Below are 71366 nucleotides of genomic sequence, written 5' to 3'. Positions count from 1 at the left end.
TTAATGTTTCTGGTTTATGTAAGTGTTGGAAGCCGCCCAGAGCAGCTGGGGCAACCCAGCCAGATGGGCAAAGTAAAAATAAAAATTACTATTACTATTATTACTATTATTATTATTATTATTATTATTATTATTATCATCATCATCATCATCACTGCTACTACTACCTGAGATTCAATAAGCCTGGCTCTTCTCTGGGATGGATTTTGTTTGGCCCAGTCATGGCATCCCCTCCATCTCCCATGTCAGTCGTCTCTCTGGTCAACCCAAGACTGACAGCAGCAAAATCAAAAACAGAAAACTTGACAGAAGCTACTTATCTTTCCGCACAACTCTGAAGCTAAATAAAAAAAATTCCTTCCAGTAGCACCTTAGAGACCAACTGAGTTTGTTATTAGTATGAGCTTTCGTGTGCATGCACACTTCTTCAGATACCAACACTGAAGCTGACATTTAAGATGCCTGGGCAGTTCAGAGACCCAACCGTGGTACAAAAAGGCAGAACTGGAGGAAGATGGTTCACAGAAAAAGCTGGAATTTGCTGTTCAAGGTTTATTGTGGGGGTGTTAGGTTCCCAGGTGTTGTATTGGGCGCTGTTGAGCTCTCTGGAAATGTATGAGGTTTGTTACATAGAGGTATTTTTTGAATTTCCAGGCAGATAGGACGATCCCACAGGGAGCCTTACCAAGAGAGGCCACGATCCCACCATTCTCCTCCATGACGTCCTTATGCAGAGCTCTCTGGTCAGGATCCAGCAATGCCCATTCCTCATCCGTGAAACAAACAGCGACATCTTCAAAGCACACTGGACCCTAAAAGAAAAGGGAAATGTCATAGAATCATAGAATCATAGAGTTGGAAGAGACCACAAGGGCCATCGAGTCCAACCCCCTGCCAAGCAGGAAACACCATCAGAGCACTCCTGACATATGGTTGTCAAGCCTCTGCTTAAAGACCTCCAAAGAAGGAGACTCCACCACACTCCTTGGCAGCAAATTCCACTGTCGAACAGCTCTTACTGTCAGGAAGTTCTTCCTAAGGTTTAGGTGGAATCTTCTTTCTTGTAGTTTGGATCCATTGCTCCGTGTCCGCTTCTCTGGAGCGGCAGAAAACAACCTTTCTCCCTCCTCTATGTGACATCCTTTTATATATTTGAACATGGCTATCATATCACCCCTTAACCTCCTCTTCTCCAGGCTAAACATGCCCAGCTTCCTTAGCCGTTCCTCATAAGGCATCGTTTCCAGGCCTTTGACCATTTGGGTTGCCCTCCTCTGGACATGTTCCAATTTGTCAGTGTCCTTCTTGAACTGTGGTGCCCAGAACTGGACACAGTACTCCAGGTGAGGTCTGACCAGAGCAGAATACAGTGGCACTATTACTTCCCTTGATCTAGATGCTATACTCCTATTGATGCAGCCCAGAATTGCATTGGCTTTTTTAGCTGCCGCGTCACACTGTTGGCTCCTGTCAAGTTTGTGGTCAACCAAGACTCCTAGATCCTTTTCACATGTACTGCTCTCAAGCCAGGTGTCCCCCATCTTGTATTTGTGCCTCTCATTTTTTTTGCCCAAGTGCAATACTTTACATTTCTCCCTGTTAAAATTCATCTTGTTTGTTTTTGCCCAGTTCTCTAATCTGTCAAGGTCGTTTTGAAGTGTGATCCTGTCCTCTGGGGTGTTAGCCACCCCTCCCAGTTTGGTGTCATCTGCAAATTTGATCAGGATGCCCTTGAGTCCATCATCCAAGTCGTTGATAAAGATGTTGAATAAGACCGGGCCCAAGACAGAACCCTGTGGCACCCCACTAGTCACTCTTCTCCAGGATGAAGAGGAACCATTGATGAGCACCCTTTGGGTTCGGTCAGTCAGCCAGTTACAAATCCACTGAGTGGTAGCATAGTCAAGACCACATTTTACCAGCTTCTATACAAGAATATCATGGGGCACCTTGTCAAATGCCTTGCTGAAATCAAGGTAGGCTACATCCACTGCGTTCCCTTCATCTACCAGGCTTGTAATTCTGTCAAAAAACGAGATCAGGTTAGTCTGACATGACTTATTTTTCAGAAATCCATGCTGACTATTGGTGATCACAGCATTCCTTTCTAGGTGCTCACAGACTGTTTGCTTAATGATCTGCTCCAGAATCTTCCCTGGTATTGATGTCAGACTGACTGGGCGGTAATTATTTGGGTCCTCTCTTTCCCCCTTTTTGAAAATAGGGACAACATTTGCCCTCCTCCAGTCTGCCGGGACTTCGCCTGTTCTCCAGGAATTCTCAAAGATGACTGCCAGTGGTTCTGAGATCACATCTGCCAGTTCTTTTAATACTCTTGGATGCAGTTCATCTGGCCCTGGAGACTTGAATACATCTAAACTAGACAAGTATTCTTGTACTATCTCCTTAGTTATTCTGGGCTGTGTTTCCTTTGCTGAATCATTTGCTCCAAATTCTTCAGGTCGGGCATTGTTTTCTTTATCGGAGAAGACTGAGGCAAAGAAGGCATTGAGGAGTTCAGCCCTTTCTGTGTCCCTTGTTTGCATTTCACCATCTTCTCCTCTGAGGGACCCCACTGTTTCTTTGTTCTTCCTTTTGCTACGAACATAGCCATAAAAGCTTTTTTTGTTGCTTTTAACCTCTCTAGCAAGCCTGACTTCATTCTGTGCTTTTGCTTTTCTGACTTTGTGTCTATACGTGCTGGCTATTTGTTTGAATTCCTCTTTGGTGGTTTCCCCCCTTTTCCATTTTTTGTACACATCCTTTTTTAATCTTAACTCAGTTCAAAGTTCTTTAGATAGCCACCCAGGCTTCTTTAGGCACCTTCCATGTTTCCGTCTCCTTGGTATTGCCTGACGTTGTGCTTTTACTATCTCCCTCTTAACAAACTCCCAGCCATCATGAATTCCCTTTCCTTTTAGTATTACTGTCCATGGGATCTCACCCAGCACTTCCCTAAGTTTTATGAAGTCGGCTTTCTTAAAGTCAAGAAATTGAGTTCTAATATGCTTGGCTGCTCCTTTCCGCTGTATAGTAAACTTCAGAAGAGCATGATCACTTGCGCCTAATGATCCTTCCACTTCTACCCCACTAACCAGGTCATCAACATTGGTTAGGACCAGATCTAAAATGGCTGTTCCTCTTGTTGCTTCTCCCACTTTCTGGACAATGAAGTTGTCTGCAAGGCCAGTGAGGAATCTGTTTGACCTTATGCTCTTGGCTGAGTTTGACATCCAACAAATATCCGGGTAATTGAAGTCCCCCATTACTACTATCTCCCTTCTTTTTGCATGCTTGGCCATCTGTTCCAGGAAGGCATCATCTATGTCCTCCGTTTGGCTTGGGGATCTATAGTCAACTCCCACAATGAGGTCACTGTTATTCTTCTCTCCCTTAATTTTGACCCAAATGCTCTCACTTTGGCTTTGAGGTTCTAAATCTTGGATCTCTTCACAGGTATACACATCTCTGAAATATAACGCCACTCCTCCTACTTTCTTGTCTGGTCTGTTTCTCTGAAATAGATTGTATCCCCCCATTATTACATTCCAATCGTGGGACTTATCACACCAGGTTTCAGTGATGCCTATTATGTCATATTTAGTTTGCTGCACCAAGAGCTCAAGCTCGTCTTGTTTATTTCCCATGCTTTGCGCATTAGTGTACAGACATTGAAGTCCATTAATCATTCCCCCGTGTCTCTTATTTAATGATTTTTTCCTACCACCACTAGGTCTGCGTGCTGTTTGCTCCATTTGGTCTATGACATTTGGATGATTATCTTCATCAATTGATAGACTCCTACCTTCAGGAGCACTCTCCCTCCCTTTCTGATGTCCTCTTCTGAGACATCAGAAGTATGATCTGCTACACAATGATCTGCTACACGCATTCTGGAAACGTATGTCTAGATGCTTGGTTCTGGCCTTCAACTGCCCAGATTCTGCCAACTTCAGACAGGGTTGATTGTCTTCCCAAACAGTGATGGGCAGGCAACAATCCCCATCTTGCACTAGGCATCTATAGAACCCCAGTTCCCTGCACAATTCTGACAGTGCAATGAACTCAGCCTCAGTAGAGGACAGAGCAATGAGACTTTGCTTCTGGGACTTCCACCCAACTAGAGATTCCCCAAGGTTTATTACCATCCCAGATACGGACTTCCTGTCATCCAGATTCGCCCCGTCGCTATCTGCCCTGCAAGTAAGCGCCGTCTCACCTGCAGCTGACAGCTTGAGACTGAAGTCCTTGGTATCCTGCAGGTAACGCAGCACCCGCTTGATACCATGCCAGGCATTTAGATTGGCTTTGATGCTTCCCTACTGAGCAGATTGGTAGCAAAAGCAATGTCCGGCCTGCTCCATTGGGACAGATACAACAGACTACCCAAAGCGGACTGGAAGAGCTCAGCGTTCTCAAACGCAATGCGTGCTGCTAGCCAACTGTCTTTCACGTAGCTTGTCTCCATGGGTGCCCTAACCCCTGCACAATCAGACATTCTGAACTTCTCAAGCAACTGCTCAATCTTGCCTTTCTGACTGAGCAAGAAGCTTCCATCTTCAGTCCTGTCTATCTGAACACCTAAGTAGATCCTTACTGCACCCAGGTTCTTGAGCTAAAACCGTTTTCCAAGCTCTTTGGCAAACTTCTGCACCTGTTTGTTTACCCCTGAGATGTGAATGATGTCATCAACAAAGATCAACAACATTTCCTGTGACTCCTGACCCTTTAAGGTACAGGCAGCTGTCAGCAAGACTCTTCCTGAAACCTAGCTTCTCTAAGGCTTCATTCAGGTACAAGTTTCAATTTCTGGCCGATTGCTTTAAGCCATAAATGGACTTGTGAAGCTTCCATACAGTATTCGGCTCATTGCCCTCAAACGGTGGAGGAGGAAGTATGTACAGATCCTCCTGGAGGTCTGAGTTCAAATCCACATCAAAGTGATTCACCTGAAAAACTCTTTGTGCAGCAATGGCTAAGAGCATGTGCAGAATTTCACTTCTGGAAGTGGGAGCATATACCTCAGTATAATGCAGCCTCTTTTGTGTGTGAACCCTCTGGCTACTGGCCTAGCCTGTTGCTGTGGGTTTAAGATGGTAAACCCAGTGGCTGGTCGCGGCCTGTTTGCCCACTGGCAACGTTGTGAGGGAGAATACACCTAGAGACCCCATTGAGCTCATCTCCTGCATTGCCTCATGCCATTTCCTGGCTTCTTCCTGAGGCAGTTTCTGAACAACCTCAAAACTCTCGGGTTCACACTGTGCCATGCCAACCCACACACTTGTGACTGCAAACCTGTCAGGAGGTTTACCTTTTGTTGTGCGAGCTGAACGTCTCAACCCAGTTTCAGGTACCCCCTCAGACCCACTAGGACCAGCTAGAACGTCCTTGGCCTCAGAGAGCTCCCCCTCTGACTTACTGCGCCGTTTAGACTTCTCAGCTGAACCTGTGGGTGAGGAAGGAGCACTTCTCTGTACAAGCTTCAGTTTTAGGAGAAGTTCTTCCCTCTACCTGCTCTGGGTCAGGACTCTGTGCCTCAGCAGCAGGTTCAACCTCTATTTCTTCCTCATCAGAAGAGTCTTGCAGACTCTCTGAAAGAACATCAGGGTTCCCATGTATGCGTGTCCATCCATTCTACTCACAGAACTCAGCACTGCTGCTGAGCAGAATCCTGGACTGATTGCCTGTTGGATAGGCAAATCTCCACCCCTTGGGCCCTGGCTCATACCCACAGATAATCATCTTTTGGGACCTAGTGCCACCCTTTCTGAGCTTGGCCTTTGGCACAAGGACCCAGCCCCCGCAGCCTGAGTACAGCTGGGTTAAAGTGGTTCTGTTATGTCTTCTGTCAAGGTCATGCTGACTATAAGAAGAGGCCAGAAGGAGCCTGGGTTTCTCTCTCTCTCTCTCTCTCTCTCTCTCTCTTCCTTCTGGTGTTCTGTACATAGTATGCTGAGTGTTGAAGTTTAAACTTATTATAAGTTGTGGGAAATTTCAGTTAAGTTTGCTGCAACTGGATTTCTTATGGACAGGGCCAATCCTGAATGTTTTGGATTTGGGACCATTATGCTCATTTGTCTTCAGTAGCAGTAAAGCTCTGCTGGGTGAAATACAATTGCCTCTGGTCTATTTTGGGGGATCCTGCAACGTCTTTACGTTTTCACTCTGGTAACTATACTTTGGAGTTCTGCCTGGATCAATACTGAGTAGAATTCCATGACAGGGTCTTTCTCCATGAAATCAGCTGCCAAAAGAGAAGGCCCCTAGCTCCCCACAGCTTTCCAAGTCCCCTCTCTCTGGGGTTTCTGGCAAGTGATCCAACAGTGCGCCAGTGTGCAGCCTGCCTTTGCTCCTCCATTGTCAGAAGTCTCCTGCTTATGGCAGAAGGAGAGGGAGCCCCCGGTGGCTCCTCCTTCTCCTGACTCTCCTCTCGACCTTTACTCCTCCCACTCGCCTCCTTCCTCTTCTGCCTCCGATTTTGGACTGCATTCTGCCTCAGAGTCTCCCAGCTCACTAAGCCCTGTTACCCCTTCAGCTTCTGACACCTCCTCTTCCCAGACTTCTCCCTCTTCTTCCTTGCACTGCTCATCCTTCCTCCACCTCCACTCCTTGGGCTGAGACATCTTCCCTTCCTGGTTCCCCGGCTGCTTCCTCCCACCATTCCTCTGTGCCCAACCAGTCCATGACATTGCTCCATCCGTCAGCCTCTATCCCAAGGCAGCTTCCCCTGACCTGATCTGGTTCCACAGCCGCTGCTTCCCTTCTGCCCCCATGAAAAGACGGATCAGGAGGTCTTGCCGGCATCATTCTGTCTCCTGAAAGAGAAAACAGGTAAGCAGGATGCCAGGCGTGCCCATGTCTCTCACAGGTGAAACAGGGCATCTCTAACTATAGATGGGCTTTTGAGAAAGCCTTACCTGCTGAGTGCATTTGGACATTTGTGCCCATTTCATATGTTAGTCATGCAGAAATACATCTCTCCTCCTCTGGACCCTTCCTCCCAACTCCCCCCCCCCAAAAAAAAAACTTGATGAAAAGAACCCAGAGATTATATGGGAAACCAACAGAATGAGACCAAATGGAGAAAAACCGCCTTCCTCCTTACCCAGTGGCCTCTCTCTGGTGTCCAACGGAGGCCTCTCTGCCTCACAGGAATCCAGGTCCATTTCCTCAAAACAATCCTTTTCCTGAAAAAGCAACAAGGATTCAAAATAGAGAATGAATGACAAGAAATAGCAGAAAGATAATGGAAAAGTAAAAAACTTTAAGGGTGTGAGATCTCATTCCATGGATGCCTTCCCAGAAAAAGCATGGGCTGCGTACCTGGTCCTTCAGGGGCACAGTTACCCCATTCAGGACCAGGGAATCCTCCACACCTGCCCGCCTCCTATCCCCCAGAAACAGTACTTCTGTCTTGTCAGGATTCAATCTCAACCTGTTAGCCACCATCCATCCACCAACCAACTGCCTCCAGACACTCACACAGGACCGTTACCGCCTTCACTGGTTCTGATTTGAAAGAGAGGTAGAGCTGGGTATCATCTACATACTGATGAACACCCAGCCCAAACCCCATGATGATCTCTCCCACCGGCTGCATGTAGATGTTGAAAAGCATGGGGGAGAGGACAGAACCCTGAGGCACCCCACAAGTGAGAGCCTAGGGGTCTGAACACTCATCCCCCACCACCACTTTCTGAACACGGCCCAGGAGGAAGGAGCTGAACCACTGTATGACAGTGCCCCCAGCTCCCAGCCCCTCAAGACGGTCCAGAAGGATGTTATGGTCAATGGTATCAAACGCCGCTGAGAGATCCAGCAGAACTAGGAAACAGCTCTCACCTTTGTCCCTAGCCCGCCGGAGATCATCAACCAGTGCGACCAAGGCAGTTTCAGTCCCGTGATGAGGCCTGAATCCCGACTGGAAGGGATCCAAATGGTCCGCTTCTTCCAGGCGTGCCTGGAGTTGTTCGGCAACCACTCGCTCAATCACCTTGCCCAAGAATGGAAGATTTGAGACTGGGCGATAGTTGGCCATCGTGGCTGCAATAAAGATGGTTTTTAAAGAAGCAGTTTAATAACCGCCTCTTTCAGCAGGTCTGGGAAGGCTCCCTCAAGGAGGGAAGCATTCACCACCCCACGAAGCCCATCGCCCAGCCCTTCCCGGCTAGCTTTTATAAGCCAGGATGGGCAAGGATCCAGGAGACAGGTGGTTGGTTTCACTCGTCCAAGCAGCCTGTCCGCAAAGATATATCACCTGCCTGATAACAAATGTTGGAAATGTAAGGAAACTGAAGGAACATTCTTTCACCTCTGGTGGACCTGCCCTAGGGTTAAGGCTTTCTGGGAAATGATATATAATGAGTTGAAAAAGGTATTTAAGTATACCTTCCCTAAGAAACCAGAGGCCTTCCTTTTGGGCATTGTTGGCCAGAGGGTGTTAAAGAAGGACCGAACTTTCTTTATGTATGCAACAACAGCAGCAAGAATACTTATCGCAAAACATTGGAAGACCCAAGAGTTGCCCACTCTGGAGGAATGGCAGACGCAACTGATAGACTATATAGAATTGGCAGAAATGACTGGCAGAATCCGAGACCTGGGAGAAGAGGCAGTGGAAGAGGACTGGAAAAAGTTTAAGGACTATTTACAAAAACATTGTAAATTGTATGAGTGTTAAGAAGGATGCAGGACTGAAAACAACACAGCACCAGCAATTTAGTTGAAAGAAACATGAGAATAAGTGAGATTTGAGAAATAAGATAAATTTTGGAATGACATTATGTCTAAATTAAGTATTTAAGTATTTGATAAAAATGTTTAAAGTTGGGGACATAATATTTGAAAACTACAAAATAAGAGTTGAAATAAGGTGATAAATTGCTGTTTATAATTCTATAACTGGGAACGCAGGGATGGGAGATGCGAGGAAGTCCAAAAGTTTAAGAAAAGATGGATGTTAGATATTTGATTTTGTGGTGTGTTTGTTACTATATGTTTGTTTGTTTTTTGCTTTTTTCTATTGTTCTTTGTTTGTTGTATTTGGGTGAGGGTGTTATATGTGTTTGGTGAATTTAATGTTTAAAATCTTTAATAAATATCTTTAAAAAAAAAAAAAAACAAGCAGCCTGTCCACATCCTCGGAGGTAACAGATTGGAACTGATCCCACGCAATTTGACTAGACAGGACTCTAGCACTCTCCCGCCCCGGCCCTGCTCCCACGGTGGCGTCTACCTCTTCCCGAATCTCAGCGACTTTATCTGCAAAAAACTTTGCAAAATCATTGCAGGAGATCATGTGGCCCGTACTGGGCCACGATGTAGCAGGTGGTTCCGCTAAATTGCGGACCACCTAAGAAAGTCTCCTGCTGCTGTTTTCTACAGATGCAATAGAGGTGGTGAAGAAAGTCTTCTTCGCCGTCGCTACCGCCACTTGGTAGGCTCGACATTGAGCTCTAACCTGTGTCCGGTCAGCTTCAGAATGGGTCATCCGCCACCGGCGCTCTAGCCGTCTCAATGATTGTTTCATTGCCCTCAGATCCGTGGAAAACCACGGGTCTGTCCAGGCTCCATGCAATCGGAGAGGGCGCTTCGGAGCCAAACAGTCAATAGCCCTGGTTAACTCCACATTCCAGCGGGCCACCAGGGAATCAGCTGAAAGGCCATCAACATGGGATAAAGCATCCCCTACCACTCTCTGGAAACCATTTGGATCCATTAAGTGGCGGGGGCGGACCATCCGAAGGGTCGCAGAGAAGTCAAGTTGCACCAGGAAGTGATCTGACCATGGCACTTCTTTCGTTTCGCTTTTACTTAGTGTCAGATCACCAACATCCATAGAGGTAAACACCAGGTCCAAGGCATGTCCGCGGCTATGGGTTGGGCCAGACTTATTCAGGGACAGCCCCATGGAGGCCATGCTTTCCACAAAGTCCCGAGCGGCCCCTTGTAAGGTCGTGTCGGCATGGATGTTAAAATCCCCCAGGACAACCAAGCTAGGTGTCTCCAGGAGAACATCCGCCTCAACCTGAAGCAGCTCGGGCAGGGAATCCTTGGTGCAGCGGGGAGGTCGGTACACCAAAAGGAATCCTGTACTGCCCCTATTGCCCAACTTCCAGAACATGCACTCAGAGAACTGGGTCTTCCCAATAGGACGCCTGGTGCAAACTAACGACTTCCTAAAAATCACTGCAACCCCCGCTCCCCGCCCACATGACCTGGGTTGCTGTGCGTAAGAGAAACCTGGTGGACAAGCAGCGGCAAGAACAGGCCCATCTGCTTCATCCAACCAAGTCTCTGTTACACATGCCAGGTCAAATCCTCCATCCATGATCAAGTCAAGTAAAAATGAGAGTGGTTAATATTCGCTAGGGCCAACTACTGTTACCACTGGTCTTATAAAGGAGGTGTGAGTGGGCTAGGAAGCCTCTTTAATGCTTATTCTTGTGCTGAAAGAAAAGAATCAGACTGAACCCTGAACAAATGCCTGGCGGAACAGCTCTGTCTTGCATGCTCTGAGGAAAGATGTCAAATCCCACAGTGCCCTGGTCTCTTGTGAGAGAGCGTTCCACCAGGACGGTGCCACATCCGAAAAGGCCCTGGCTCTGGTCAAGGTAGTATCCAGAGGAAAGTCTCCCTCACCTGCTTTCTCTCCTCTGCCTGACTCAGGAGGAAACCTTCGGCCAGGGCCACCGCCTGGGAACTGGTCTCGGCTCCACAGTCCCTCACCCAGCTCTCCATCTCCAGGGGAAGGACAGCCAGGAACTGCTCCAAGATCACCAGGTCCAGCATCTCAGCTTTCGTGTGCCTTTCTGGCTTCAGCCACTGAAGGTCAAGGTGGTAAAATCGGCTGCAAACCTCACGGGGTCCTTTGGCCTCATTGCAGCAGAACTGCCTCAACTGCTGGCTCTGCACCTCTGAGCGGAGGGTGCCCTCCTCACCCAGGATCTTCTGCCCAGAGTTTTCCCAGAATCCCCCACTGCTCCCAGTTTGGTTGGCATGGCCTCTTCCTGCTTCAGGGCCAGCTGGGTCTTGCTCATCCATCTGTGCTCTCAGGAAGCCTCGGAGAGATCGGAAGGAACCCTTTGGTCTTCTGCCAAGTCCTGTCCGGCTTAATGAGAAGCTCTAGCAAATCCTAGAAAGCAAATCCATTGTTCTGTTACAGAATTTGTAGGTCAGGAGAAGAAACAGATCCCTGAACAAGCATGGATGAGTCTTGCCAGGAATCAGGACTGGACGGTACCAGAGCCCAAACCATGAGATACCTTTTTGAAAAGAAAGAGGAGGAGGAAGGGGAGAAGAAGTAAGTCTCCAGCCCTCTAGCAATGCAGAATGTGGAGGCAACTGAAGGGATTTCTGGGAGATGAGTCAGCCTGGTTGCTCCTGCCTTCCAGTCAATGCATGAAGTCAGAACTGACTGACAAGGGAGTCATTTGAAAAATGGATGCTTGGCTCTAGTGGGGGTCCTCATCCGGGGGTCCTCAGGAGTTGTTCTCCCCCCACCCCCACTTCAGGGCACATTTCCCCCCTGCGTCTGTCTCCTTTACTTGCACTTGGACTCTCTGCCACTCTGAAAAACAGACTCCTGGGGTGGGGTCCCTTTTTCTTTGCTCTGAGGGCCAGGTGTGTAACTGGACAACCCCCTGAGGGCCAAGTGGATGGGGCCAAATACATCTCCCTTGAAATATAGGCAGGCAATTTATTATTATTATTCTCTTAGACATCTTAACACACACACAGCCACTGATGCCAAGGTCCCTGGAGGCTCAGGGAGTAGCAGCGCCCATTTCCGGCTGCTTTGCCAGCAACAATCCCTTTGGGACAGAGAGGATGTGGTCCTGGGATGCCCTGCTCTGGGTGCGAGGGGATTGCTGCAGTGACCTCCGTGGGGAGCTGCCCTGGGAGACACTGGGAAACTGGTCCCCAATGCAGCAGCCAGACTCTGGGCTGGGATCCCTCTCTTTATTCCTGGCCTCTCTTTCCCACCTTTCATTCCTCCCTCCCCGTGGGTTTTTTGGGGCGTGGGGTGTCTAGTCCACCTCCTTGTCCAGCTTTGGAAAACCATTTGCAGATGTTTCCTCTGTTCTGCAGTGACGCTGAGCGACGTCACACAGTACCAGGGACTCCTTTGTTTACAGAAGGGAGATTTCGTGGGAGTCATTGTTTTTCTGAAGGGGGGGCGGAAGGCCAACTGAGTTTGGGATCCTCTGCTCTGCAGGAAGGAGAGCGTGGGAGACCTGGCCCCTCCCTGGCAGGACCCTCTCCTCCCTGACTTGGGGTCCCCCCAGCCCCCTCCCCTGCTGCAGCCCTGGGACCCCCACCAGATCCCAGAGAGAGAGGAGACTCACTAGATCCCAGAGAGAGAGGAGACTCACTAGATCCCAGAGAGAGAGGAGACTCACCAGATCCCAGGAGGGACAGTCAGGCAGCCCTTGCAGGAGAGACACCCAAGCAGGAAAGGACTGGGGAGGGAGGGGGCCTTGGCTCTGGAGGACCTGCCCCCCCTTGCTTCCTGGCCTCTCTAGGAAGGCAGCTCGCTTCCCTTAACCCTTGCAAGGCCAGTCCCCCCTCCTCAGCCCTCTCTCGCCCAGAATTGGGCTCTGAGAAGAGAAGCCTCCCTGGGAAAGAGAGGAGGGTCCGGGGGGGGGGTGTGTGTGACGAAGAGGCGGGAAGACTAAGGAAGAAGAGGAGCCTTGCTGCCTGGGAAGCCGGAAACCTCATCCTGGACTCTCTAGGAAGGCAGCTCACTTCCCTTAACCCTTGCAGTGCCGAGTCCCCCCAGCTCAGTCCCCCCCCCCATTGCGCACTCTCTTAGCCAGGGCAGAACTCTGATTGCTATTCATTTCTGTCATTTTGAATGGCTCTAAGGGGGCAGCTTCCCCCTGGTTCCGCCTATGGCAAGGGATCCTATTTGGGGGGGCCTTGGGCTATTGGCTGGGCTCTGAGCATCTCCCTAGGTCCCTTTTGGGGGCTGCCTTTGGCTCTTGGCTGGGCTCTGAGCATCTCCCTCAGTCCCTTTGGGGGGGGCCTTTGGCTCTTGGCTGGGCTCTGAGCATCTCCCTCAGTCCCTTTTTGGGGGGGGGGCCTTTGGCTCTTGGCTGGGCTCTGAGCATCTCCCTCGGTCCCTTTTTGGGGGGGCCTTTGGCTCTTGGCTGGGCTCTGAGCATCTCCCTCGGTCCCTTTTGGGGGGGGGCCTTTGGCTCTTGGCTGAGCTCTGAGCATCTCCCTCGGTCCCTTTTTTGGGGGGCCTTTGGCTCTTGGCTGGGCTCTGAGCATCTCCCTCGGTTCCTTTGGGGGGGGCTTTGGCTCTTGGCTGGGCTCTGAGCATCTCCCTCGGTCCCTGGGGGGGGGGGCTGAAGAAGTGTGAATCTGAAGAAGTGTGCATGCACACGAAAGCTCATACCAAGAACTAACTTAGTTGGTCTTTAAGGTGCTACTGGAAGGAATTTTTTTGTTTTGACTATGGCAGACCAACACGGCTACCTATCTGTAACTTCTCCCACTATTTACTGCTGACAATACTTCTCCATTTTTACAGTGCCTCTTGAAATCCCACTAGCGTTGTGTTCGTACCACATGTTTTTCAGATAATCTACAAACTTTCCCCAGTCTTCGATGAACTTTTGGTCTTTGGTATATCTAATTTTCCCAGTTAATTTATCCAATTCCACATAGTCTGTCAATTTCGGTCTCCATTCTTCTATTGTCTGTATTTCTTCTTGTTTCCATTTCTGGGCAATTAAGATTCTGGCTGCCGTTGCCGCATATTGAAAGAGTTTACAGTCTTTTCTTCTTATATCCTTTCCTACAATCCCTAAGAGAAAAGCCTCCGGTCTTTTTACAAAAGTATATCTTAACATTTTTTTTTCATTTCATTGTATATCATTTCCCAAAAGCTTTTCACTTTCTTACATTCCCACCACACATGAAAGAACGTCCCTTCTTTTTCTTTACATTTCCAACATTTGTTACACATCTTATACATCTTAGCTAACTTTACTGGTGTAATGTACCATCTATAAAACATTTTCATAACATTTACTTTCAGTAACGTACATGCAGTAAATTTTATATTCTCTTTCCACAATTTTTCCCATTCATCCAATTGAATATTGTACCCAAAATCTTTTGCCCATTGTACCATTACCGTTTTAACCTCTTCATCTTTGGTATGCCATTCCAACAATACCTTATACATTTTTGACAGCGTTTTATATTCATTGTTTATTATATCCCTTTGAAAGTTAGATTCTTTTTCTACATAGCCCTTTTCCTTCAAATCTTTTTTAAACATTTCATTTACTTGAAAATAAAACTTCCCGAGACATCTTGTCAGGCCCACAGATCACTGCTTCTGTTCCCCTCAGTAGGGAATCCCCTATCACCACTACACGCCTCCTCTTAGGTTTGGTCGGGGTTCTTCCGTGAGCTGTCCATTCCAAGGTCGCCTGCACATTCCCTGAGGACTGACTTTGCTGCTCGTCTTCATATACCTGATCGACTGTAATGAGGGAGAGATCCTCAAATGGAGTCTGCTCTTCGTCTTCCATGCTAGGGGAGAGGACCTCAAAGCGATTGTGTATTTCTAAACAATCAGAGCGAACCCTGGGCCTCCTACTTCTTCGAGTCATGTTTCTCCATATATCTGGCTCCTGTGTTGGTGAACTAGCCTCCTTCTCAGGGGAGTCCCCTGTCTCCTCCTTGGTGGAGACGGTGTGCTCTGTTGCTTCCAAGAAGAGCTGCAGCTCTCTAATTCTTTGGAGCGTAGCTACACGTTCCTCCAGTTGCTGGACTTTGTCTTTTAAGAAGACAATCAACATGCAATTGCTGCAGGTAAAGCTGCCTGCAACCTTTGGCAAGATGGCAAACATTGCGCAGGAACCGCAGGCGACTGCAGCTGTTCCCTCCCCCTCCATCTTGAGAACGTGTCGTTGGGGGTGGCTACAGCGGTCCTCCATCAAAAAAAGCGTGAAGACAGGACAAATAACTCCCCCCCCCAAAAAAAACCTAGGTCTCCCCCAACAAACGTTTGAGACTAGCTCCCCTGAATCTAAAAGATGGATCAAACTGCACAGGGAGAGCAGCTAATCAGCCACAAAGAAACACACACACAAGAAAACCCTTTTTCTCCTTCTTCAGCTGCTGCCCTGCAAGCTCTGCCCTGCAAGGTCAGGCCATCCTCCCTGTTGTTTGCGATACAAAGGGGTCAGTGAAACGGTGTTAAGTGTCTTAATAATAATAATAATTTATTATTTATACCCCGCCCATCTGGCTGGGCTTCCCCAGCCACTTTGGGCGGCTTCCAACAAAATATTAAAATATCATAATGCATCAAACATTAAAAGCTTCCCTAAACAGGGCTGCCTTCAGATGTCTTCTAAAAGTCTGGCAGTTGTTCTTCTCTTTGACATCTGGTGGGAGGGCGTTCCACAGGGCGGGCGCCACTACCGAGAAGGCCCTCTGCCTGGTTCCCTGTAACTGGGCTTATAGATAGATAGATAGATAGATAGTTTATTACGGCCATAGGCCCACATTCAATACATCATACAGCAGAACAGGTATAACAAGATAAAATTAATAAATTAAATTACATTTAAATCAAGTACATCTCAATCCGTAAGTTTCTAAATTCCATTAAAATAAGAACAATATAGCGCTTAAAATATCAAATTATCAGTATAAATCAATATTATTTAGGCAAAATCAATAATCATAGAGTAATCCATTTTTCCTTTTATAGGCTAATACTGTTATCAGAAATCTGGCAACAGAAAGGGACCTACTCGGATCAGAATCTTGCAATAAATGTATTAGCTGTGTTTCCAAGGAGTCACCTGAGATTTCCAATAATAAAGGGGACAAAAATCTGATCCGAGAAACCTAATGTGGTGAACAACAGAATAGTATATGTTGTAAAGATTCTATAGATCTATTATCACATACACACTGCTGAGATCCAACCATTGGAAAATCTATTATTCAAGACATTGGAAGGAAAGGCGTTAAATCTTACCTTAATAAAGGCATATCTGTGGGCCGCTACAGACAAAGAAGTCAGATAAGATGGTATCTGCTGTGAGGGCACTATGCCAAGATTTAATGATGAGCAAGTGCCACTACCCAAAATGGTGTTTTGTTGTAGGTCAATCTCCTCAAGTTTTTGAGTGAGGGGTTTTTTTGCTGTGGCTAGGTCCAATTCCAATAATTCTGATGGAGACAATCCATAGGTCACTACTTTAGAATGGATCTCTTTTGCCCCTAGGACGGGAAAATTATCTCTCCAGAGGCATTGGATCAAATACAGATTCAGGAGCCTATGCCTAAGGACAACCAGTAACAAAGGCTGTGCCTCTAAAGATGTAGTTTTTAATTCTAAGCGAATAGCTGCGTTACTAACGCACTGAGGAAGTTTAAGCAGTCGTCTTAGAAATTGATTTTGAATTACCTCCAAGGGCATCAAGTTTACTGTGGTCCCCCATAAAGGAACAGCATATGCCAATGTTGCAATTACTTTAGCTTTGAATACTTTCAGGGCAGATGGAACATGAAGAGCCCCGTCCGAAAAGAAAAAGCGCAAAAGCGCAAAGGATAGGGCCTTGGCCTTGTTTAAAATATGTGCAATATGGGCCTTCCAACCCAGATTATATTGGAGAAAAACTCCCAGGTATTGAAATTTATAGACCTGTTCAATAGGTTTTCCATCTAATTGCCACTTATAGGATTTCCGATTTTTTGAGAAAATTAGTACTTTTGATTTAGATTGATTTATAGTGAGGGAATTTGTTTTACAATATGAAACAAAGAATTTTAATGCTCTCCTGAGGCCAATTCTTGAGATGGATAAAATCACAGCATCATCAGCATAGAGTAATAGTGGGCAACGATAGTTTGCGAGGCGGGGGGCATGGGTGATTTCCTGCGATTCAGCCAATGGTATCCTCATGTCACTAATGAATAAATTGAAAAGAAAAGGAGCTAGGATACATCCTTGCCGGACTCCTCTGTTGATGGGCACAGAGTTTGTGAGATCGCCGGCTGGGGTTATTCTCACCCTAGCAGCCGACCCCTCATGCAGCTGGATTATTAACCATAAAAGTCTTCTATCAGTTCCCCATCGGGCCAACTTTTCCCAGAGCAACCTTCTTGGGATGCTGTCAAATGCAGCCTTAAGATCGATAAAAGCCGCAGAAAGTTGGCCCCGGTTTGAAGAGGAATATTTCCGGGCTAGATGGTGCAAGACTAAAACATGGTCCGTAGTTGACTGGTTCGGTCTGAATCCTGCTTGCTCGGGGCCTATCAGTTTCTTTTCTTCAGCCCATTGGATAAGTCTATTCAGCAGAAAACGTGCGTATATCTTTCCAACTATTGACAGTAAACTAATATTCCTATAATTCTCCGGATCGTCTGGGGAGCCTTTTTTATATATTGGAATTATAATAGCGTCCTTCCATATTTTTGGCACCCTTCCAGTTGCATTAATGGCATCGAAAGTAACAGCCAGGATTTTTGCCCACCAGTCGGAATGTAGTTTTATGGCTTCCGCCGGAACCAAATCTGGCCCAGGGGCTTTGCCGATTTTAAGTTTAGAGATTAAATTCAAGATTTCATCAGGGTCAGTAGGGGGCCAGATGGGGAGATGGTCAAATACATCATCAAGAGCGTTGGTATTGGAATCTGGTGACGCAAAATATTTCCTTAAAAAGGATTCCCAGACCGGGGCAGGAATTATTGTTAAGGGATATCTCCTTAATCTTCTATTAACCAATTGCCAAAATTGCCGTGAGCTACATGAACTAGAGGCGACTATAAGCGCCTGCCAGCGATTATGTTGCCACTCTTGCTTAGCCATTCTCTGGGCTTGCTTATATGCTGTTTTTGCTTGTTGGTAATTCCTAGGTAATACTAAAGCACCAGAAGATTTGTATTCATTGTAAATGGCACAGAGATGTCGTCTAGCTTGTTTGCATTTTAAGTTAAACCAAGGGGCACCGGTCTTAAAATGGGCCCGATTTACTTGGATGGCTGGTATTGTAAAAAAGGACATAAGATCTTCTGTAAGCAGAGAGAATGAATTAATAATTCGTTCATGCCCATACAGATCTAAATCTAAAACATGAGTTTGAATTATCTCTTGTTGGAAGAATTCCATATATTTTTGGGCTTGAGTTACTGACCATTTTATTCCTCTCACTTGTTCTGCAGTATTTATTCTCATATATATGGGGTGTCTAGACTTGATAGACTGCCAGTCTAGGGAAAGCTTGGCACTCAAGGGGAGATGGTCGCTCATTTGGACGTTTTCTATTTTAAAATAAGAAAAATTTGAGAATAAATCTCTGGAAACAATAAAATAATTGAGAACACTATTTGTAAGTGTGCTCAAATGAGTAAACTCACCTGGAATATCCGGGGGACAATTTCTGTTTAAAATTATCAAATTCAAACGTAAAATCAGTTGATAAAGAAGGGTTCCCGCTTCGTTAACCCTATTATCTTTCGATTTTCTCTGTATATGGGGGGAGAAATCCAAGTTCTGGTGATCAGGTAAGACCCACCATTTGGCCTTGCCTAGCGCTTCCCAGTTTGCAGCTGTACGAGCATTAAAATCACCTCCCATGACTGCTGAGATATTTGGGAACTTAGTATAACAGAAAGCAAGGTGTTCTTCAAGTGTTTCCCATTTGGAATGGAGGTCCACTACCTGCCCCCCCGGGGGGGGGGGAATAAACATTTGTTACCAGTTGTCAGGGCTGCCTCAGATCTCAGCTCACAAAAGATCAACGCCAGGTTCTTCTTATATACAAGGACGTTTATTGCAGTTCATAGTAAGTTCCACAACCGAGGCGCGCAGCCCCCACGTCTGTTAACCTTAGACGGTAGAAGTCCCCTCTGAATCGGTCCCTCCCCTACACCAGTTTAATAAGCTAACGCTGCTCCACCTTTTTCTCTCTTTCCTTTTCCGCAGGGTCTTTCTGCCCGCCGGGGTTCCTCCCCTCCTGGATTCTCCTGAAGCGGAATCTCCAGACTGCTCCTCCCCCCTCCTGCGGGCTTTGGGACCTGGCTCCTCCTCCGGGCTCCCTGTTCTTCCGCGCGCCTCCTCATTTGAACTTGGCGCGCGCGCCCAACCTCTGACCTTCCTTTTGACAGTTATGCTACTCCCCTCACTGCCCTCCTCCTCTTCCGGGAGAACGGCTTGCTCTGATCCCTCCTCTTTCTCTGTCGCCGGAGCTGCTCCCTCTGACACACTGGAACCTCCCCCCCCCTTCGCTGCGCTCTGGTGGGGAGGCTGGCCCTGATTCCCAGCTGCCGCTTTGGGGTCCCCTGCTGGCCCCCCGCTCCTGACACTTTCCCCCTGGGGCTCCCCTTGCCCTTACCACAGGCGCCCCCTTCTGGGAATCCTCTGATTCGCTGGAGAGACTCATGGAATCCCTTGCGTCATTGCTATCCTCTTCCTCGCTGTCCTGGGATTCCTCTCCATCGCTCTCCATTTCCTGCCTTCCCTGTGCCTCTGTCCCTGTACCCCTGACACCAGTAGTTCAAATTTCCCTCCTGAAATCAATCCTGTAATCGCGTAAGGAGAGGAAGATTTAACAAGTGTAAGTTTTGCTTGCAATTTGAGGGAAATGGCTATTACCAAACCTCCCCTAGGGCGTCCACCTTTAAGAGAGGGGCTAGCTGGAAGCAAAATGGTATTGTATCCATTTATGTCAATCACCTCCTCTTCCCAAGTTTCTTGCAGGAGAATTACTTGGAATAAATTAACAAATTTTAAGAAGTCTGGATCAGATTTCTTCCCCCTCCATCCTGCAATATTCCAGCATAAAAATGACATCAAGGGGTGGCTGGGTTGGTCGTTAGGTAGTCAGATCATGTGGGAATGGGATTCTAACTTTGGGGGAGTTTCAGCTTCAAAAAAATCGGTAATTTTCCTTTGAGAAGGTGGCAATCGTGCTATACATCCCAACTGTTTAGATTTATTGGGGTGGTTTGGCTGTAAAGTCGTGCCACTCGTCTCGCTAAAGGCAGATGTTTGGCCTAAGATAGTCGACTTTTCAGAGCCAGATGGTAGAATTAGGGGGGTATTACTTACAGAGAGCGAATTTAAGTCAACAGGTATTGTGCCACTAGTTGAGTGATCATTAATTGTTTGGATAGTTTTGTTAATACGACCTGTCGGGTCTTCAACCAGATCATTCTTCGGGGCTAAAAATAAAATGGAGTCGTCTCTCATTTGTTGGTCTGGTTCAGCTGGTTCTGTTACCGGTTCGATGGTATCTATTTAAAGGTCAGCACCAACACTTTGAATTGTGCTCGGAAACACACTGAGAGCCAATGTAGGTCTTTCAAGACCGGTGTTATGTGGTCTCGGCAGCCGCTCCCAATCACCAGTCTAGCTGCCGCATTCTGGATTAGTTGTAGTTTCCGGGTCACCTTCAAAGGTAGCCCCACCTAGAGCGCATTGCAGTAGTCCAAGCAGGAGATACCCAGAGCATGCACCACTCTGGCGAGACAGTCCGTGGGCAGGTAGGGTCTCAGCCTGCGTACTAGATGGAGCTGGTACACAGCTGCCCTGGACACAGAATTGACCTGTGCCTCCATGGACAGCTGAGAGTCCAAAATGACTCCCAGGCTGCGCACCTGGTCCTTCAGGGCACAGTTACCCCATTCAGGACCAGGGAGTCCTCCACACCCGCCCGCCTCCTGTCCCCCCAAACAGTACTTCTGTCTTGACAGGATTCAACCTCAATCTGTTGGCCGCCATCCATCCTCCAACCGTCTTTGTGACGCCTATGTTGGATATAGGGTCCATAAGCAATGTTGCTAATGTTATTAACATCACTGTTAAGTTGGGGAAGAGATGAGGGTGTTGATATGCTCTGGCAGCCCCAATGTGCTGCTTGTTTGTCAGATTTTAGCCTGTTTGTGGATTGTTTTATTGAGGTTAGGGTGAAGCAGGACCACCTGGAGGAATTTTACCCTTATGCTTTTCATAGAATCAGTTAGCCATATAACCATATATCCTTATAATGATTTTTATATAATCCATGTTTGAATCATGACGGCTTCTGCAAAAGCTTATGGCAAATTGCTTAGATTGGAAGAATCCGAAATGAACTCTGCCCCAGTTCGCTTCCCTTGTTCTTCTCAATGTCTCGCTAACATAAGGGGGAAGCAATAAATCTGCTGTGCTGGCACTTTCCCCCCTGTCCAGACAGGGTCCTGAGTAGCTCATGTTCAGACTGAAAAAGCAGAAGTTGGGAGGGAACTCTTTACATGATCAGGGGGCAAGGCTTGAATGCGCTCATTGGTTTTCTTTTTGCTGCCGTGTGCGATTGTATTGATTATGTCATGTATGTACTCAGGTATAAAGCCTCTGGGCACTGGAGCCCGGGGCCCAGTCTTTGGGAAAGGATTCCACTGGGTCACTTATTGCTCAGCAATAAATATCACTTTCTTTTTCTCCACTGCTGCGTCTGTCAATTCTGGGACACAATTTGAGTGGCTCACTGGTACCTTAAAAATCCTTGCAACAAGGGGAATTATTTTACTTAGTAAGGCGTGGGGAGGGGTGCTGAGAGTGAGTTGTAGATTGTTGGGTAATGGGGAGTGTCTTTTTATGTACCTGGACTGGTGTTGGGTGGGGATCTCTGTGGAGGTGTGAGGCTGGGGGGAATATTGATCGTGTTAGCTGTATTGATGGCTTGGGGGGAGAGGAAAAGGAGGAGGGGGTCACCAGTCCATCGGGTTGAGGTGATTTCTGGTTGCTTCATTCTGCCTTCTGCCACATTGGCCTCCGCTCCCCGTTTGGTGTCGTCTGCAAATGGGATGAGCACCCCCTCAGTTCCTTCATCCAAGTCGTTCATAAAGACGTTGAACAACAACGGGCCCAGGACAGAACCCTGCAGCACCCCTCTTGTCACTTTTCCCCAGGATGATGAGGAACCATGGAGGAGGACAATTTGGGTTCGGTTATTCAAATCCACCTAACAGTTTCCTCATTCAGCCCCCATTTTAGAAGCTTAAAGGCAAAAATATTATGGGGGACTTCGTCAAAAGCCTTACTGAAATCAAGATGCACTATTTCCACAGCTATTCCCTGGTCAACAAAGTTTGTAACTCCATCCAAAAAAAGGGGAGGAGAGATTTCTCTGGCTTTTCTTGTTTTTGAGAAAGCCATGCTTTTATCCTGTATGTTTCTGTTGTGAAATCTTCAGATGAAAGGCACATAAATATTAAAAATGATAAAAAATAAAGATATTGACAGGCTGAAACATGTGCAAAGGAAGGTGATTTATGTATTTATTTAATTTGTCTACCACCCGACCCAGGGGTGCCAACTTGAATAAAATATTGGAGGAAGGGGCCAGGTAAGGCCTGCCTTGCACAATCAATCGCATGATGCATAAAGGGCATTGGAATGGCAATGCCTATCAACTGGGGGGGTGGCCCCCTCAAATATACTATTGCAGGGCAAAACTCACTTGGCCTCTAAGTGTTGACTCCTGTTCCCACATGTCTCAGGACGGTTACAACATAAAAACACAACATAAAAACACAAAATACACATCAGTAACTCAACTCCCCACCACATGTTAAAAGGGCCTTAGATGTCAATCAGCCAAAGGCCTGGTTAAAAAGGTGCATATTAACAAGGCTCCTAAAGCTATAGAATGAAGGATTTATCCCCTGTATGAATTCTCTGATGAGAAGTGAGATGGGAGCTCTGACTGAAGCTCTTTCCACATTCAATGCACTGATAGGGTTTCTCCCCTGTATGAATTCTTAGATGGGAAGTGAGAGAGGAGCTCTGACTGAAGCTCTTTCCACATTCCCCACACTGATAGGGTTTCTCCCCTGTATGAATCCTCTGATGGTAAGTGAGATGGGAGCTCCAACTGAAGCTCTTCCCACATTCCATGCACTGGTAGGGTTTCTCCCCTGTATGAAGTGTCTGATGCTTAGTGAGATCAGAGCTCACCCAGAAGCTCTTTTCACATTCCCCACACTGATAGGGTTTCTCTCCTGTACGAATTCTCTGATGGGAAGTGAGATTGGAGCTTGTAATGAATTTCTTTCCACATTCCCCACACTGATAGGGTTTCTCTCCTGTATGAATTCTCTGATGGGTAGTGAGACTGGAGCTTGTAATGAATTTCTTTCCACATTCCCCACACTGATAGGGTTTCTCTCCTGTATGAATTCTCTGATGGGTAGTGAGACTGGAGCTTGTAATGAATTTCTTTCCACATTCCCCACACTGATAGGGTTTCTCCCCTGTATGAATTCTCTGATGGGAAGTGAGATCCGAGCTCTTCCTGAAGCTCTTTCCACATTCCCCACACTGATAGGGTTTCTCCCCTGTATGAATTCTCTGATGGGAAGTGAGATCCGAGCTCTTCCTGAAGCTCTTTCCACATTCCCCACACTGATAGGGTTTCTCTCCTGTATGAATTCTCTGATGCTTAGTGAGACTGGAGCTTGTAATGAATTTCTTTCCACATTCCCCACACTGATAGGGTTTCTCCCCTGTATGAATTCTTTGATGGGAATTCAGACTTTGGCTGTGACTGAAGCTCTTTCCACATTCCATGCACTGATAGGGTTTCTCCCCTGTATGAATTCTTTGATGGGAATTCAGACTTTGGCTGTGACTGAAGCTCTTTCCACATTTCCCACACTGATAGGGTTTCTCCCCTGTATGAATTCTTTGATGGGAAGTGAGATCATGGCTGTGACTGAAGCTCTTTCCACATTCCACACACTGATAGGGTTTCTCCCCTGTATGAATTCTCTGATGGTTAGTGAGATGGGAGCTCTGACTGAAGCTCTTTCCACATTCCACACACTGATAGGGTTTCTCCCCTGTATGAATTCTCTGATGGTAAGTGAGATGGGAGTTCCAACTGAAGCTCTTCCCACATTCCATGCACTGATAGGGTTTGTCTCCTGTATGAATTCTCTGATGCTTAGTGAGATTCGAGCTCTGAGTGCAGCTGTCTCCACACTCCAAATTTTTGCATGGCTTTTCCTCTCTGGGGATTTTGTCGTGTTCACCTTTGTTCTCGATTTCCAATTCATCACAATCTGCAATGGAGACAAAAAGGGATTAGAGCCTCAGGAACAAATGAAGAAGAACTGAAGGGAGTTGGGTGTGTGTTCATTACCTTTGTGTTTTGTCATTAACCAACATATTTCTTATTAGATTCTGATGGGTTGTTGAATGTTGCTTTATTTGATATACTGTAGTGGTAAAATTGTGAAAGCCTTTTAGAAAAAAGTGCATTTCAGATGTTTGATGGCTCATAACACCACTTCTTTTGGAGGACAGTGGATGCTCAGGTTGCAAACATGATCCGTGTGGGAGACATGTTCGCAATCCGCAGTGTTCGCAACCTGCAGTGTTGCATCTACGCATGCGTGGGTTGTAATTTGGTGGTTCTGCGCATGTGCGAGCACTGAAACCTGGAAGTAAACCATTTCGGTACTTCCAGTTTCGGCGTAGTGCACAACCTGAAAACACGCAACCTTAAGCGACTGTAACCTGAGGTATGACTGTAATACCATAATATTATATAGCAATGGAAATATAATTTAATCAAGAATGTAGTGCAACAAAGTTTGTTCAATTTTCTGTATTCTATCAAAGGTTATAGACATATAACCAGAAAAGGGAAGCACAACTTGCTTAGGTTGACTTTTGTCAGTGTATTATGTGATTGCTATCAATTTGGTTGGTAGTTACCCAGAAAGAGATGTAAAATCGTACTATTAAGTGAACAAGGCTACAGGTATGAAGAAATTAGAAGGAAGATTGGGGAAAACTTAACCAAAGCTGGTCTATATTTTTGAAGAGGTATAAGAGACTCAGTCACTCCAAAATCAGACTGGTAAAGGCAGGAAAAGGTGCAGAACAGCAAGTGATGATCGAAGAATGGAGAGACTGTGCCTGCATGACAGAAGAAAATCATTACATTCTTCATTAAATTATTTTTCCATTGATATATAGTTTTATGCTATTACTCCCCAAAAAGTGGTGTTATGAGGTATCCAAGCTCTGAAATACACTTTCTCCAAAAGGTTTCCACAATTTTGGCCACTAGTGTAAGTTGTTCATTTTAAAGTTAATGTACTTTTTATATGGGGACAGATTGTTATTGTGATGGGATGATGAGCTGCTTGTGCGTAAAATCGTAGTCCCTCAGAGTTTGTTCAAGTCCACAAACCTCTGTCTGTGACGGAGCCCCTCAGACATGGCTCCTCTAGTCACTCGCAGATTCCGACAGTGGCTGCTTTCGGAATCGCTTCCAACATAAAAGCTCCTTAACGGAAACACGTCTTCTGGACTCACGGCGTGACAGTTTCCGGCGAGGAGTGGGTCTCCCTATGGGAGGTCCAGAAACCTCCCCACTGTTCTCGCTGGACGTGTCCCTGAGCCCTCCCTCTTGCTCGCTTTCCCTCAGAGACCCACCTCTCCCCCTGCTGGTTCCTGCTTCCGCTGCTGGGTCTCTCCCAACCTCCGTGAGCCCTTCCACCACCTGTCCCTCCGATGGCAGTTCCCTGACATCCACCTCCCCTCCAGGGCCCCCGTCACCCCCTCCCGTTCCCTCTCCTCTGGGCGGTGAGGAGGTAAAACCCCGAAAGGAATCCTCTTCATCTTCAGACGTCTCGAACATTTCCCTCCATCGGTTGCCGTTCCGGGTCTCTGAATCCTCCTCCTCCTCGGAATCTGTGAACCCCTCCAACTCCTCTTCCTCATCTGTGGTTGCAAAGTATTCCCTCCGGAACCTCGCTACAGGCTGAGGTTTACGTGGGAACCTCTGATGAAAAGTTTCTATTAAGACCTCGTCATTGACATCCTCTGCCATGACCCAGGTGTTTTCCGACTCCGGTTCCCCTTCCCACATTACCAAATACTCCACTTGATCTCCCTTCCACCTGGAATCTAGGATCTCCGCCACATGGCTGCTGTGTTCCCTTTCCTCCATTGCTGGTCCCCGGGTGAACCTCCCTTCTCTGTCCCCTTTATACGGTGACAGCAACGACCTGTGGAAAACTGGGTGCAGCTTCATGTGGTTCGGTAACCGGAGTCTGAAAGCCACTGGGTTGACCTGTTGCGTGACTTCAAATGGGCCCAATCTTTTGGGTCTTAACTTCTTACAACCCCCTTTGAATGGTAACCCTTGGGTTGACAGCCACACCTGGTCCCCCACCCTAATGGTTTCACCTTCCCTTCTGTTTTTGTCTGCCTGCCTCTTATACTCCTCCTTGGCCCTGTCTAAGTTGAGTTGGAGCTGACGATGGATCGCTTCCATTTCTTCTACGAACTGTTCGGCAGCCGGGACGCTCCATCTCTCCCCTTCCCCCCCTGGGAAAGCCCTGGGATGGCACCCGTAATTAGCCAAAAAGGGGCTCATCCCTGTGGACACGTTCTCCGCATTGTTGTAGGCAAATTCTGCCAACGCCAGCTTCTCCACCCAATCATTCTCTCTGTCATTGACATAACACCTCAGATATTGCTGGAGGATGCCATTGGCTCTTTCCGCCTGCCCGTTGGTTTCAGGATGCCGGGCAGTCGAAAAATTGACCTCTACATGCAGTAAGCTCATGAGCTTCCTCCAGAACCTGGAAGTAAATTGTTTCCCTCGGTCTGAAACCACCCTCAAGGGGACGCCATGCAACCTAAAAACATTTTCTACAAACAATTTCGCTGTTTCTTCTGCCGTGACAGCATGTGAGCAGGCTATAAAGTGGCCCGTTTTGGTTAACAGGTCTACCACAACCATGATGGCTGTTTTCCCTCTGGACTTTGGCAGATCAGTCATGAAATCTATTGACACTGCTTCCCATGGTCTTTCAGGTGTGGGTAGCGGTTCTAATAACCCCGCCGGCGCCCGCCTCTCCCCTTTGGCTCGCTGGCATTGGTCACAACCTCTCACATACTCCCGTACATCTTCCCTGACCTTGGGCCACCAAAATTCCCTGGTAACCAACCACATAGTTTTGTGTTGCCCAAAATGCCCCGCTGTGGGGCTATCGTGCAGCTGCTTGAGTACCTTCCCCCTCAACTCTCCTTCAGGTATATACTGCGCTCCCTTGTAATACAACGCCCCGTTTCTCTCCTCAAAACCTCCGGGTTTGTCTCCCTCCCTCCTGAGACCCCTGAGTTTGTCCTGGACGTATTCATCATTCTCCGTTTCCTCTACCAGTTCTCTTTGTCCCACCAATGCCGCCCCACACACCCAGCGGTCCTCTGGAATGACATGTCTCTCTTCGGGTGCTCCCTCCCCCTCCAAATATTCAGGTTTGCGTGAGAGAGCGTCCGCCCTAATGTTCTCTGGGCCTGGCACGTAACAAATCTCAAAGTTAAATTTGGAGAACTCCTGGGCCCATCTCACTTGCCGTTGGTTGAGCACTCGTGCCGTCCTCCAATACTCTAGGTTCTTGTGGTCAGTGCACACTTGCACCTTATGTTGTGCGCCAATTAGCAGGTGCCTCCATCTCCGGAACGCCTCATGAATGGCGAGTAGTTCTCGGTCATACACCGTGTAGTTCCTCTCGGATTTGTTCAGCTTTCGCGAAAAAAGGCACACGGTCTCCACTCTGACTCCTCCTTCCCTGGCTGCAGAAGCACCACCCCAATCGCTCTGTCTGATGCGTCAGTTTCCACTCTCATCGGTTTTTGTAAATCCACATGCAGGAGTTGTTCTTCCGAGGCGAAGGCCCTTTTTAGTTCCTCAAATGCTCGCTCCGCCTCCTCAGTCCAAACGAACTTCTTCTTACTGCTGAGACAGTCCGTAATGGGCGCCGTCAGGTGGGCAAAGTTTCGGATGAACTTACGATAGAAGTTCCCAAACCCTAGGAACCTCTGCACATCCTTCCTTGTTTTGGGTGTTTTCCATTCCAGCACCGCCTGGACCTTGCCGGGATCCATGGCCAATCCCTTGTCTGACAGGCGATACCCCAGGAATTCCACCTCCTTGGTATGAAACTGACACTTCTCCAGTTTCACCCACAGCTGGTTGGCTTGCAGCCTGCTCAACACTTCTCTGACGTCTCTCACATGCTGCTCCTCATTCTCAGAATACACCAACACGTCATCTAAGAAGGCCACACAATTCTTGTAAAGCAAAGGCCCAAGGACGTGGTTCATAAACGATTGAAAGCACGCGGAGCCTGCTTGTAGGCCGAAGGGCATAACGAGATATTCAAATGCCCCTAAAGGGGTGAACATGGTGGTTTTCCATTCATCCCCCTTCCTTATTCGTATCAGGTTGTATGCCCCCCTTAGGTCCAGCTTTGTGAAAATCTTTCCCTTCCACACCCTTGTCAAAATGTCGTCAATCCTGGGCATAGGGAAGGCCACTGGTTCTGACACTGCGTTCAAGGCCCTGAAGTCACACACCAGCCTCGGCTTGTCCGTGTTTTTTTTATCCACAAAAAACACTGGGCTGCCTCCCACCGCTCTGGACTCTCGGATGAAACCCCTCTTCAGATTTTTGTCAATGAACTCCCTTAGTTCTAACATCTCCCTGTCTGACATGGCATACAACTTGCCTACTGGGAGCTGTGCCCCAGGGAGTAAATTGATTTGACAGTCAAAGGGTCTATGCGGGGGTAGTTGGTCAGCTTCCCTTTCGCTGAAGACGTCGCGGAGATCTGCGTATTGTCGTGGTACCTTCACGTTCTCCGTTACTTCAGTCCCTGCTAGGGTGGCTTGGGCCCCTGCCAAACCCTTTCCCTCTTTGCAGTGTTCTAAGCAATGTGCTGAACCAAAGGAAACCACTCTCTGATGCCAGCCCACCAGCGGATCATGTAACGCTAGCCAGCTCATCCCCAATATAATGGGAGCTCCTCCCAAGGTGGCCACATTAAACGCTATCAGTTCGGTGTGCCTTGCCACCTTCATTATCATTGGGACGGTCTGCAAGCTGACTTCTCCTCCCAACAGCTCCCTGCCATCGATCGTGGTCACCTGCAGGGGGTTGCTTAAAGGGATCATCTGTATCTGGTGTTCAGCTGCAAACTCTTTGCTCATGAAATTGCAGGAGCTGCCTGAGTCCAACAGCGCCTTTATCTTTAGAGGGTGTCCGTTTGGCAGCTCTAGCGCCACTTCTATCACTAGGGCGGGTTTAGGAGGTTCTGGCGTGGGCACTTTCACTGCTCTTTGGCCTGGCTGCTGTGCCCCGACGGTGGCAGCCAGGCGTTGGCTTTTACTTGCTCCGGTATTTCTTCCTCTCTTCCCTCCACAGCTCCCACCATCCCTTGCCATTCCTTCCTCTGGGGGCAGACTCTGGCAAAGTGACCTGGCTGTTGGCAGAGATAGCATTTCCGGGCGCCTTTTCCCTCCTTCTTTCCCCCCTCACTGGGCTTTGAAACTGCACGCGCGCGCGCTGTTCCGATTTCCATCGGCTCTGCCGGCGGGAAAGTTGGCTCTGGAATGTCTGGAATGCGGAACTCCTTCCAACGTTCCCCCTTCCCTTCCCGCCTCTCCAATGCTCTCGCCTCCTGGCGCGCTCCTATGGTCAGCGCAGATTTGGTCAGCTGGTCCATAGAATCCGCCCTGGGGCCCCGGGAAAGTTCGTCTTTCACAGCCGAAGAAAGCCCTTCTTCAAATAGCATTTGAATGGGTTCCGCCGATAAGTCCCACCCCAATCTGTGAACCAGCATGGTGAACTCAGTCCAGTACTCACGGACAGATCGGCTCCCCTGTTTGCAAGCCATTAACTGTCTGCGCACCACTCCCTGCTCAATATCGCTGGAAAACATCAGATCCATGGCGCGAAAGAACTTCATCGTGTCCTTTAGGACGTCACTATTCGCTGCCATCAGGGGTCTAACCCAGTCTCTCGCCCCCTTTTCAAGATGCCCAATCACGAAAGCCACTCGTGATTCCTCGTCAGGGAATTCATCAAACTGCAATTGAGGGCATATTGCATCTCTGTCCGAAAGGCATGATAGTCCTTGGGCTCCCCCCCAAACTTCTGCACCAATCCTGGTACCTTTCTGGCGAGCTGGGTGGCTTTCCCCTTTTTGTCTGCATCCTGAGCCCTCCTCTCCTCAAGCCTTGCCGTCTGCAGCACTAGCTGGACCTCCAACACCCGGTACCTTTCCTCCAGGCTTGGACTCGCCCCTGCTCCTGCTTCTCCGGTTCCGGCTGGGTTGCTCATGATGTCTTCTCCTGCACAAGCTGCTTTCAAAGACTGTCGGAATGCTGTGATGGGATGATGAGCTGCTTGTGCGTAAAATCGTAGTCCCTCAGAGTTTGTTCAAGTCCACAAACCTCTGTCTGTGACGGAGCCCCTCAGACATGGCTCCTCTAGTCACTCGCAGATTCCGACAGTGGCTGCTTTCGGAATCGCTTCCAACATAAAAGCTCCTTAACGGAAACACGTCTTCTGGACTCACGGCGTGACAGTTTCCGGCGAGGAGTGGGTCTCCCTATGGGAGGTCCAGAAACCTCCCCACTGTTCTCGCTGGACGTGTCCCTGAGCCCTCCCTCTTGCTCGCTTTCCCTCAGAGACCCACCTCTCCCCCTGCTGGTTCCTGCTTCCGCTGCTGGGTCTCTCCCAACCTCCGTGAGCCCTTCCACCACCTGTCCCTCCGATGGCAGTTCCCTGACAGTTATGATTAATGTTTCTGGTTTATGTAAGTGTTGGAAGCCGCCCAGAGCAGCTGGGGCAACCCAGCCAGATGGGCAGAGTACAAATAAAAATTATTATTATTATTATTATTATTATTATTATTATTATTATCAGTGCTACTACTACCTGAGATTCAATAAGCCTGGCTCTTCTCTGGGATGGATTTTGTTTGGCCCAGTCATGGCATCCCCTCCATCTCCAATGTCAGTCGTCTCTCTGGTCAACCCAAGACTGACAGCAGCAAAAACAAAAACAGAAAACTTGACAGAAGCTACTTATCTTTCCGCACAACTCTGAAGCTAAATAAAAAAAATTCCTTCCAGTAGCACCTTAGAGACCAACTGAGTTTGTTATTAGTATGAGTTTTCGTGTGCATGCACACTTCTTCAGATACCAAAACAAAACAAAACGGTAATTTGCTGGAATACAGAAAAAACTGGAATTTGCTGTTCAAGGTTTATTGTGGGGGTGTTAGGTTCCCAGGTGTTGTATTGGGCGCTGTTGAGCTCTCTGGAAATGTACGAGGTTTGTTACATAGAGGTATTTTTTGAATTTCCAGGCAGATAGGACGATCCCACAGGGAGCCTTACCAAGAGAGGCCACGATCCCACGATTCTCCTCCATGACGTCCTTATGCAGAGCTCTCTGGTCAGGATCCAGCAATGCCCACTCCTCGTCCGTGAAACAAACAGCGACATCTTCAAAGCACACTGGACCCTAAAAGAAAAAGGAAATGTCCTCTTCTGAGACAGCAGAAATATGATCTGCTACACAATGCTCTGTTCTTTCCTTCCTCTTAATTGCTGTGTTGTTTCGATAAGATTGCTTTCAATAGGATTGACACTTTGACACGCATTCTGGAAACGTATGTCTAGATGCTTGGTTCTGGCCTTCAACTGCCCAGATTCTGCCAACTTCAGACAGGGTTGATTGTCTTCCCAAACAGTGATGGGCAGGCAACAATCCCCATAGATCTCTTGCACCAGGCATCTATAGAACTCCAGTTCCCTGCACAATTCCGACAGTGCAATGAACTCAGCCTCAGTAGAGGACAGCGCAATGAGACTTTGCTTCCGGGACTTCCACCCAACTAGAGATTCCCCCAAGGTTTATTACCATCCCAGATGCGGATTTCCTGTCATCCAGATTCGCCTCGTCGCTATCTGGCCAGAAAGTAAGCGCCGTCTCACCTGCAGCTGACAGCTTGAGACTGAAGTCCTTGGTATCCTGCAGGTAACGCAGCACCCGCTTGATACCATGCCAGGCATTTACACTGGGCTTTGATGCTTCCCTACTGAGCAGATTGGTAGCAAAAGCAATGTCCGGCCTGCTCCATTGGGACAGATACAACAGACTACCCAAAGCGGACTGGAAGAGCTCAGCGTTCTCAAACTCAACGCGTTCTGCTAGCCAACTGTCTTTCACATAGCTTGTCTCCATGGGTGCCCTAACCCCTGCACAATCAGGCATTCTGAACTTCTCAAGCAACTGCTCAATCTTGCCTTTCTGACTGAGCAAGAAGCTTCCATCTTCAGTCCTGTCTATCTGAACACCTAAGTAGATCCTTACTGCACTCAGGTTCTTGAGCTGAAACCGTTTTCCAAGCTCTTTGGCAAACTTCTGCATCTGTTTGTCTGCCCTTGAGGTATAAATGATATCATCAACAAAGACTAAAACCATTTCCTGTGACTCTCCTGACCCTTTAAGGTGCAGGCAGCTGTCAGCAAGACTCTTCTTGAAACCTAGCTTCTCTAAGGCTTCATCCAGGTACAAGTTTCAATTTCTGGCCGATTGCTTCAAACCATAAATAGACTTGTGAAGCCTCCATACAGTATTTGGCTCATTGCCCTCAAACGCTGAAGGAGGAAGCATGTACAGATCCTCCTGGAGCTCTGAGTTCAAATAGGCCACATCCACATCAAAGTGATTCACCTGAAAAACTCTTTGTGCAGCAATGGATAAGAGCATGTGCAGAGTTTCACTTCTGGAAGTGGGAGCATATACCTCAGTATAATGCAGCCCCTTTTGCTGTGGGAACCCTCTGGCTACTGGCCTAGCCTGTTGCTGTGGGTTTAAGACGGTAAACCCAGCGGCTGCTCATGGCCTGTTTGCCCACTGGCAACGTTGTGAGGGAGAACACACCTAGAGACTCCATTGAGCTCATCTCCTTCTGCATTGCCTCATGCCATTTCCTGGCTTCTTCCTGAGGCAGTTTCTGAACATCCTCAAAACTCTCGGGTTCACACTGTGCCATGCCAACCCACACACTTGTGACTGCAAACCTGTCAGGAGGTTTACCTTTCGTTGTGCGAGCTGAACGTCTCAACCCAGTTTCAGGTACCCCCTCAGACCCACTAGGACCAGCTAGAACGTCCTTGGCCTCCGAGAGCTCCCCCTCTGACTTACTGCGCCGTTTAGACTTCTCAGCTGAACCTGTGGATGAGGAAGGAGCACTTCTATGCTCAAGCTTCACAGCTTTAGGAGAAGTTCTTCCCTCTACCTGCTCTGGGTCAGGACTCTGTGCCTCAGCAGCAGGTTCAACCTCTACCTCTTCCTCATCAGCAGAGTCAAGCAGACTCTCTGAAAGAACATCAGGGTTCCCATGTATGCGTGTCCATCCATTCTACTCACAGAACTCAGCACTGCTGCTGAGCAGAATCCTGGACTGATTGCCTGTTGGATAGGCAAATCTCCACCCCTTGGGCCCTGGCTCATACCCACAGAAAATCATCTTTTGGGACCTAGGGCCACCCTTTCTGAGCTTGGCCTTTGGCACAAGGACCCAGGTCTCGCAGCCTGAGTACAGCTGGGTTAAAGTGGTTCTGTTATGTCTTCTGTCAAGGTCATGCTGACTATAAGAAGAGGCCAGATGGAGCCTAGGTTTCTCTCTCTCTCTCTCTCTCTCTCTCTCTCTCTCTCTCTCTCTCTCTCTCCCTTCTGGTGTTCTGTACATAGTATGCTGAGTGTTGAGGTTTAAACTTATCATAAGTTGTGGGAAATTTCAGTTAAGTCTGCTGCAACTGGATTTCTTATGGACAGGGCCAATCCTGAATGTTTTGGATTTGGGACCATTATGCTCATTTGTCTTCAGTAGCAGTAAAGCTCTGCTGGGTGAAATACAATTGCCTCTGGGTCTATTTATGGGAATCCAGCAACATGTTTAGGTTTTACTCTGCTAACTATATTGGAGTTCTGCCTGGATCAATACTGAGTAGAATTCCATGACAGGGTCTTCCTCCATGAAATCAGCTGCCAAAAGAGAAGGCCCCTAGCTCCCCACAGCTTTCCAAGTCCCCTCCTCTCTGGGGTTTCTGGCAAGTGATCCAACAGTGCGCCAGTGTGCAGCCTGCCTTTGCTCCTCCATGTTAGACCTCTCTTGGCTCTGAGAGACAAGCAGGGAGGGTGGCTTATGGCAGAAGGAGAGGGAGCCCCTGGTGGCTCCTTCTTCTCCTGACTCACCTCTGCCTCTTGACCTTCCTCCTCCCACTCATCTCCTTCCTCTTCTGCCTCCGATTCTGGACTGCATTCTGCCTCAGAGTCTCCCAGCTCACTAAGCCCTGTTACCCTTTCAGCTTCTGACACCTCCTCTTCCCAGGCTTCTCTCTCTTCTCCCTTTCATTGCTCATCCTTCCTCAACCTCCACTCCTTGGGCTGAGACGTCTTTCCTTCCTGGCTCCCCAGCTGCTTCCTCCCAGCATTCCTCTGTGCCCAACCAGCCCATGACATTGCTCCATCCCTCAGCCTCTGTCCCCACAAGGCAGCTTCCCCTGACCTGATCTGGTTCCACAGCCACTGCTTCCCTTCTGCTCCCATGAAAAGATGGATCAGGAGGTCTTGCTGGCATCATTCTGTCTCCTGAAAGAGAAAACAGGTAAGCAGGATGCCAGGCGTGCCCATGTCTCTCACAGGGGAAACAGGGCATCTCTAACTATAGATGGGCCTTTCAGAAAGCCTTACCTGCTGAGTGCATTTGGACATTTGTGCCCATTTCATATGTTAGTCATGCAGAAATACATCTCTCCTCCTCTGGACCCTTCCTCCCTACTCCCCCCCCCAAAAAAAAACTTGATGAAAAGAACCCAGAGATTATGTGGGAAACCAACAGAATGAGACCAAATGGAGAAAAGCCACCTTCCTCCTTACCCAGTGGCCTCTCTCTGGTGTCCAACGGAGGCCTCTCTGCCTCACAGGAATCCATGTCCATTTCCTCAAAACAATCCTTTTCCTGAAAAAGCAACAAGGATTCAAAACAGAGAATGAATGACAAGAAATAGCAGAAAGATAATGGAAAAGTAAAAAACTTTAAGGGTGTGAGATCTCATTCCATGGATGCCTTCCCAGAAAAAGGATGGGCCATCAGCAGAGCATTATGGGATGTTCTCCATCCTCTTTGGAGCCCCTAATAATAATAATAATATTTTTTTATTTGTACCCCACCCTCCCTGGCCGGAGCCAATCTTTTGGTGGCTAACATCATAAATCTAACACAGTATACAAAGAACATAAGAACAGGCAATCGATTAATTAAAATACTTCTTAAAATTAGTTCAAAACAAATTAAAATCAGGACAGACGGCAGTCCACTGGTATAATAATAATAATTTATTATTTATACCCCGCCCATCTGGCTGGGCTTCCCCAGCCACTCTGGGCGGCTTCCAAAAGAATATTAAAATACTGTGATACATCAAACATTAAAAACTGCCCAAAACAGGGCTGCCTGCAGATGTCCTCTAAAAGTCTGGTAGTTGTTGTTCTCTTTGACATCTGGTGGGAGGGCGTTCCACAGGGAGGGCGCCACTACTGAGAAGGCCCTCTGCCTGGTTCCCTGTAACTTGGCTTCTTGCAGGGAGGGAACCGCCAGAAGGCCCTTGGAGCTGGACCTCAGTGTCCGGGTAGAACGATGGGGGTGGAGACGCTCCTTCAGGTATACTGGACAGAGGCCATTTAGGACTTTATTTTTTAAAAAAATTAATATTTATTAAAGTTTCAAAAAAGTTACAAAAATGAAAAAAGAAAGAAAAGAAACAAAAAAGACAAAATACAGAAAAATAAAAACAATTAAAAACAAGTCGGTCTTTCCATGTCTTGTCTTTCATTTACTTGTTTCCCTGACCTCCTCACACCTCCCTTTTTTGTATTCTAGTTCAATTAGTTATTTCAGCAAATCCTTTCCATTTTTGTTTTTATCTTAATAATTTATCTTAATATATTGTAACTTTACATTCTCCCCTGTTAACAATCCATTTTTATATACCCCTTTGTAACATTACTGCTAAAACCACATAACTTCATTCCAGCATCCTTCTAACATTCCTTAATTTTACAGTGTTTCCATAGATAGTCTTTAAATTTCTTCCAATCTTCTTCTACCGACTCTTAAGCCTTAATCCTTGGGCACGTCCACCAAAGGTGAAAGAATGTACCTTCAGTTTCTTTACATTTCCAGCATTTATTATCAGGCAAATAATATATTTTTGCAAGCTTGACTGGTGTCATGTACCACCTGTATATCATTTTCATAATATTCTCTCTTAAGCCATTACATGCTGTAAATTTCATACCTGTGGTCCATAACTGTTCCCAGTCAGCCAACATAATGTTATGTCCAACATCTTGCGCCCATTTAATCATAGCAGATTTCACCGTTTCATCCTGTGTATTCCATTTCAACAGCAAGTTATACATTCTTGATAAAATCTTAGTTTTGCGGTCTAACACTTCTGTTTCCAATTTTGATTTCTCCACCTGGAAGCCAATTTTCTTGTCCAAATTGTAAGCCTCCATTATTTGATAATAATGAAGCCAATCTCACACTTTGTCTTTTAGTTTCTCAAAGCTCTGCAATTTCAATTTGTCTCCTTCTTGTTCCAAAATTTCCCAATATTTCAGCCATTTGGCCTCCATATTGAGCTTTTTCTGAGCCTTCGCTTCCATTGGTGACAACCACCTTGGGGTTTTATTTTCAAGTAGGTCTTTATATCTTGTCCAGACATTAAACAATGCTTTCCTGACAATGTGGTTTCTAAATGCTTTATGTGCTTTGACCTTATCATACCACAAATATGCATGCCACCCAAATACATTATTGAAACCTTCTAAGTCCAAAATGTCTGTGTTCTCAAGAAGCAGCCATTCTTTCAGCCAGCAAAATGCAGCTGATTCATAGTAAAGTTTAAGGTCTGGCAGGGCAAATCCACTTCTTTCTTTTGCATCAGTTGGTTTTTTAAATTTTATTCTGGGCTTCTTGCCCTGCCAGACAAATCTAGAAATATCCCTCTGCCACTTCTTGAAACAGTCCATTTTGTCCAAAATTTGCAGTGTTTGTTTTTTGTTTAAATATTTTTATTACATTTTCAGATACAAAGTCAGAAATATAAGAAACATAGAAAAGAAGTAAAAGAAACAAAGAAAGAAAAAAGAAAAAATCCAACTTTCAAAAACATTTTTCATAGCCAACTGGACTTCCCCACATCTCCCTCACCATGCGTTCTTTACAATAAAAGTATCAGCAAATTATTACCTTGTTTCATGCCTTACTTTGTATCTTTCAAATATTATATTTCTGGATTTATAGTACTTTTTATCAATTACTTATACCTTGAGTTAAACATAATATTACTTTAAATTTCAACCTTTTCTTACTTATAACTTAGTTTCCTGTTCACCAAATCTAGTTGCGGAAGCTAAAATTTCCAAATCATGCAAATTCTTAACATTCATACAACTTATAGTGTTTTTGTAAATAGTCCTTAAATTTTTTCCAGTCCTCTTCCATTATTTCTTCTCCCAAATCTCGGATTCTGCCCGTCATTTCAGGCAGTTCCATATAGTCCATCAATTGCGTCTGCCACTCTTCCAGTGTGGGAAGATCTTGTGTCTTCCAGTATTTTGCAATGAGTATTCTTGCTGCTGTAGTTGCATACATAAAAAAGGTTCTGTCCTTCTTTGACACCTTCTGGCCAACAATGCCCAGGAGGAAGGCCTCTGGTTTCTTGGGAAAGGTATACTTAAACACCTTTTTTAACTCATTATAGATCATTTCCCAGAAGGCCTTCACTTTTGGACAAGTCCACCAGAGGTGAAAGAATGTCCCTTCAGCCTCCTTACATTTCCAACATTTATTATCAGACAGGTGATATATTTTTGCAAGCTTGACTGGGGTCATGTACCACCTATATATCATTTTCATAATATTTTCCTTCAGGGCATTACATGCCGTGAATTTCATTCCAGTGGTCCATAACCTTTCCCAGTCTTCAAACATAATGTTGTACCCAACAAAATTTGCAGTGTTTGAAACAAGAACAACATTCTTGGCAATACATTCATTTTTATCGCAGCAATACGGCCTAGCAATGAAAGCTTCAAATTTGACCATATTTCTAAATCTTTTTTGACTTCCATCCAGCATTTTTCATAGTTATCTTTGAATAAGTTCTGTAATGGCTTTAGGGGTTGCTTGCACGTAAGTTACCGCCACTCTGGGCTAGGTTGCCTGGTTAAACCGTTTCTGTCTGGACAGCCCTCCACTCCAGGCTGTTCAGTCCCTAGCAGAATCCGTCAGTGGGCGTTTCTTGAACCTCTTCCAGCAAAGAAGTTCTTTGACGCCAAGTCGCCGCCTACTTTCCCTGCGCGGAAGTCTTCTGCGCAGGGTGGGTGTGGGCAGCGGAGGACCTGTGCTCTCCTCGCTGGTCTCCTGCGAAGAGTCCTGGAGCCTCCTCTCTGCTTCCCCCATCGGCCCCCCTCTATCCCTGGTGTTGCACTGATTTTCTTCCCCAGCCGGAGACCTGCCTCTCTCCCTGCTTGGCCCCTCTCCAGCATTGCTGTGGAGCCTCGCCTCCTCCTCTAGTTCCGATGGCAGTTCCCTGACATCCATCTCCCCGCCAGAACCCCCTCCACCCCGGCCCGACCTTTGGATACAACTTCGTCCCTGTCCTTGGCCAACGATGCAGGGAATCCCCGGAAGGAGCTGTCGCCATCCTCAGAGGATTCAAAACCCGCTTCCCACCCGCTCTGATCTCTCCCCGCGGGGTGGGCCTCCCAGTCTGAATCTTCCCTCTCCGACGCTTCTCCCTCCTCTTCGGAGGCAGGAAAACCCTCAAAGTCCTCCTCGTCGTAGGTGGTGCCAAATTGCTCCTCCCAGAATCTCGCTGGTGGTTTTGGTTTGTGTGGGAACTGACTGTGGAACTCTTCCACTAGATACCCGTCATTGATTGCCTCCTCGAGAACCCACGTGTCTTCTGACTGGGGTTCTCCCTCCCAAGCTACCAAGTACTCCACCTTGCACCCTCGCCACCTGGAATCGAGTATTTCCATGGCTTGGTTGTGGTGTTCCCTCTCCTCTACCTGCGGGTGTGTGGTGACTTCTCCCTCCCATCCCGGGAATTCCCGCCCCTCCCTGTACAGAGAGAGTAGGGACCTATGGAACACCGGGTGTAACTTCATGCTGTCAGGCAACTTGAGCCTGAATGCCACGGGGTTCACCTGCTGTGTTACCTCAAAAGGTCCCAGCCGCCTCGGCTGCAACTTCTTGCAACCTCCCTTAAAGGGTAACCCTCGGGTTGACAACCACACCCGGTCTCCCACCCGTATGGTCTCCCCTTCCTGACGGTGCTTGTCTGCCTGCCTCTTGTAAATTTCCTTGGCCCGCTCCAAATTCATCTGGAGTTGCTGGTGCAAGGCCTCCATTTCTTCCACAAACTGCTCTGCTGCAGGTACGCTCCACCCTTCCTCCCCCCTCCCCGGGAAGGCCCTGGGGTGACACCCATAATTGGCCATGAACGGGCTCATTCCCGTGGACACGTGTTCAGCATTATTGTATGCAAATTCAGCCAGCGCTAGTTTCTCTACCCAATCGTTCTGTCTCTCGCTGACGTAGCAGCGTAGGTATTGCTGGAGTATACTATTCGCTCGTTCCGCTTGCCCGTTGGTTTCCGGGTGTCTTGCCGTCGAGAAGCCCACCTCGACCTGCAGCAAGCTCATGAGCTTCCTCCAGAACCTTGAAGTAAATTGTTTCCTGCTGTCAGGGGTTCAGGAGCAGAGGCAAGGGCAAGGGAGGAAACAGAGAGCGAGGGAGAGGAGGCAGAAGAAAAGATGAGTGATGACGACGACCCGAGATCTCCGAGTCTTTCCAGTGAATCAGAAGATTCACAGAAAGGAGCACCAGTGGCCAGGGCAAGGGGGGAACCTAGGGGGACACCCCAGGAAGATAGAGCCAGAGGGGACTCAGAGGGGAGCAGTTGGAAATCAGGACCAGCGTCACCGCCAGAGAGCAGGGAAGAGGAAGGGCGCCAGGGATCAAGCGCTGGCAGCTCACAACAGGGGGGAGGGCACGAGTCAGGAGTGGCCACACCTCCATCGGGGAGCGAAGAAACGGTCAGACGGAAGGTGGAAGGTTGGGCGCGCGTGCCAAGTTCAAATGCACAGGAAGGTGGCGCAGTAGGCAGCCCGGAAAGGGAGCCAGGTCCTAAAGCCCGCCGAAAGGAGGGAGAAGAGTCAGGGGGGTCAGCGTCAGCGTCAGAGGAATCCCGGAAGGAAGAGACCCCGGGGGGCAGAGGGACCCAGAGAAGAACAGTCAGGCGGAAAAGGTGGAGCAGGGCTAGGATATTAAGTTGGTGTACAAGGGGCGGAGACTCAGATGGAGCTTCGCCGATCTAACCATGAGACGTAGAGTTGCACGCAGCAGCTTGAGAATGGAAACTGTAACTCAATAAAGACTTTTATTTAATGATCGCTGGCTAGCGTGATCCTCTGTGAGCTAGGATCTGGAAGCAGCTCTGACACCTGCGATCTGAGATGACCCTCGAGGGAGCCTCATGCAACCTGAATATGTGATCCACAAACAATCTGGCCGTTTCCTCTGCCATCACCGCATGTGAGCAAGCTATGAAATGGCACATTTTTGTCAGTAGATCGACTACTACCATGACTGCTGTCTTCCCCCTTGATTTGGGCAAATCTGTCATAAAATCTATGGACACCACCTCCCAGGGTCTTCCCGGCGTGGTTAAGGGTTCTAGTAACCCTGCGGGGGCAGCCCTCTCCCCCTTTGCCCTCTGGCAGCGGTCGCACCCCCGTACATACTCCCGTACATCTTCCCTTACCCTTGGCCACCAGAACTCCCTGGTGACAAGCAGCATGGTCTTGTGCTGACCAAAGTGCCCCGCTGTTGGGTTGTCGTGGAGTTGTTTGAGTACCCTTCCCCTCAAGGTCTCCCCCGGTACGTACAGCGCTCCCTTATAGTACAGTACCCCTTCCTTTTCCTCAAACTCTCCATGGTTTTCCCTTCCTTCCCGTAGTTCCCTGATTTTAGTTTGGGCGAACTCGTCGTCCCTGGTGAGGCCGGCTAGTTCTCGTTTCCCAACCAACACTCCCCCACACACCCAACTGTCCTCGGGGAACACGTGTCGGGCTTCCGGCGGTCCCTCTCCTTCCATGTACTCTGGCTTCCGGGAGAGAGCATCGGCTCTAACGTTCTCCTCTCCCGGCACATACCGGATCTCGAAGGAAAACTTGGAGAACTCTTGTGCCCATCGAATCTGTCTCTGGTTGAGTACTCGCGCAGTCCTCCAGTACTCCAAGTTCTTGTGATCCGTGCAAACCTGGATCTTGTGCCGCGCCCCTATTAACAGATGTCTCCATCGGCGAAACGCTGCATAGATAGCTAGCAGTTCGCGGTCATACACCGTGTAGTTCTGTTCCAACTTGCTCAGCTTCCTCGAGAAAAAGGCGCACGGCCTCCAGTCTTGCTGGGTTCCTGGCTGCAAAAGTACGGCTCCTATGGCCCGGTCTGACGCGTCGGTCTCTAGCCTCATGGGCTTCTCCAGATCCACGTGCAGGAGCTGCTCTTCCGACGCGAACGCTTTCTTCAGGCTTTCAAAGGATTGCTGGGCCCCTTCCGTCCAGACGAACTTCTTTTTGCTACTGAGACAATCTGTGATGGGTGCCGTTAAATGGGCGAAGTTCTTGATGAACTTCCTGTAGAAGTTGCTGAACCCTAGGAACCTCTGCACGTCCTTCCGGGTCTTGGGGGCCTTCCATTCCAGTACCACCTGCACCTTGCTGGGGTCCATAGCTAGGCCCTTGTCTGACAACTTGTACCCCAGAAACTCGACCTCCCTTGCGTGAAATTGGCATTTTTCCAGCTTGACCCACAACTGGTGCTTCTGCAGTCTCTTTAGCACTTCCCTGACGTCTCTGACATGTTGCTTCTCATTGTCAGAATAGATTAAGACGTCGTCCAAGAAGGCTACGCAGTTTTTGTACAGCAGGGAGCCCAACACGTGGTGCATGAAAGCTTGAAAGCAGGCGGAGCCCGACTGTAATCCAAAGGGCATAACTAAGTACTCAAAGGCTCCCAGTGGGGTGAACATGGTGGTTTTCCATTCGTCCCTCTCCCTCATCCTGATCAAATTGTATGCTCCCCTGAGGTCCAGCTTGGTAAAAATTTCCCCCTGCCTCACCCGTGTTAAAATGTCGTCAATCCTGGGCATTGGGAAGGTCACGGGTTCTGACACCAGGTTGACGCCCCGGTAGTCCACAACGAGCCTGGGCTTATTAATATCCTTTTTGTCCACAAAGAACACCGGACTGCCCCCCACCGCCTTTGATTCTCTTATGAAACCTCTTTTCAGGTTCTTGTCAATTCCCGCAACTCCTGCATCTCCCTGTCCGACATGGCATACAGTTTACCCACCGGCAGCTGAGCCCCTGGGAGTAAGTTGATTTGGCAGTCAAAGGGCCTATGGTGGGGTAGTCTATCCGCCTCCTTCTTGCTGAAGACCTCCTGCAGGTCAGCATATTGGGGTGGCACCTTCCCTTTTGGCTCCACAGCCAATCCAGCCACCCTGGCCACTGTCATCCTTGGGGTTCCCCCCCCCATACAGTGTTCCAAGCAGTAAGCTGACCCAAAGGTGACTGACCGCTGATGCCATGCCACTACTGGATCATGCAGTGCCAGCCAGCTCATTCCCAGTATTATTGGGGGTCCTGACAGTGTGGCTACGTGAAAGGCAATGGTCTCTGTGTGCCTGGAAACCCTCATTCTCATTGGTGGGGTCTGGTGCGTCACCTCCCCTCCCAGAAGTTCCCTGCCGTCAATGGTTGTCACTTGCAAGGGAAAATCCAGAGGCAGCAGGTGGAGTTGGTGTTCTAGAGTGAAGCTCTTGCTGAAGAAATTGCAAGAACTGCCTGAATCCAGCAGCCCCTTCACCTTGACTGGGTGCCCATTTGGGAGTTCCAGCACCACTTCTATGGCTATAGCTGCCCTGGGAGGGTCTGGTTGGGGCACTTCTATTGCTTGTTGGCTTGGCTGCTGCCCCCGCTGATTGGCAGCCAAGCTTGGCCGTTTCCCTGGGCCTGATCCGTTTCCCCCTTCCCCTCACAGCCAGCAGCTCCCACCATCCCTTGCCAGGCCTTTCTTTGAGGGCAGACCCTGGCAAAATGTCCTGGTCGTTGGCAGAGGAAACACTTCTTGTGGGTTTTCCAGTCCTTTCCCTCCCTCTTGCGCCCTTCAGTGGAGTTTGAAACCTCGCGTGCGCGCGTGCGCCATCTATTTCCATTGGCTCAGCTGGCTGGGAAGGCTGCCTCGGTATTTCAGGAATGCGGTAGTCATGGCAACGTTCCCCTCTCCCTTCGCTCTTCTCCTGAGCCCGCGCTTCCTGTCTTATGCCTATCGCAAGCACAGCCTTGGTCAGCTGATCCATCGACTGTGGGCGGGGTGCGCGGGAAAGCTCATCCTTGACCGTTGGGGACAACCCCTCCTCAAACAACATCTGAATGGGTTCAGCGTCCAGATCCCACCCAAGCCGGTGGATTAACATCGCAAAGCACGACCAGTAGTCTCTAACTGATTGGCTCCCCTGCTTGCACCCCATCAATTGCCGTCGAACCACATTTTGCTCCACTTCGCTGGAATACATTGCATTCATTGCCTGAAAAAAATTCCTGATGTCTTTCAAGGCGGCATTTTGCTTTGCCATTAGGGACCTGATCCATTCCCGTGCCCCATCCTCCAGATGCCCCACAATGTAGGCCACCCTCTCCCCATCATCCGCAAAGTCATCATGCTGCAGTTCCAAAGCGTACTCTATTTCCGTTCGGAACGCATTGTAGTCCTGGGGCTTCCCCCCAAACTTGTGCACCAGCCCCGGTACCTTCCTTGCGATGGGGGTGGTCTGACCTTGGTATCCTGAGCCCTCCGTTTGTCCAGCCTCGCCGTCAGCAGAGCCACATGCTGTTCTAAATCTCGGTTCCTCTCCACCAGATTCTACACTCCAGCTGCTCGCTCCGTGGCGCCGGCTTCTCTGGTTTGACTCATTATGCTCCCCTGCCTGTCACTGCGCACAAGCAACTTCAGGGACTGACGGATTGCTGTAATGGCTTTAGGGGTTGCTTGCACGTACGTTACCGCCGCTCTGGGCTAGGTTGCCTGGTTAAACCGTTTCTGTCTGGACAGCCCTCCACTCCGTGGCTGTTCAGTCGCTAGCAGAATCCGTCAGTGGGCGTTTCTTGAACCTCTTCCAGCAAAGAAGTTCTTTGACGCCAAGTCGCTGCCTACTTTCCCTGCGCGGAAGTCTTCTGCGCAGGGTGGGTGTGGGCAGCGGAGGACCTGTGCTCTCCTCGCTGGTCTCCTGCGAAGAGTCCTGGAGCCTCCTCTCTGCTTCCCCCATCGGCCCCCCTCTATCCCTGGTGTTGCGCTGATTTTCTTCCCCAGCCGGAGACCTGCCTCTCTCCCTGCTTGGCCCCTCTCCAGCATCGCTGTGGAGCCTCGCCTCCTCCTCTAGTTCTGATGGCAGTTCCCTGACAAGTTCACATTCTTAGCTGTCATATTAACCCCCAGGTATTTCACTTTCTTAACCAATGTTAATCCTGTCTCCTTCTGAAACCTCTCTCTCTCTCTCAGACTTCCGGAGGCGGTGCCATCGGTAATGGCGGTTTCCCTCTAGACTGGAGGGAGAAGCTCCGCGGAAGCTGGGTTTTCCCGCTACGGCGAAGCGGGGACCCTTTTGAAAATCACAGGCGGGAGAAGCCTGTGACCGTGGGACTCGGCGGGCACCTAAAGCGCCCCCCCAACCTGCAAGGGAATCCCGAGAGGGGCTCCGGAGCGGAACGGGGGCTGGCGCGGTGCTGAGAGTTGATCGCTACTTCCGTGGAGTGAAGCCGCGCAGCTGTTACCGGAGAGCGCTGACCTCTTTTCCTGTGACAATTCGGCTACTAAACAACAAGCCGTGAGTAGGGCAAGTTTAAAGATTGGAGGCTAAAGAAAATTAAGGTTTAATTTGGCACTGAAGCGGGAAGGTGTAAACAGGAAGTCCACCTTCCGGTTTGTATAAAGATTAAAGCAAAGACTGTTTAAGCTAAGACCGGGGAAGGCGCATTAAAAAGACTTAAAATCCAAACGTCAAATCAAAGGAATTCCCTCCCTGAATTGAAGGAGAGGGAGGGAAGTAGTGAAAGTATTTTCTGCCTATAAAAACTTGAAAGGACTAAGAAGAGAAGGAAAAAGGGATATAAGACCACCACTCAACTCTTGGGAACGGACTGTCAAGATTAAATAGAATTGTTGCATTGAGAGACGCACTATTTATGGACAATGTATCTTTCTGACAGCTAACTCGGCAAGGGAGATATTCTGGACTTGAAACTGTTATTTATTTTGCTGAAGGGGGGCTTTTGAGAAGTTGGTAAGATACTCTGTGGCATCCTTATTGACTGTTACTGTGTCCCCCTAGAGGCTTACTGAAAGTGTTACAACAGGTTGGGGAAATTTCCACTTCTAACCAGCCTGGGAACTTCCACTGCAAAAACAAGTCTGATTGTGGGAGTGACCTTGACTTAAACAAAAGTGTTATGGATGAAAAGACAACAAGATCGGGCAAGGTCAGACATCAACAGACTAGCGCAATACCGCAGCAACACAGAGCATCTGCATCTGGCCCTCCTGTATCACAAGGGGAGGACTCAGCACAAGCTGGGGCAAAAGGTATGACATCGGAAGAAGGATTTACTTCAGTCTTAAACAAAATTTATGAATCTTTGGATAAATTAAGCAAACAAGTTACTGAAGCGACAAATAAAATTGACCAAAATGCTACAAGTATCAACAACTTGGGGCAGAAGGTGAACTCAAATACAGAATCTATTGAAAGATTGCTGCAAGAATCTGCGTCAAATCAAAAGACAGCTCAGGAAGCAAAAGAAAAAGCAGTGGCTGTAGAGGAAAAGATACCACCGATATGTAAACAGCTTGGAGACCATCAGACACAGCTTGGGGCCCACCAGTCAATCTTGTCTATGATTGAACTGAAGGAGAAGCAGACCAATTTGAGGATTAGAGCGGTACCTGAACTTGAGAAAGACAGTTTAAGTGACTTCCTAACACAGGAATTTGCAAACTTTTGGAAACTGGATGATAAGCAAGACTTCAAGATAATAAGTGCCTTTAGACTTGGAAGAGGAGGGAGAAAGAACAGGGTGAGAGACAGTTTGATTACCCTTCCATCAAAAGAGGAAAGAGACAAAATATTGAGTTTGTATTACCAGAACGCCTTGGAAATAAATGAATCAAGAGTGGAGATATTTAAGGATATTCCGAAATATCTTTTGGACCTGAGGTCGAATTACGGAGATTTGGTGACCCTGCTGAAAGGTAATAGAATCATTTTCAGGTGGGAATTTCCCCAAGGACTATCCTTTACCTACAAAGGCAAAAGGCTCAAAATAAGATCAGTGGAGGATAAAGAAAAATTTCTGAGAGACTACGGAGAAGACTTGCAAAAAGAAGGTGAAGAGGAGCTTAGAGCCTTAAGATCAGGAATACCAGACAAAGCACCACTACCTTTGGGACAAGATAAGTTAGAGAAAGTGATACCACCGTCAGAAAAAGAGGATCTACTGGGAGCAGTTGGAGGAAAAGCGATTTAAATACATCATGTCTCTGCAACTATTAAGTTGGAACATTCATGGACTGAATTCCCCGGAGAAAAGGAAGAAAGTCTTCCATTTATTGAAAAGAGAGCAATTGGACTTGATTTGCTTACAGGAAACGCATGTGATAAGGCTACATAGGAAAATTCTGATTAATAAAAGATTGGGCCAAGAATTTATTTCATCGGACAAGGTTAAAAAGAGAGGAGTAGTTATTTATGCAAAAGAGAGCCTATCACCGAAATTTGTTTTTAAAGATGAACAAGGAAGATTTGTAGCAATTGAAATTCAAACACAAGGAGAAAAAATTATGATTGTAGGAGTATATGCACCGAACGAGGGGAAATCTGAATTTTTTAAGAAGTTGCATGAGACTTTGTTGGATTACATGGACTATAACATTATTTTGATGGGAGATATGAATGGAGTGGTATCCACAAATATGGACAAGTCACAGAGACAGGTAGTTACTAAAGATGGCAGACTACCAAAAACTTTTTTTGAACTGACTGACAATATGGACCTGATTGACTCTTGGAGAACTAGGAATCCCTTGGGTAGAGAGGGAACCTTCTTTTCTGAAGCCAAAATGACATGGACAAGAATTGACCAAATCTGGATAACTAGAGGATTGGCACCTAAGATCCGAAAAGTAGAGATCTGCCCTAAAACATGCTCCGACCATAATGCCGTGAAAATGGAGATGAAACTAACACCAACCGGTTCCTTCAGATGGAGGATGAATGACACCTTGTTCAGAGATCAAGAGGTTATTAAGAAGGCCCAAAAAACTTTGAGAGACTACTTTGAGATAAATTTGAACACAACCATTGAAAAAAGAGTAATCTGGGACACAAGTAAAGCAGTTATGAGGGGGTTTCTGATTCAACAGAATTCAATAAAAAAGAGAGCTCAAAATGAGAAAAAAGAAAAATTCTTGGAAAAAATAAAAGAGGGCGAGAAGAAATTGAGAGCGAAACCTAACTCACAAGAGATTCTGAGAGACATAAAGTTATATCAAGTGCAATATATGAAGATGACGAGTCAGGAAATTGAATGGAAAATTAAACAAATGAGACAAAGAACTTTTGAATCGGCTAATAAATGTGGGAAATTGTTAGCTTGGCAGATAAAAAAAGACAAAAGCTTAACACTATTACTAATTTGGAAGTGGAAGGAAAGAACATTCAGAATCCAGTAGAAATTAGGAAATGTTTCCAGAGGTACTTTAAACAGCTATATACACAAGGGCCTCAGAAGGAGTTTGATATAGACCAATTCTTAAAAACAAATGGATTACAAAAAATCTCTCAAGAAAACAAGACAATGCTGAACTATAAAATTACAGAACAGGAGGTAGAAGGTGCCATTCAGAATATGCAGTTGGGCAAATCTCCAGGGCCGGATGGCTTAACCTCAAAATACTACAGAATTTTGAAGGACTGGATAATTAAACCACTAAAGGAGGTTTGTAATGAAATTTTGGAGGGGGGAAAAGCGCCAGAGTCATGGAAAGAAGCATATATTACACTCATACCGAAAACTGAGTCTGAAAAGACACAACTTAAGAACTAACGCCCCATATCCCTACTTAATGTGGATTACAAAATTTTTGCTGATATTTTGGCCAAAAGACTAAAAAAAGTATTAGTGGAAGAGATTCACAAGGACCAAGCTGGCTTTCTCCCAGGCAGACATTTGTCTGATAATATGAGGAATATAATTAACATCTTGGAGAAGTTGCAAGTGGACATTAACACTAAAGCAGTTTTAATTTTTGTGGATGCGGAGAAAGCCTTTGACAATATTTCTTGGAGCTTCATGAAGAAAAATCTTCAGGGGATGGGGGTTGGTCAAGGGTTTGAAAATGGTATAAGTGCAATTTATTTGGAACAAAAGGCCAAACTAATAGTTAACAACGTGGTGACAGAGGAATTTAAGATAGAGAAAGGGACACGACAAGGCTGCCCAATTTCCCCATTACTTTTTATTTCGGTCCTGGAGGTTCTGCTAAATAAAAAAAAAAGCTCAATATGGAGGCCAAGTGGCCAAAATATTGGGAAATTTTGGAGCAAGAAGGAGACATATTGAAACTGCAGAGTTTTGAGAAATTAAAAGACAAAGTGCGAGACTGGCTTCACTATTATCAAATAAGAGAGGTTTATAATTTGGATAAAAAAATTGGCTTCCAGGTGGAAAAATCAAAATTAGAAATAGAACTGTTAGATCCCAAAACTAAGATACTTAGTTTGTTAATTGTTGTTATAATTTTAGTTTGTTAATTGTTGTTATAATTTTCTCTATTTTGTAAACTTGTTTTCTTTTTTGTAAAATTAGAATAAATATCTTTTTAAAAAAATGAAACCTCTCTCTCTCAATCACTGTTAGATTTTTCTCTAGAACCTTAGTTTTTAACTTGTTCAACTTAAATCCCGCAACCTGACCAAATTCTTGAATCAGATCCAATACTCTTTTAGTACTAGATTCTGGCTCGTGTAATGTCAATACTAGATCATCAGCAAATGCTTTCAATTTGTACTGTTTGGCTCCGACTTGCATACCTTTTGGAACTGATTCAATAATTTGGTCAGGTTGCAGGATTTAAATTGAATAAGTTAAAAACTAAGGTTTTAGAGAAAAATTTAACAGCGATTGAGAGAGAGAGGTTTCAGAACGAGACAGGCTTAACAGTGGTTAAGAAAGTGAAATACCTGGGGATTAACGTGACAGCAAAAAATGGGAACTTATTTAAAGACAATTATGAAAAATGCTGGACGGAAGTGAAAAAAGATTTAGAAATTTGGTCAAATTTGAAGCTTTCACTGCTAGGCCGTATTTCTGCGATAAAAATGAATGTATTGCCTAGAATGTTATTTTTGTTTCAAACGTTGCAAATTTTGGATAAAATGGATTGTTTCAAGAAGTGGCAGAGAGACATTTCTAGATTTGTGTGGCAGGGCAAGAAGCCTAGAATAAAATTTAAAATACTAACGGATGCAAAGGAAAGAGGTGGATTTGCCCTGCCAGACCTTAAACTTTATTATGAATCAGCAGCTTTTGCTGGCTGAAAGAATGGCTGCTTCTTGAAAACACAGACATCTTGGATTTAGAAGGTTTTAATAATGTATTTGGATGGCATGCATATTTGTGATATGATAAGGTCAAAGCACATAAAGCATTTAAAAATCATATTGTTAGGAAAGCATTGTTGAATGTCTGGATAAGATATAAGGATTTGCTTGAAAATAAAACCTCAAGGTGGTTGTCACCAATGGAAGCGAAGGCTCAGAAAAAACTCAATATGGAGGCCAAATGGCCGAAATATTGGGAAATTTTGGAACAAGTAGGAGACAAATTGAAATTGCAGAGTTATGAAAAACTAAAAAATAAAGTGCGAGATTGGCTTCATTATTATCAAATAATGGAGGCATACAATTTGGATAAAAGAATTGGATTCCAGGTGGAAAAATCAAAATTGGAAACAGAACTGTTAGATCCCAAAACTAAGACTTTGTCAAGGATGTATAATTTGCTGTTGAAATGGAACACATAGGATGAAACGGTGAAATCCGCTATGATTAAATGGGCACAAGACGCTGGACACAATATTATGTTTGCTGACTGGGAACAGTTATGGACCACAGGTATGAAGTTTACGGCATGCAATGCCTTAAGAGAGAATATTATGAAAATGATATACAGGTGGTACATGACACCAGTCAAGCTTACAAAAATCTATCATCTGCCCGATAATAAATGTTGGAAATGTAAAGAAACTGAAGGTACATTCTTTCACCTTTGGTGGACGTGCCCAAGGATTAAGGCTTTCTGGGAGATGATATATAATGAAATGAAAAAGGTATTTAAATATACCTTCCTGAAGAAACCAGAGGCCTTTCTCCTGGGCATTGTCGGCCAATTGGTGCCAAAGAAGGATAGAACTTTCTTTATGTATGCCACAACAGCAGCAAGAATACTTATTGCAAAGTATTGGAAGACACAAGATCTACCCACTCTGGAAGAATGGCAGATGAAGGTGATGGACTACATGGAACTGGCAGAAATGACCGGCAGAATCCGAGACCAGGGAGAAGAGTTGATGGAAGAAGATTGGAAGAAATTTAAAGACTATCTACAGAAATATAGCAAAATTAATGAATGTTAAAATGATGTTGGATGGAAAGTTATGGGGTTTTTAGCTATAACGCTATAAGGAGTATGAAAAAATGGGTTATTAATAGTTAAAAATTTAATGTTACACATTATTTTAAGATTAAAGATTAGGATAAACAAAGAGGGGAAGGATTTGCTGAACTAACAATTTGAACTGGAATACAAAAAGGGAGGTGTGAGGAGGTCTGGGAAATAAGCAAATGAAAGAAAGTGATGGAATGATGGAATGGTTTTTTATCTATTCTTATTTTGTATTTTTCTTTTTTTTCTTTTTTCATATTGTAAAATTCTAATAAATATCTGTTAAAAAACAAAACAAAAACAGAATGAGTTATCCGCCACCGGCGCTCTAGCCGTCTCAACGATTGTTTCATTGCCCTCAGATCCATGGAAAACCACAGGGCTGTCCGGGCTCCATGCAATCGGAGAGGGCGCTTCAGAGCCAAACAGTCAATAGCCCTGGTTAACTCCACATTCCAGCGGGCCACCAGGGAATCAGCTGAAAGGCCATCAACATGGGATAAAGCATCCCCTACCACTCTCTGGAAACCATTTGGATCCATTAAGTGGCGGGGCGGACCATCTGAATCGGTCCCACCTCCCTGCAGAGGGGAAGGGTCGCGGAGAAGTCCAGTTGCACCAGGAAGTGGTCTGACCATGGCACTTCTTTCGTTTCGCTTTTACTTAGTGTCAGATCACCAACATCCATAGAGGTAAACACCAGGTCCAAGGCATATCCGCGGCTATGGGTTGGGCCAGATTTATTCAGGGACAGCCCCATGGGGGCCATGCTTTCCATGAAGTCCCGAGCGGCCCCTTGTAAGGTCGTGTCGGCATGGATGTTAAAATCCCCTAGGACGACCAAGCTAGGTGTCTCCAGGAGAACATCCGCCACGACCTGAAGCAGCTCGGGCAGGGAATCCTTGGTGCAGCGGGGAGGTCAGTACACCAAAAGGAATCCTGTACTCTATTGCCCAACTTCCAGAACATGCACTCGGAAAACTGGGTCTTCCCAATAGGACGCCTGGTGCAAACTAATGACTTCCTAAAAATCACTGCAACCCCCCCTCCCCGCCCACATGACCTGGGTTGCTGTGCGTAAGAGAAACCTGGTGGACAAGCAGCGGCAAGGACAGGCCCATCTGCTTCATCCAACCAAGTCTCTGTTACACATGCCAGGTCAAATCCTCCATCCATGATCAAGTCAAGTAAAATGGTGGTTAAAACCTCAGCGCCTCAGTGGTTAAAACCTCAGCGCCTAGGACTTGCCGATCGCATGGTCGGCAGTTCGAATCCCCGCGGTGGGGTGCGCTCCCGTCGTTCAGTCCCAGCGCCTGCCAACCTAGCAGTTCGAAAGCACCTCCGGGTGCAAGTAGATAAATAGGGACCGCTTACCAGCGGGAAGGTAAACGGCGTTCCGTGTGCTGCGCTGGCTCTCCAGATGCAGCTTCGTCACGCTGGCCACGTGACCCGGAAGTGTCTGCGGACAGCGCTGGCTCCCGGCCTATAGAGTGAGATGAGCACACAACCCTAGAGTCTGGCAAGACTGGCCCGAACAGGCAGGGGTACCTTTACCTTTACCTTTAATATTCGCTATGGCCAACTACTGTTACCACCGGTCTTATAAAGGAGGTGTGAGCGGGCTAGGAAGCCTCTTTATTGCTTATTCTTGTACGGAAAGAAAAGAATCAGACTGAACCCTGAACCCTGAAGGCCTGGCGGAACAGCTCTGTCTTGCATGCTCTGAGGAAAGATGTCAAATCCTGCAGTGCCCTGGTCTCTTGTGAGAGAGCGTTCCACCAGGACGGAGCCACATCCAAAAAGGCCCTGGCTCTGGTCAAGGTAGTATCCAGAGGAAAGTCTCTCTCACCTGCTTTCTCTCCTCTGCCTGACTCAGGAGGAATCCTTCGGCCAGGGCCACCGCCTGGGAACTGGTCTCTGCTCCACAGTCCCTCACCCAGCTCTCCATCTCTGGTGGAAGGACAGCCAGGAACTGCTCCAAGATCACCAGGTCCAGCATCTCAGCTTTCGTGTGCCTTTCTGGCTTCAGCCACTGATGGTCAAGGTGGTAGAGTCGGCTGCAAACCTCTCGGGGTCCTTTGGCCTCCTGGCAGCAGAACTGCCTCACCTGCTGGCTCTGCATCTCTGAGCGGAGGGTGTCCTCCTCACCCAGGATCTTCTGCACAGAGTTTTCCCAGAATCCCCCACTGCTCCCAGTTTGGTTGGCATGGCCTCTTCCTGCTTCAGGGCCAGCTGGGTCTTGCTCATCCATCTGTGCTCTCAGGAAGCCTCGGAGAGATCAGAAGGAACCCTTTGGTCTTCTGCCAAGTTCTGTCCGTCTTAATGAGAAGCTCTAGCAAATCCTACAAAGCAAATACATTGTTCTGTTACAGAATTTGTAGGTCAGGAGAAGAAACAGATCCCTGAACAAGCATGGATGAGTCTTGCCAGGAACCAGGACTGGACGTGTACCAGAGCCCAAACCATGAGATACCTTTTTGAAAAGAAAGAGGAGGAGGAAGGGGAGAAGAAGTGAGTCTCCAGCCCTCTAGCAATGCAGAATGTGGAGGCAACTGAAGGGATTTCTGGGAGATGAGTCAGCCTGGTTTCTCCTGCCTTCCAGTCAATGCATGAAGTCAGAACTGACTGACAAGGGAGTCATTTGAAAAATGGATGCTTGGCTCTAGTGGGGGTCCTCATCCGGGGGTCCTCAGGAGTTGTTCTCCCCCCACCCCCACTTCAGGGCACATTTCCCCCCTGCTTCTGTCTCCTTTTCTTGCACTTGGACTCTCTGCCGCTCTCAAGACAGACTCCTGGGGTGGGGTCCCTTTTTCTTTGCTCTGAGGGCCAGGAATGTATCTAGTCAACCCCCTGAGGGCCAAGTGGGTGGGGCCAAAGACATCTCCCTTGAAATTTAGGCAGCTAATTTATTATTATTATTCTCTTAGATATCTTAACACACACACAGCCATTGATGCCAAGGTCCCTGGAGGCTCAGGGAGTAGCAGCGCCCATTTCCGGCTGCTTTGCCAGCAACAACCCCTTTGGGAGAGAGAGGATGTGGTCCTGGGATGCCCTGCTCTGGGTGCGAGGGGATTGCTGCAGTGGCATCCGTGGGGAGCTGCCCTGGGAGACACTGGGAAACTGGTTTGCAATGCAGCAGACAGACTATGGGCTGGGATCCCTCTCTTTATTCCTGGCCTTTCTCTCCCACCTTTTTTTTGGGGGGGGCTAGTCCACCTCCTCGTCCAGCTTTGGAAAACCATTTGCAGATGTTTCCTCTGTTGTGCAATGAGGCTGAGCAACGTCACACCGAGTTAAAGTCCCAGGGACTCCTTTGTTTGAAGAAGGGAGATCTTTTCTGAAAGGGGGGGCGGAGGGTCAAATGAGTTTGGGATCCTCTGATCTGCAGGAAGGAGAGCGTGGCAGACCTGGCCCCTCCCTGGCAGGACCCTCTCCTCCCTGACTTGGGGTCCCCCCCCGGAGGAGCAGACAGGCCCCCCAGGCCCCCTCCCCTGCTGCAGCCCTGGGACCCCCACCAGATCCCAGAGAGAGAGGAGACTCACCAGATCCCAGGAGGGGGCAGTGATGCAGCCCTTGCAAGAGACACCAAAGCAACACCCCCCTTCCTTGCAGGAAAGGCCTGGGGAGGGAGGGGCCTTGGCTCTGGAGGACCTGCCCCCCTTGCTTCCTGTCCTCTCTAGGAAGGCAGCTCAGATCCCTTTAACCCTTGCCAAGCCGAGTCCCCCAGCTGAGCCCTCTCTTGCTTGGCAAAACCTCAGATTATTATTTTTCTATGGATTTCGGGGGGCAGCTGCCCCCCTGGCTACCTCAATGCCCAGATCTCCTTTTGGGGGTGAGGCTATCGGTTGGGCTCAGAGCATCTCCTTCCCTTGGCCAGAAACCGGAGGAACAGTTTGCAGGGAAAAGGGCTTTGCAGGAAGGAAGGAAACTCATCCTAGAATTCACAAATGGGAGGATAGAGTGGGGTCCCAGGGTCATCTAGTCCAGCCCCCTGCAATGCAGGAATCTCAGCTAAAGCATCCATGACAGATGGCCCTCCGATCTCTGCTGAGAAATCTCCAAGGAAGGAGAGTCCACCACCTCCCAAGGGAGACCTTTCCCCTGCAGAGGCGTAGCAAGGTCAGGTGGTACTTGGTGCAAATTTTTTTGTCACCCCCCCCACACACACACATATTGATTGCTCGGGTTCTGCTGGGTTGGCATTCAGCCTGGTGTTCCTGCTGTTACGGAAAAATCTAGGTGTGAGGCTGCTCAGTCCCCCAGCTGGTTGAGCGGAGCCCGGGGGTCCCTGCAGAATAAAGGAAGGAGTCCAGCCACCAACCGGAGGAAATAGCTGTAGACCAAAGTTTATTGCGCAACAGGTTCAAAGAGGAATTTTGAACCCTGAGGATGGGGCGACAAGGACTTTTAAAACTTTCCCACCATATTCCAGAATACAGTTCATACAGCATCGTTGCTACATCACTGACATGTCACCAAAGGGGAGGGGTTAAGCTTGGCAAAGATGTCCAGACAAGTCCTTGGTACAAGATTAGCATAAGCAGACATGGCAGGGCAAGACTCAGGTATAAGATTAGCATAGGCAAACACCTCTGAAGTCCCAGCACCCAAAGTACAAGAGAACTTCCTTTGCGTGTCTGGACCCCTTGGCAAGTCTGGTGATGGGATTAGGCTTTCCTTGGCCAACAATCAGCTCAGCAATTGCCACCTCTGGGCACTTCCTGCGGTGGGAGGTGTGTCTACATGTCTTCACGCTTGGGGAGGTGACAGAGAAAAGAGTACTTTTTCCAAGGGCAAAATAGTGTTGAGGTGGAGGAAACTGGGAAAGGAGATGATTTTATATGATTTTTAAAGCTAGGTAACTTCCCTGACCCCTTCATGGATCACTGCCTTGCCGTGGCGAAGGGGCTTGAAGAACTCAGAGAAGCTATGAACTATGCCGAGCAGGGCACACAAGATGAACAGGTCATAGTGGAGAGTTTTGACCAAACGTGATCCACCTGGAGGAGGAACGGGCAAGCCACTCCAGTATCCTTGCCAAGAAAACTCCATGGACAAAGACAACAGGCATATAAAAGTTATGACGCTGGAAGATGAGCCCCTCAGGTCGGAAGGCATCCAACATGCTACTGGGGAAGAGCGGAGGGCAAGTACAAGTAGATCCAGAGCTGATGAAGCGGCTGGGCCAAAGCCGAAAGGCCGCTCAGTTGCAGATATGCCTGGAAGCGAAAGGAAAGTCCAATGCTGTAAAGAAAAATATTGCATAGGAACCTGGAATGTAAGAACCATGAACCTGGGTAAGTTGGAGGTGGTCAAAAATGAGATGGCAAGAATAAATATTGACATCCTGGGCATCAGTGAACTAAAATGGATGGGAATGGGCGAATTCAGTTCGGATGACCATCACATTTACTACTGTGGGCAAGAAACCCGTAAAAAAAATGGAGTGGCCATCATAGTCAACAAAAGAGTGGCGAAAGCTGTACTGGGATGCAATCTCAAAAATGATAGAATGATCTCGATACAAATCCAAGGCAGACCTTTTAACATCACAGTAATCCAAGTTTATGCACCAACTACTGGTGCTGAAGAAACTGAAATTGACCAGTTCTATGAAGACTTACAACACCTTATAGAAGTGACACCAAAGAAGGATGTTCTTCTCATTATAGGGGATTGGAATGCTAAAGTAGGGAGTCAAGAGATAAAAGGAACAACTGGCAAGTTTGGCTTTGGAGAGCAAAACGAAGCAGGGCAAAGCCTAATAGAGTTCTGCCAAGAGAACAAGCTGGTCATCACAAACATGCTTTTCCAAGAACACAAGAGACGACTCTACACGTGGACATCACCAGATGGGCAGCATCGAAATCAGATTGATTATATTCTCTGCAGCCAAAGATGGAGAAGCTCTATACAGTCAGCAAAAACAAGACCTGGAGCTGACTGTGGCTCAGATCATCAGCTTCTTATAGCAAAATTCAAGCTTAAACTGAAGAAAGTAGGAAAAACCACTGGGCCGGTAAGATACAATCTAAGTCAAATCCCTTATGAATACACAGTGGAAGTGAGGAACAGGTTTAAGGATTTAGATTTGGTGGACAAAGTGCCTGAAGAACTATGGATGGAGACTCGTAACATTGTACAGGAGGCAGCAACGAAAATCATCCCAATGAAAAGGAAATGCAAGAAAGCAAAGTGGCTGTCCAATGAGGCCTTACAAATAGCGGGGGAGAGAAGGCAAGCAAAATGCGAGGGAGATAGTGAAAGATACAGGAAATTGAATGCAGATTTCCAAAGAATAGCAAGGAGAGACAAGAAGGCCTTCTTAAACGAGCAATGCAAACAAATAGAGGAAAACAACAGAATGGGAAGAACCAGAGAGCTGTTCAAGAAAATTGGAGATATGAAAGGAACATTTCGTACAAAGATTACCATAATAAAGGACAAAAGTGGTAAGGACCTAACAGAAGCAGAAGACATCAAAAAGAGGTGGCAAGAATACACAGAGGAATTATACCAGAAAGATATGGATGTCTCGTACACCCCAGGTAGTGTGGTTGCTGACCTTGAGCCAGACATCCTGGAAAGTGAAATCAAATGGGCCTTAGAAAGCACTGCAAATAACAAGGCCAGTGGAAGTGATGGTATTCCAGCTGAACTATTTAAAATTTAAAAAGATGATGCTGTTAAGGTGCTACACTCAATATGCCAGCAAATTTGGAAAACTCAGCAGTGGCCAGAAGATTGGAGAAGATCAGTCTACATCCCAATCCCAAAGAAGGGCAGTGCCAAAGAATGCTGCAACTACCGCACAATTGCACTCATTTCACACGCTAGCAAGGTTATGCTTAAAATTCTACAAGGCAGGCTCAAGCAGTATGTGGATCGAGAACTCCCAGAAGTGCAAGCTGGATTTAGAAGAGGCAGAGGAACCAGAGACCAAATTGCAAACATGTGCTGGATTACGGAGAAAGCTAGAGAGTTCCAGAAAGACATCTACTTCTGCTTCATTGACTATGCAAAAGCCTTTGACTGTGTCGACCACAGCAAACTATGGCAAGTTCTTAAAGAAATGGGAGTGCCTGATCACCTCATCTGTCTCCTGAGAAATCTCTATGTGGGACAAGAAGCTACAGTTAGAACTGGATATGGAACAACTGATTGGTTCAAAATTGGGAAAGGAGTACGACAAGGCTGTATTTTGTCTCCCTGCTTATTTAATTTATATGCAGAATACATCATGCGAAAGGCTGGGCTGGATGAATCCCAAGCTGGAATTAAGATTGCCGGAAGAAATATCAACAACCTCAGATATGCAGATGACACAACCTTGATGGCAGAAAGTGAGGAGGAATTAAAGAACCTTTTAATGAGGGTGAAAGAGGAGAGCGCAAAATATGGTCTGAAGCTCAACATCAAAAAAACGAAGATCATGGCCACTGGTCCCATCACCTCCTGGCAAGTAGAAGGGGAAGAAATGGAGGCAGTGAGAGATTTTACTTTCTTGGGCTCCATGATCACTGCAGATGGTGACAGCAGCCATGAAATTAAAAGACGCCTGCTTCTTGGGAGAAGGGCAATGACAGGCCTAGACAGCATCTTGAGAAGTAGAGACGTCACCTTGCCAACAAAGGTCCGTATAGTTAAAGCCATGGTTTTCCCAGTAGTGATGTATGGAAGTGAGAGCTGGACCATAAAGAAGGCTGATCGCCGAAAAAATGATGCTTTTGAATTATGGTGCTGGAGAAGACTCCTGAGAGTCCCATGGACTGCAAGAAGATCAAACGCATCCATTCTGAAGGAAATCAGCCCTGAGTGCTCACTGGAAGGACAGATTGTGAAGCTGAGGCTCCAGTACTTTGGCCACCTCATGAGAAGAGAAGACTCCCTGGAGAAGACACTGATGCTGGGAAAGAGGGAGGGCACAAGGAGAAGGGGACGACAGAGGATGAGATGGTTGGATAGTGTTTTCGAGGTTACCAGCATGAGTTTGAGCAAACTGCGGGAGGTAGTGGAGGACAGAGGTGCCTGGCGTGCTCTGGTCCATGGGGTCACGAAGAGTCGGACACGACTAAACGACTAAACAACAACAACAACAACTTCCCTGAGCTGTCAAGTCGAAAGGATACATTTATGCGTGATATTTGTAACATTTTAACAACTTTAAAGATGTGCCCCCCCCGTAATTTCCGTAACAGTGCTAAGCAAATGGCACCCCAAAGGACACGTGTGAAGGCGACAGAGCAGCCTCCCCCTCCCCCCCTCCTCCTCCGACTGCCCCCTGTGGTAGGAATTTTATGGTCTTAGATATATGGTAATGTTCATAAGTGTACCAACCAAGCACATACATAGATCAGCACAGGAAGGCCAACCTGGAACCATTTCGATTCCTAAACTGACCAAATCTTTTCTCTACAAGGTCAAAATGGAAAAGCCTCCCCATCGTCTTTTCCTTCACAAATCCTGTCTTAAGGGTATGTCTGTGTTTGAATAGGGTGTGAGCCTGTGACCTGGCCCAGGAACTAAGTATATATCATTACAAAAGACTGGCCAGGCTCCCCAGGCAATCCAATCAAGTAACCTGCCCTCCCTTCCCCACAGGTGGGCAGGGTTTGCGGCACCAAGGGAGGCTCACCTGGGCGGGTGCCACCCACCTGCTTGAGCTGGCCTTTGACCCGCCCTCGGCCAGGGAGGACAATGGACGGCCGGCCGGGGTGGGCCTAAGGCCAAAAGAAAAGAGGCTGACCCCTGAGCTCAAGCCTCTTTTGCTGCTCTTCCTTCTGGGAACAAACAAACAAAAACAAATACAACAAACTGCCATCATACTTAGGTATTTGTAGGTCTTAGTAGTGGTTGACTTGCTTCAAGGTGCATTATGTCTCCAGCCGTGGCTGCTGATCAAAGAGAAGGCTCCCCCTCGCACTCTCTTGGTGCCGTAGGGGTGGGCACCCCAAGAGCCGCATCGAGGGTACCCCTAGCAATGCCGTAAAGGCAGCCAACAGGATTAAAAAAAGGGCCTTGTCTTCCAGCCGGAAGATCCCACCTATGAAGTTAATTATCTCTAAGAAAAAATTAAAAAAAATCCTTCCAGTAGCACCTTTAAGACCAACTAAGTTAGTTCTTGGTATGAGCTTTCGTGTGCAAGCACACTTCTTCAGCTACACTGAAACAGAAGTTGCCAGATCCTTCTATATAGTGAGAAGGTGGGGAGGGGTATTACTCAGAAGGGTGGTGGGAATGGGAGATAGGCAGATAGCTGGGATGAGCCTGCTGACGACTCTTAACGACTGTAATGGGTCTTACAGGAAAAGGCAAGGGGTGAGAAGGTGAGAAATGGCTTAGTCATGTATAATGGGATAAGAATCCAATGTCTTTGTTCAAACCAGGTTTCTCCATGGTTTTAAGTTTGGTAATGAGTTGCAATTCAGCAGCTTCTCTTTCCAGTCTATTTCTGAAATTCCTTTGTAGTAAAACAGCTACTTTGAGATCTTGTATAGAATGTCCTGGGAGATTAAAGTGTTCTCCTACTGGTTTCTCTGTTTTGTGATTCTTGATGTCAGATTTATGTCCATTTATTCTTTGGCGTAAGGTTTGGCCTGTTTGTCCAATATAGAGAGCTGAAGGACACTGTTGGCATTTGATGCCATACACAATGTTAGATGATGAGCAATTGAATAGTCCCGAGATGGTATGTGTGATGTTGTTGGGGCCAGTAATGGTGTTGTCCGGGTGTATGTGGCAGCAAAGTTGGCATCTGGGTTTATTGCAGGCTCTGGTGCCAGTGTCCGTGTTAAGTCTGGTTGTAGTATTATTGTGGAAGTATTGCGAGTCTGGTTGTTAAGTCTGGTTGTAGTATTATTGTGGAAAAAAGTGAGGGATGATGGCCCCTCCACCTCTGATGCCAGGCCCTACACGGCCCTTCCTAAGAAGAAAAAGTGGGCATACACAGAGGAGCTCACTGCTGAGAGCGATTCTTCCCAGTCCAGTGACGACGATGTGCAGGAATTGCTGTGTCAGAACCGCATTCTGCAGCATCGCCTGGCTAGGGCTAAGGAGCGCTTAGATAAGTCTAAGTCCCCTAAGTCCCCGAGAGCCAGTGTGGTGTAGTGGTTAAGAGCGGTAGTCTCCTAATCTGGGGAACCGGGTTCGCGTCTCCGCTCCTCCACATACAGCTGCTGGGTGACCTTGGGCCAGTCGCACTTCTTTGAAGTCTCTCAGCCCCACTCACCTCACAGAGTGTTTGTTGTGGGGGAGGAAGGGAAAGGAGAATGTTAGCCGCTTTGAGACTCCTGAAGGGGAGTGAAAGGCGGGATATCAAATCCAAACTCTTCTTCTTCTTCTCTTCTTCGATGCTCCTGCGAGGGTAGGCGTAGCATAGGTCACCGGTTTCGAGTCCATCAGACAGCTCCTCCAGCCCTGATTTGCGCAGAACACGTCGCAGGAAGAAGAGGTCTTGCAGATCGAGGAAGCATGGGCGTAAGTGCAGGAGGGACTCTTCAGATTCTTCAGATCTTTCAGGTACGTGTGATTCCTCCTGTGGCGAGTCGGAAGAACGGTGCAAAGGGTACTGGGTTACTACCCACAAGGCCCCTGGCCTGCCTAGTTGGATTTGGGAACATCGCACCCGGCGCCATCGCCGTGCCTTTGGGGCCAAGGAACCATGTGGGGCGGATGGGCTTGATGCAAAAGGGAAGGTGCGGGCGTCAAACTTCAAGACCACCGATCAGCCTCCTGGCATCCGGCTTAAAAAGAATATACGCAACCGCTTTCTAAATGGGGAATTTGTGGACTTGTTTGCCCTGCTCTACCCAGCTTATTGGGTGCAAGTAGATAAATAGGGACCGCTTACCAGCGGGAAGGTAAACGGCGTTCCGTGTGCTGCGCTGGCTCGCCAGATGCAGCTTTGTCACGCTGGCCATGTGACCCGGAAGTGTCTCCAGACAGCGCTGGCCCCCGGCCTCTTGAGTGAGATGGGCGCACAACCCCAGAGTCTGTCAAGACTGGCCCGTACGGGCAGGGGTACCTTTACCTTTACCCAGCTTATTCTTGTAGTTCCAAGTTTAAGCCTGAATCGCGTCACAAGAAGGAGAGGGCAGTGGATATTGATAGAACTTTTGACAATTGGCTAGCTGATTTCACCTCTTACATGGGTTTGGTGGCCGCTGCTTACCCAGATAGGGCGTGGCACTTGGCTAACTATCTGGGCATTATCTTAAAAGCCAAAAAAATGGCAGGGGACTCAGCGGCTTTGGCTTACGATGAGCTGTTCTGTGAGAGGGCTGCTGAAGAACCCACGGCCCGTTGGGACATCAAGGATAATGATCTTTGGTCTGAAGTAGTGGCCCCAAACTTCCAAAAAAGGGCTTTTGGGGAGAAGTCAGGTAAACCCCCCTCCAAAGTGCAAAAGGTGGCTATATCAACATGTTGGGAGTTTAATAATGGGTTGTGCAACGGGACCGATGCCGCTTTGACCATGCCTGTGAGTGTTGTGGTGGTCCTCACTCACGGACTAAGTGTTTTCGGGCTAAGCCCCCTTTTCGCAGTTTTCGAAAAACAGGATCAGGGAGTGGAGCCAAGGACGCCAAGGGAGACTCAGGAGCCTCTACCTCTGGAGCCCAGCAAGCCAAGGCTGCCTCCCGGAAATGAGGTTTTTTCCACCCTAGCCCCAACCCCTGTCCGCCTCTCCGCAATGTTACCTTTGTTACAGGCTTATCCCAACAGGACTGCAGCCAACTACTTGGAAGCAGGGTTTCGTTTTGGCTTCCGCATCCCTGTCTCCAATACACCGGTATCCAGAACCCCTCCTAATCAAAAGTCGGTAATGGAAATGCCCCTTGTTGCTTTTAACAAAATTGGAAAAGAGCGGCGTTTAGGCAGGGTGGCCGGCCCTTTCCTTGGGCTCCCCATTTCAAAAAGTTTATAGTTTCCCCTCTTGGCATAGTGCCAAAAAAACTTCCTGGTGAGTTCCGCATGATACACAACCTTTCTTATCCTAGGGGTGGGTCTGTAAACGACGCCATACCACGGGAGCTTTGTTCAGTTAAATATGCATCCTTGGATGTGGCCATTAAAATGATCAGGGAATTGGGCACTGGGGCCTTATTGGCAAAATGTGACACTGAGTCAGCCTTTCGGCTGCTCCCAGTTCATCCTGAAGATTTTTGGCTGCTTGGATTCAAATTCAGGGATAGCTGGTACTTTGACAAGGCTATGCCCATGGGCTGCTCTGTGGCCTGAGCGGCCTTTGAAACCTTCAGCACATTCATTGAATGGGCCTTCAAAACCACATCTGGTTCCCCTTTTGTGACCCATTACTTAGACGACTTTCTTATCATTGGGGCTCCAGACGCCCCCGACTGTGCCCTATCCGTAGCTACATTCATGCACCTTGCAGCTGACTTTGGCATACCTCTGGCTGCTGACAAGACCGAGGGCCCTTCGACTCTCCTTTCCTACTTGGGTATTGAATTGGACACAATTCGACAGTCGTCGCGCCTACCGCAAACCAAGTTGGAATCCTTGAAAGTTTTGCTGGAGGCAATGCTTGGGGTTAAAAAGACCACCCTTCGCCAGGTGCAATCCCTGTTGGGTCATCTTAATTTTGCATGTAGAGTAGTGGCGCCAGGTCGTGCCTTTTGTGCCCGTCTGGCACGGCTCACGGCCGGGGGGGTAGCCCCCCACCATCACATCAGGGTGACAAAGCAGATAAAGGACGATCTGAGGGTTTGGCTTGCATTCCTGCAGGATTATAATGGGGTTTCTTTTTGGCAGAAGTGCCTTAACCCCGGGGCGGAGTTCCAGGTTCATTCTGATGCTTCTGGCCGCTTTGGCTTCGGCGTCTTCTTCAGGGGACCTTGGTGCGCCCAGCCGTGGCCATCTTCTTGGCACGCAGCAGGCATTACTCGGGATTTAACCTTTCTGGAGTTCTTTCCTATTCTAGTCACCATTCGCATCTGGGGAACCCTCTTTTCAAATTCCAGGGTCTGTTTCTGGTCTGACAATCAAGCAGTGGTAAGAGTTATATCTAGGCAGTCAGCAAAGTCCCAGAGGGTCATAAGGGTCCTGCGCCTGTTTGTGCTGGAGTGCCTGCGGCACAATATTTCTTTCACTGCCCGCTTCATACCTGGCCTTAACAATAACATCGCTGATGCACTGTCTCGTTTCCAGATGGAGCGTTTCCACGAACTGGCACCAGGAGCAGCCCAGTCCCCAGACGCCTTCCCAGACGATCTGTGGGAGATTGGAAGCGAGAAGTAAACCAGGGAGTATTGGCAGCAATAGCACCCTCCACTAGACATTCTTATTCCAGGGCCTGGGATGCCTTTGGGCGCTTTCGTGGCTCTGTAACACGGCACGCATCTGAGGAGGTGGTGCTTCAGTTCTTGGTGCTCCTAAAGCGCAAGGGCCTTGCCATAAAAACTTTAATGCTTTACAGGGCAGCTATTTCTTTCTTTTGTAAATTCCGTCACTGGCCAGATCCCAGTAACAGCTTCCATGTCAAGAAGTTACTGGCTGGGTGGCGGTGTGTCATTCCCCCTCGTCAGGATGGCAGGAAGCCTATCACCATAGACATACTTTATCTAATTTGGAAAAAACTACCAGAGATCTGCTGGTCAAATTTCGAAACACGTCTCTTTTGGGCAGCATTTTCCCTAGCCTTTTTTGGTGCCATGCGCATTGGGGAGTGTTTGGCTGGGCCCCTGCAATCAGGGTTGGCAGACAACGACATCAAGTTCTCTGGGCATACGTTGAATGTTAAGATTCGGTCCTCAAAAACTGACCAGTTGCGGAAAGGGGTCACGCTCGCGCTGTCCCCAACGGAACAGGCGGGCCCCTGCCCATATCACGACACACGCTGCTTCTTCAGGGTCCGGCCCCAGTGCAAGGGCCCTTTCTTCATTCACTCAAACACGCGCCCGTTGACGCGATCACAATTCACAGCGGTTTTACGCAAAGCCTTATCTGCTTGCGGTGTTAGTCCCCAGGAATATTCCGGGCACTCGTTTCGTATCGGGGCTGCTACTTCAGCAGCGATACAGGGTTGGGACCCCGCACACATCAAGACACTGGGCCGCTGGCGCTCGACAGCCTACAAAAGTTACATTCGTCCCGGCCCCTCCTCCTTATCACTTGCAATTTAATTGTCTTACAGGTTTGCCCACCATGAAGATCTGGGTGATAGGCCACAGCATTGTCCATTGGGCAGCAGATTATGCACAGTCTCAAAATTGTGGCCTTAACCTTAACATCCACCCCAAGGTACGCTTTTATTGGATGGCCCAGCGGGGCATGCGTTGGCGGAGCTTGATGCCCATGCTGCGTAGTGCTGCAGCGACCCATGATCCTCCAAGGGTCTTGATTATACATGCGGGGGAGAACGATCTAGTGGAGCAAAAAGGCATTGCCCTTACCGTTGCTGCAAGGGCAGATCTAAAAAGCCTGCATGCCTTGTACCCATCAATGACCATCAGCTGGTCCAATTTCCTACCCCGTCTTCACTGGAGGGGGGCTTCCAATCCCTCTCGCCTCCATTATGCGGTGAGTAAAATTATCAGGGCCATGCGCAACACCATGCACCAAATTGGTGGGTTCCCTATCCCACATCCCACCATCACATCAGATAGAGTTGACCTATTCCGGGGGGATGGGGTGCACTGACCCCACTGGGCAATGACGTCTGGCTCCACGACTTGCGACAAGCCCTTGGGGACTGGATAGATTGCGGGGTTTAATTGGTCCTCGGTTGTGGGACTTGGCGGCGAGGCCCCTTAGGGCCTCGAGTGGCGGTTTTAGGCCTTGGCAAGGTAGCCTTTAGTCTAACATCAAGTTGGGGGGGTGCATTCATGCTCCCTCCCCATGCGGCAGTGCGTGCAGGGCCCGTTAAAGGGCAAACCGGGAGTGACTGGCTCTAGAGCGGCGGCATGTAGGTCAAACTCCCCGGACGAGGTCAGTGGAAGGGCAGGCTGTGTAAGTTTGCGCTTTGCAGTCCCCTCTCACTGGGCCTCAACTGCCTGCATATCCTCAGCCAGGCGGGCTGAGAGAGTTACCTGCCAAGGCCTGTGCCAAGTTTCCCACTTCTGAAGTTCAATAAAGTTGTGGCCAATTTGAACCCATACTCTGGTCTCTTGTGTTATCATTTGGGAAAAGGGGTAGGCACCACAGACAGGGTTTAGTGCGTGTGCCCGCAAACAAGGACAGGAGAAAAACAACATTCAAATTTCTGTTTTAAGACCGCCTTTTTTGTGATGTAGGTGTGATGTATCTGAGGGATGGTCTTAGGTTACACCCCTTCTGTGATGTACCGTATTTTTCGCTCTATAAGACGCACCAGACCATAAGACGCACCTAGTTTTGGGAGGAGGAAAACAAGAAAAAAAATATTCTGAATCTCAGAAGCCAGAACAAGAGGGATCGCTGCGCAGCGAAAGCAGCAATCCCTCTTGCTGTTCTGGCTTCTGGGATAGCTGCGCAGCCTGCATTCGCTCCATAAGACGCACACACATTTCCCCTTACTTTTTAGGAGGGAAAAAGTGAGTCTTATAGAGCAAAAAATACGGTATGTATGATGTTTCAGGGGGTGGTCTTGATCTACAGGATGGCAATTTCAAAAGTCTTTATAAGGCCTTGCACACCATTTTTCTGGGTCCCTCCTCTCTCCTGCAAGTGAGGGGAGCACCCTGTTGCAACAGTTCAATAAAGGCCAAGCCTGCAGGCTGCTGTTTTGCTCCAAGTTATCCTGGTTGGTGTCTTTCTTTTTGTCCAAGGGAGCCCTCGGATTTTTCCGTTAACACCCCCAGGGCTGGACTCAAGGGGTGATTGCCGACCCCCCCCCCCCGCTCCGCTGCATGGCGCTCCTCCCGCCCCTCCCCCCGGGGAGAGGCCTCGTCCCAGGCGCTTGTCAAGGGGACGTTGCCTCGCTGCTGCCGGGAAGCCCAGGGAAGCCCAGCGCTGGTTGCCTTTCCTTGCCCGCAGGGGTCTCCACCCCTCACTTTCTGCGCAGACCCCATCCTATGCTTGGCTGCGCTCGGGAGTCAAAGCCCCCTCCAGGGCTGTCTTTAGCATATGCGCTACCGGGGTGCAAAGACCTGCCCATTCCCCCAAATTTAGTTAATTTCAGTGCACGGCACCGTGGAGAATTGTTAACGGAGAAATCTGAGGCTCCCTTGGACAAAAAACAAGGACACCGGGCAGGAATAGCAGAGCGAATTGGTCTGGATTGAAGACTGTCGCGACAGGACTCCCACCTGCCACCAGGTGGAACAAGAGAACCCAAACTTTTATTAGCTGCTGCTGATGCCCCCCCCCCAACTACATCACTAATACATCACGGTTACATCATGAAAGGGGAGGTCTGGTGGCAGTAATCTGAGCATCCTGGACCCTGCCCCATGGTTCCCCTTGCCCTCCACCAAACACCCATGGAGTGTCACAAAAGAGATCTTTACATTTCCCTGTTTCCCACCCTTTTGTCTTCCTCTGGGTTTGTTATTTCTGGAATGGCTACCTCTCTGGCACTCAGGTATCAGGATGCCAGGGATTATCGCTCAGGCAGAGGGGCTGCTGAGTAGCTGAGCTCACAGGTCTAGATGAATTTCTGAAGTTTTCCCAGTGAGCCAGTACATAGATACATTTATCAGTGAATTCTTACATTTGGTATCGTGCAGCAGAGGCCCTTTGAACAGATAGGTAGAAACTGTGATGAAGTGTTTTGTGGGGACAAGTCACAAAAGTGATTGTGTTGATTTGGGGGTGGGCTGCATGTACATGAGGTCTGCTGGAGGGGCAACCCCTCCCCCAACCTATACACAAATTCCTGCAACAGTTTGACAAGCACCGCTGCTGGCGCGGCGCATCTTTGGTAAATGAGCACACCCAGTCTCAAGTCCTTTAGAGATAAAGTAGGTATACATTTCAGTAATACCTGGGTATAGGGACGCGGGTGGTGCTGTGGGTAAAAGCCTCAGCGCCTAGGACTTGCCGATTGAAAGGTCGGTGGTTCGAATCCCCGCAGCGGGGTGCGCTCCTGTCGCTCGGTCCCAGCGCCTGCCAACCTAGCAGTTCGAAAGCACCCCCGGGTGCAAGTAGATAAATAGGGACCGCTTACCAGTGGGAAGGTAAACGGCGTTCCGTGTGCGGCTCTGGCTCTCCAGATGCAGCTTGTCACGCTGGCCACGTGACCCGGAAGTGTCTGCGGACAGCGCTGGCTCCCGGCCTATAGAGTGAGATGAGCGCACAACCCTAGAGTCTGGCAAGACTGGCCCGTACGGGCAGGGGTACCTTTACCTTTACCTATATGTATTTTGTTTTTCTAGCTTGATCAAAATTATTTATTACTTCTTAACAGGTAGATGGTTAAGAGCTTAGGCGGCTTCAGTGGCAGCCCCTGGCCCCCACCCCTTGCCCCCCCAGGTACAGACGGCCCTGGCCCTCTCCGAGGGTCCGTCCAGCTCTGGGCTGCTGCTGCTGCTGCTGCTGCTGCTGCTCACTTGCAATCATAATTAAAGCTTGCTGCGTGTCCTCTGTTTTTTCTTTTCAAGGGAGGGTAACAAAATCAGACAAATTGCATTTATTATCTTTCAATGGCGCAGAGCCAGCCAGGCAGGCAGGGGAGAGGGCAAAGCGACACATCAGCGCAGCTCCCCCTTCCCTCGAAGGCTCGGGGTACGCTTGGAGTTGCGGGCGCGGGCGGGCGGGCGGCAGGACGGATGTCACCCCCCTCAGGATGGCACCCGGGGTGGTCCAACCCCACCGCCCCACCTTGTTCCCCCTCTGTTCCCCTGGCCTGGGGGGGAGAGGACCAGACTCCCCCTGCTCCACAGAAGAGACTCCTGGGGGGCCAGAAGGACATTGCCCTGCTGTGAGTCCTGGGGAGCCCAGACTCACTGGAAGAAACTCTGGGGCTGGGGCAAATGTTGCTTTAAAATAGTTTTTAATCTGTGGCACTTTAAATGTTGGGTGTTGGTTTTTTCCCTCTCTTGGGGGTGGGATAAACGTTTAGTTGGGGCTGGGGATTAGTTTAATTTTAGTATAAATGTAAGTTTTTCTGTGTTGTTGTTATTGTTAAAATTAGCTTCTACTGACTTATTGGGTTATTGTATAGTTTGTATTTGGTTCTCAAGGGGAGCGGGCCAGGGCTGCCGGGGAGGGGGCCCCAGCCAACAAAACGGCTGGGACAAGTTCGGGGGGGATGCACTGGGACCCCCGATCTCAGTGATCACGGAAAGGAGGAGTTACACTAAGGCGAGACCATGTCATTGCCGGATGGATACTAGAATCAGCAAGGGATACCCACATGACCTGAAAGTGTTGCTGTGCAATGCCAGGTCAATGACTCATAAGACCACTGCCATCCATGACTTGATCATGGATGGAGGACTTGACCTGGCATGTGTAACAGAGACTTGGTTGGATGAAGCAGATGGGCCTGTCCTTGCCGCTGCTTGTCCACCAGGTTTCTCTTACGCACAGTGTAAGAGAATGGGCAACCTATAAAATGTCATGGGAGGAAAAGGAAAACAAACTGAGTTTAAAGAAATTTGCTCCCAACTAACTGACTGATTTCAATACTTTCAACTCAATGAGAGATTTAGTAAAGATAAACAAAAGGGCTTCTCCACAGAGAAATCCAAATTAAAGGAAAACTTAATTCAATCTAAAGGGAAGTATTTATCTCAAATGTATAAGCTCCTCCTTGACTGGGAAGTCAGGGAGGAAGAGGTAAAATCAGGGGTGGTCCGTTACGTAATGGACCTTGGTCACAACATTTATATGAATGAGTGCGAAGAGGATCTAAAATTCACTGCATGTTATAATTTGAAAGAAAATGTGTTTAAAATGTTCTATCGTTGGCATCTTACTCCAGCCAAACTAGCTAAGATGCATTAAAAAAAAATGAGTGTCTGCTGGAGATGTAAGAAAATTGAAGGTACAACAATACATATGTGGTGGGAAGGTGGGAAGATACGAGATTCTTGGTCACGGAAAGTTTGAGTTAAAACTCCGGAGGCCACCCCCATTTGCTCATGAATAAACAAGTTGAAGGGGATGTGATAGTCTGGCAGACCTAGAGCTGGGGCGGATCTTAATTCTCTCTTAAGCTGTTCAAAACTTGAGTATGCCTCATTGTTCCAGATTAACTCATTGGATGGTCTTGTCAGGTCATGGCTAATAGTGGCTTTGTTATTTTGCTGTACCTGGCTATTCAAGCCCCGCAGAATCTTGCCATACCTAGGAAGCCTCAAAAGTTGTCGGCTTCTATCCTATCGGTGGCTAAGCTTCGGGTGCCGACACCTAGAATATGTCCTAGGTATTTGATTTCCTGTTTGCAGTATTGTATCTTTTTAGGGGATACTTTTGTCCCTTGTAAGCAAGGGCAGTGGGGAGCTGTTTAGTGTCTGTTTTGCATGCTCCCTTGCTTGTTGTGCATATTGTTGTTGTTTAGTCATCTAGTCTTTTTCAGGTGGTTCACAATTTAGCGGAACCACCTGCTACATCGGGGCCCAGTACGGGCCACATGATCTCCTGCAATGATTTTGCAAAGTTTTTTTGCAGATAAAATCGCTCAGATTCGGGAAGAGGTAGACGCCACCGTGGGAGCAGGGCCGGGGCGGGAGTGTGCTAGAGTTTTGTCTAGTCAAGTTGCGTGGGATCAATTCCAACCTGTTACCTCCGAGGATGGGGACAGGCTGCTTGGACAAGTGAAGCCAACCACTTGTCTCCTGGATCCTTGCCCATCCTGGCTTATAAAAGCTAGCTGGGAAGGACTGGGTGATGGGCTTCATGGGGTGGTGAATGCTTCCCTCCATGAGGGAGCCTTCCCAGACCTGCTGAAAGAGGCAGTTATTAAATTGCTTCTTAAAAAACCATCTTTAGATGCGGCCACGATGGCCAATTATCGCCCAGTCTCAAATCCTCCATTCTTGGGCAAGGTGATTGAGCGAGTGTTTGCCGAACAACTCCAGGAATGCCTGGAGGATGCGGACCATTTGGATCCCTTCCAGTCGGGATTCAGGCCTCATCATTTGACTGAAAATGCCTTGGTCGCCCTGGTTGATGATCTCCGGCGGGCTAGGGACAAAGGTGAGAGCTGTTTCCTAGTTCTGCTGGATCTCTCAGCGGCGTTTGATACCATTGACCATAACATCCTTCTGGACCATCTTGAGGGGCTGGGAGCTGGGGGCACTGTCATACAGTGGTTCCGCTCCTTCCTCCTGGGCCGTGTTCAGAAAGTGGTGGTGGGGGGTGAGTGTTCAGACCCCTGGGCTCTCACTTGTGGGGTGCCTCAGGGTTCTGTCCTCTCCCCCATGCTTTTCAACATCTACATGCAGCCGCTGGGAGAGATCATCAGGGGGTTTGGGCTGGGTGTTCATCAGTATGCGGATGATACCCAGCTCTACCTCTCTTTCAAATCAGAACCAGTGAAGGCGGTGAAGGTCCTGTGTGAGTGCCTGGAGGCGGTTGGAGGATGGATGGCGGCTAACAGATTGAGGTTGAATCCTGACAAGACAGAAGTACTGTTTTGGGGGGACAGGAGGCGGGCAGGTGTGGAGGATTCCCTGGTCCTGAATGGGGTAACTGTGCCCCTGAAGGACCAGGTGC

The 71366-nt window shown here is 48.0% G+C and overlaps 1 protein-coding gene across 1 annotated transcript; it reads right to left on the bottom strand.

Annotated features, from left to right (window-relative positions):
• Positions 1-21622: 21622 nt before the first annotated feature.
• Positions 21623-54602, bottom strand: LOC308475134 (uncharacterized protein). Its single transcript, XM_081002074.1, has 6 exons — positions 54311-54602; positions 52615-53107; positions 34785-34866; positions 34414-34496; positions 31232-31358; positions 21623-24084 (listed from the first exon to the last, which is right to left on the bottom strand). Exons 2-6 carry the CDS (start codon positions 53014-53016, stop codon positions 22664-22666), a joined length of 2115 nt encoding a protein of 704 aa, XP_080858200.1. The 5' UTR covers positions 53017-53107; positions 54311-54602; the 3' UTR covers positions 21623-22663.
• Between the last annotated feature and the right edge of the window lie 16764 nt (positions 54603-71366).

The sequence above is a fragment of the Podarcis pityusensis genome, assembly GCF_964106645.2.
Source record: "Podarcis pityusensis genome assembly, chromosome: 4".
NCBI lineage: Eukaryota > Metazoa > Chordata > Lepidosauria > Squamata > Lacertidae > Podarcis > Podarcis pityusensis.
This window is presented reverse-complemented; position numbering and strand designations above follow the sequence as displayed.

Coding starts and splice junctions, on each gene's coding strand:
- LOC308475134 (XM_081002074.1), bottom strand. CDS start 53,016: ATGGATGAGCAAGACCCAGCTGGCCCTGAAGCAGGAAGAGGCCATGCC. Junction 34,497..34,784: donor CACCAGAGAGAGGCCACTGG/GTAAGGAGGAAG, acceptor TTTCTCTTTCAG/GAGACAGAATGATGCCAGCA. Junction 24,085..31,231: donor TGGGATCGTGGCCTCTCTTG/GTAAGGCTCCCT, acceptor TCTCCATTGCAG/ATTGTGATGAATTGGAAATC.